We start from the raw sequence: 68,156 nt of genomic DNA on the forward strand, positions 1-68,156 counted from the left end.
TGTTGACTTCAGTCCTTCCACGGATTAACGTCGAGGTCTTCAACGGTATCTTTGCTCCCAGTATACTGGAACTGGTGAGATAGTCAAACTTCACGAACGCCATGAACATTTACATTGAACAAAGTGAATATTACCTACAAATAAAGAACTGATCAGTAAAGGCTAACAAGAAGAACATATCTTCTCAAATCAGTGACTATTTGCACAGAACTATTTTTGTGACTTTGGGGATAACAATGTTTGTGAACATACTGATAATGGACACATATCTAAAATCCTTACTCACAATTCATGGATAGTCTTTTTTATGGACACTTAATTGTGCAGTTTAACATGGTCTACTTCTATTACTGAGACAGTGTTAATTGCTTACAGTCCTTTTTTATATACTCTTTTGACTGATTTGATTTGATTGCTTTATGCACTACTGTGCTTTCATTGTGCTAAACTGTGCCACAAATCAAAGGTAAAATGACAGAGCCAATTACTTCTTGTTTGAGCTCTGAGCAGCTAGAGAAGCAAACAGACAGTCTCCAACAGGACTCTCAAGGTCATGTCCGTATCTTTGAAAATGAATCTAAAACTGCAGAAAATCCACAACTGGAAAGTCAGAGTCTCAAAATGAATTCAGTTTACCTCGCCACTCAGAAAGCACACACAAACCCACAGAGAAAATGCTCTCCTTTCAAAAAGAGGAAGTTCATAAAAAGGAAAGGAAATTTATTTCCATGTACACCCAATGGAAAGTTCTGGCTCGAGATGCACGCCAGCAGCTTAAATCAGACATTTCAAAGAGCCAATTGAATGTTATAGTTGACAATCTAGAGAAGGCTAGAAACGATGTTGCGTGCATTTATGAGTAAATTAGGAACCACATGGTTTCCCCCTCTGGAATACGAAAACAAGTTGATGCATGTATGTCAGTAACAGCAGATATTACCAAAATCATATATGAAAGCATAACAGGTGTGGATGGAGAGTTTGATGCTGATAGGGAACTGCTTGATTGTGACCATGCTTGTTCCATTTATGGATCTACTGTCTCACGAGTGAGCTACAAGTCTAGCACTCATTCTAGTCATGGTTCCAGTCATCACTCTATGACTTCATGCTTGGCACCTAAGTGTGCAAATGATGCAGCAGATGTGGCTGCTAAGGAAGCTATGTATGAAGTGTATTACTGGAAGAAAATAAACAAAGGAAAAGATCCAAAATTTGGAAGAACAACATAAAAGAGCACTTGAAGCTCAAAAACGGGAATTAGAATGGTTACAGGCAGAGAAGGATCTAAAGGCAGCTCAGGCTAGGCTAGGGATCTACAGCCAAGAAGTGGTATGCAAAGCTAGTAACTCATTCTTTGCATGTGAGCCAAGGAAAAACAAAGACATGAATCAACCCTTTGTCCAACAGTCATCCAATTTCATAGCTAACACAGCACAGAAAGACATGTCTTCTCTTGCTCAGGCCTTTCAAGACAGCATAGCCCTCAATAGGCTTCCAGTGCAGGAACCTTTCATCTTCAGTGGTGATTCAATTGAGTTCGTTGATTGGAAAAACTCTTTTATGTCACTCATTGATCGAAAAAGTGTTTCCTTTGCTGACAAGCTATACTATCTAAAAAAGTATGTAGGTGGTCCAGCTCGTAAGACCCTTGATGGAATCTTTTACAGGAATGAAGCTTATCAATATGCTTGGAACAAATTGAATCAACGATACGGCCAGCCATTCGTCATACAAAGAGCTTTTAAAGAAAGGCTTGCAAACTGGCCAAAAATTCAACACAAGGATGCCGTATGACTACGAGATTTTTCTGACTTTCTGAATGCCTGTTTGGATGCCATGCCTCATGTTAAAGGTCTCCATATATTAAATGATTGTGAAGAAAATCAAAATTTCTGCTTGTGCAGAAATTGCCAGACTGGGCAGCTTCTCGTTGGAATAGACAAGTTACGCAAACACTGAATCAGAGTCAAGAGTTTCCTACCTTTCAGGAATTTGCTACCTTTGTGTCTATGGAAGCAGAGGTTGCCTGTAATCCAATAACCTCTTTATATGCTCTTCGTTCTTCAGAATCTACTCCAGAGAAACGAACCATCAGGGAGGTCAAGAGAAATAAGGTCAGTGTTTTCAGCACTCAAACAAACACAGACAATCAGAGGATAGCAAAGTCACCTGTTAAACAGATATGCATGCTCTGTCAAGACAATAAACATCAGCTTCACAACTGCTCTGTATTCATAGTGAGTCTCTAGAAGAGCGTCGGAAATTTGTCCAGGAGAAGAAACTCTATTATGGGTGTTTAAAGCCTGGGCATGGTGCAAGAGACTGTCGCCATCGTCTCCTATGCAGCACCTGCAAGGGAAGGCACCCCACATGTCTTCATGACAATGCCTATTGAAGACTGAAAAACCTGCAACCCCTACTGTCTCAGTGCAAGCTAATGTTAATGAAACAATGACTGTTGTTGCTCTCAATGTGGTTGGAGATGAACAGTCAACCAGCACTTCAATGATTGTGCCTGTATGGGTCTCATCAAAGAACAGTGCAAGTTCTGAAAAACTTGTCTATGCCTTACTTGACACACAAAGTGATACAACATTTATTGACCAAGCAGTGAGTGAGGAATTAAAGGCAAACACACATCCAGTGAGGTTGAAATTAACTACCATGATTGGTAAGAACACAGTGATAAAGAGTGGAAGGGTGTCAGGACTGCGTGTAAGAGGTTATAGTTCTACTGTTTTTATTGACTTGCCTCCTGTCTACACCAAGAATTGCATACCATTAAATCGCACCCATATTCCTACCTGCGACACCGCCAAGCAATGGAAACATCTTGCAGCCATCCTAGATGAAATCCCACCACTGAAGCATTGCAAGGCTACAACTGCTCAAGGGCCTTAGCACCAAGGAAAGTAATTGTAGGAGGGTCAGAAGAACCATATGCCATATTTAGGGTGGAGCATTGTGGGATGTTCATTGCCATGTCTTGACTTACCTAAAGCCAGTAGCATGTGTCATCGTGTGGCTGTCAGGGAGTTTCCCCCGGTTACTCCAGCAGATGCTGTTCGCATTTTGGAGTCTGACTTTAAGGACATTGATGATGAAATGCAGAAGAGTGTCTCAGGAAGATATTATTTTCCTGAACAAATTAAAGGAGGGCATAAGGAAAAATACTCAAGGCCATTATGAGATGCCCTTGCCCTTTAAGGAAAGACCCACTTTGCCTTGCAATAGACAGCTTGCTTGCTATGATAAGAATCAATCATCTCAAAAGAAAGGCGTTCTTCCACATCATGGGGTCTACCACCCAAAGAAACCAGACAAACTGTGTGTGGTCTTTGATTGTTCAGCACGGTATGAAGGTACAAGCCTCAATGATTATCTTCTTTCTGGACCAGATTTAATTAACAACTTGATTGGCATTCTCATATGATTCTACCAGCACCCTATTGCACTGATGTGTGATATTGAAGCTCGTATTTGTTTTGTCTCTGTTTGAAATATTTAAGGGAGACACAGTGGCACAGCAGGTAGTGTCGCAGTCACACAGCTCCAGGGGCCTGGAGGTTGTGGATTTGATTCCGGGTGACTGTCTGTGAGGAGTTGGTGTGTTCTCCTCGTGTCCGTGTGGGTTTCCTCTGGGTGCTCTGGTTTCCTCCCACAGTCCAAAAACACATGTTGGTAGGTGGATTGGCAACTCAAAAGTATCCGTAGGTGTGAGTGTGTGTCTGTGTTGCCCTGTGAAGGACTGGCGCCCCCTCCAGGGTATATTACCACCTTGCGCCCAATGATTCCAGGTAGGCTCTGGACCCACCGCGACCCTGATCTGGATAAGCGGTTACAGATAATGAATGAATGAATGAATGGCGAACAAGGTAATTTTATTTATGGTGTAAAAGGTGCTTCATATGATAAGCTCATATGTGTACGGCACGGCACGGTGGCGCAGCAGGTAGTATCACAGTCACACAGCTCCAGGGGGTGGAGGTTGTGGGTTCGATTCCCGCTCTGGGTGACTGTCTGTGAGGAGTTGGTGTGTTCTCCCCGTGGGTTTCCTTCAGGTGCCCCGGTTTCCTCCCAAACACACGTTGTCCAAAAACACACGTTGGTAGGTGGATTGGCGACTCAAAAGTATCTGTAGGTGTGAGTGTGTGTATGTGTTGCCCTGTGAAGGACTGGCGCCCCCTCCAGGGTGTATTCCCGCCTTGCGCCCAATGATTCCAGGTAGGCTCTGGACCCACCACAACCCTGACCTGGATAAGCGGTTACAGATAATAAATGCTTTAAACATCCCAAGGAGCACTGTGCAAGCAGTCATATTGAAATGGAAGGAGTATCAGACCACTGCAAATCTACCAAGACCCGGCCATCCCTCTAAACTTTCATCTCGAACAAGGAAAAGACTGATCAGAGATGCAGCCAAGAGGCCCATGACCACTCTGGATGAGCTGCAGAGATCTACAGCTAAGGTGGAAGAGTCGGTCCATAAGACAACAATCAGCCGTACACTGCACAATCTGGCCTTTATGGAAGAGTGGCAAGAAGAAAGCCATTTCTCAAAGATATCCATAAAAAGTCTCGTTTAAAGTTTGCCACAAGCCACCTGGGAGACACATCAAACATGTGGAAGAAGGTGCTCTGGTCAGATGAAACCAAAATCGAACTGATTGGCCACAATGCAAAACGATATGTGTAGTGTAAAAGCAACACAGCTCATCACCCTGAACACACGATTCCCACTGTCAAACATGGTGGTGGCAGCATCATGGTTTGGGCCTGCTTTTTGTCAGCAGGGACAGGGAAGATGGTCGAAATTGATGGGAAGATGGATGGGGCCAAATACAGGGCCATTCTGGAAGAAAACCTGTTGGAGTCTGCAAGAGATCTGAGACTGAGACGGAGATCTATCTTCCAACAAGACAATGATCCAAAACATAAAGCCAAATCTACAATGGAATGGTTCACAAATAAATGTATCCAGGTGTTGGAATGGCCAAGTCAAAGTCCAGACCTGATACCAATCGAGAATCTGTGGAAAGAGCTGAAGACTGCTGTTCACAAAGGCTCTCCATCCAACCTCACTGAGCTTGAGCTGATTTGCAAGGAAAAATGGGCAAGAGTTTCAGTCTCTCGATGTGCAAAACTGATAGAGACATACCCCAAGCGACTTGCAGCTGTAATTGAAGCAAGAGTATTAAGAAATACTTTTTTTAAGCAAAGTATTAATGCAAGGAGGCCAAATAATATTGCACGCCCCACTTTTCAGTTTTTTATTTGTTAAAAAAAGTTTGACACAGCCAATAAATTTTATTCCACTTCACGATTGTGTCCCACTTCTTGTTGATTCTTCACCAAAAAAAAAATATATATCTTTATGTTTGAAGCCTGATATGTGGCAAAAGGTTGAAAAGTTCAAGGTGGGCAAATACTTTCGCAAGGCACTGTATATATGGAGTCAACACTGATGGTCTGTGTACATTTTATTAGTTCTTAGACTGAATGTAGAATGAGAGAAATGAAAAAAAGCTTGTTTATTCATTTCCCATTTGAACACAAAGACATTCGTTTCTGTCTCCAAAATGAATATACAGTTCATTATTTTGATTAGTGCGGGTGGGCTGAAAACACTACTTTCTCTTTATTGGTCTGTCTGAGCGATGACCTGTTCTTTAGCAGCTATCCGCAGTTAAAATAAAAGTCCCAAACTATTAGATGACACTGGGTGCTGTATCGAGGGTGGCGTGGCAGGTAGTGTCGCAGTCACACAGCTCCAGGAGGTAATTGCACGAGACTTCAATGACAACAACAAGGGAACTATATAGAGAGGCTAGGGAACTAGACAGTGGGGCTAAACACACAAAGGCTACTAAATAAACTAAGCAAGACTAATAAACAATACAAAGACCTTGAAACAGAAATATTAAACAAAGCATGGGGCTAACCGCTAATCAGAGAGTCTAAACTATAAACACCAAGGCTAGGACGTTAAACTCAAAGGCTAGGACACAGATGCTAAACACAATAAGAACTAGACAGAACAATGGGACTAAACAAGAACAAAACACAGAGCAGAGGGGCAAAACACAAAACAAAGGGGCTAAACAGAAGAAATAGACCAACACCAAACACTGCTAAACACAAATATATAACCTAAACACTGAACAGGGAGACTAAACACTGAACATAGAAACTAAATACTGAACAGGGAGCAAAATAGAACACAGCAATAATTAGAAACCATTACAATAAACACAGACCACATTCATACATCTACATACACAATGACCCACAACCAGGAAACACAGAAATGGACCAGGAAACACAGAAATGGAATAATTTATTGGCCCAATTGTATATTTCAGCCAAGCCCGATGACAAACACAGATTAAAGAAAATAGAGGACTGTGTAAAAGACGTGAAAGGCTGGATGTTGCGTAACTTCCTCCTCCTAAACAGCAACAAAACAGAGGTCCTGCTTTTGGTCCAAAAGTGACAAGAAATAAATTATCAGACTTAATTTTAAATCTAGCTAACTTTCCAGTTAAACCTGGTTCAGCAGCAAAAAATCTTGGTGTCATAATTGACCCGGATTTATCATTTGATCAACACATAGGTAGTATCACTAGGACAGCTTTTTTACATCTTCGCAATATTGCTAAGATTAGAAATGCCTTATCCCTTCAGGACGCAGAAACATTAGTACATGCCTTTATTACTTCAAGGCTTGACTACTGTAACGCACTACTGTCAGGATGCACCAGCAGCAATTTAAGAAAACTTCAACTAGTTCAAAATGCTGCAGCTAGGGTCCTCACTAAAACTAGAAAATTTGAACATATCAGCCCAGTTTTATCATCACTTCATTGGCTGCCTGTTAAATTCCGCATTGACTACAAAATTTTGTTATTAACATATAAAGCTCTACATGGGCTTGCTCCTGAATATCTTCAAGATACAATTTCCTATTATGAGCCCCCACGTTCACTCAGATCACAGAATACTGGATTTTTAAATGTTCCCAGAATTCAGAAGGCCTCAGCTGGGGGAAGAGCCTTTTCTTATAAAGCCCCCCAACTCTGGAATGATCTTCCAGAAAATGTTCGGGACTCAGACACAGTCGCAATCTTCAAATGTAGGCTAAAAACTCATTTGTTTAGTTTATCATTTGGTAGCTAATGCTCCCCCATAGATAAAGGCGGCAGATCCGGGGGGTCCATGGACACAGGGAATTATAGTATACTGAGACGCTGGTGCTGTCGTCCCGCCGCTTCTCGCGATCACTCAGGTTTGTTGACGGTGGAGCGGAGGGATGCCAGTGTTTCAGGATGCTCCCGTGTCTGTGTGTCCTCCTGGTTCTCTCCTTTTAGTTAATGCTGTCATAGTCAGATCTGCCGGAGTCATTAGCCACACTCTGGAAATTTTCATATTTTCTACTTTACAAACACAAAACAGTTCAAAACTAATTCCATCCCTTTACATCTTTCCGAGTAAACGACTGCCACCTGTCTGTCTGGACACTGATGGATGACTGTCGAGATCCTCCTCCACGCTTCAGACCAGCTGCCCACGCTCCAGCAACCACCAAGTGCCTTGAAGCTGTCCCTACACTGAAGTTCTCATGGACTACTAACTATCATCACCAGTAGATTGACCAGAGGAGGATGGGTCACCCCTTGTGAGCCTTGGTTCCTCCCAAGGTTTCTTCCTCAGCTGGGGGAGTTTTTCCTTGCCACTGTCGCCCCTGGCTTGCTCACTTGAGGGTTTTACATTTGTCTTTACATTTCATGTCAAATCTTGTCTTACTGGAATTCTGTGAAGCTGCTTTGTGACAACATCAGTTGTGAAAAGCGCTATATAAATAAATTTGATTTGATTTGATTTGATATAAGATGACAACACAAACAAGAAACACCTGGATACTAATTAACATGTGACACTAGAAACACAAGGAAAGGGTATCACATGACCAGGGTACAAGCAGGAAGCAGACACAAGAGTCACATGGGGAGCACAAAAAAGAAACAATACTAATCAGAATACAAAACTATGTATGTTACAATATATATGATATTTACGCTGCGTTACTCAGTTACATCTTTTGGAACAGGCACCCTGTCATCATGATTTTCTCGTGAGTCATGTCCCATGTCAGGCTCGGCCCATGTCCCATATCTGGCCCAATTCTGGCTGCCCATTGGCACTATCGGCTGGCTGCCGTCTCGGCGTGAATACAGCACCCTGCATATGGCCCAGTTCCGGCTGCACGTTGGCACTGTCCGCTGGCTGCCGTCTCGGTGTGAATGTGGCACCCTGTATCTGGCCCAAGTCTGGCTGCACATTGGCACTGTCGGTTGGCATTTTATTAAATACTTTATGGCAGTTATGGAAGTTGACGCCTCTGACACAGGGGTGGGCGCTGTCTTGTCACAACGCTCGGGTTCAAACAACAAACTCCACCCCTGCACCTTCTTTTCTCACCGTCTAAGCCCCACAGAAAAAAAAATATGATGTAGGGGCCAGAGAACTTTTGGCCGTCAAAATGGCACTTGAAGGGTGGAGACACTGGCTGGAGGGGGCCAAACATCCGTTTCTAGTCTGGACTGACCATAAAAACCTTTCATATCTCCAGGGGGCCAAACGTCTGAATCCCAGGCAAGCTCAGTGGGCCTTGTTTTTTAATCGTTTTGACTTCACCCTGTCCTACCGTCCAGGTTCTAAGAACGTCAAACCAGATACCCTCTCAAGACAGTGGAAAGAACCCTCTATTTTGCCTCACACTCCTATTCTCCCTCCTGAATGCATCATTGCGCCACTAGGTTGGGAGATTGAAGGAGTGGTAGAAACTGCCCTACAAAATGAACCTGATCCAGGTGGAGGTCCTGCAAGCAAACTATATGTACCCTCTGCAGTCCGAGGTCAAATTATGCTTTGGGGACATACCAGCCCTGTCTCAGGACATCCAGGAAGCACACGCACCTTGGAATTCTTGCAAAGATTTTGGTGGCCCAACATGGCAGTTTGTAGCAGAATGCGACACGTGCTTGCAATAAGGAACCCAGGGTCAAACCATCAGGATTGCTCCATCCTCTTCCTATCCCACATCATCCCTGGTCCCACTTATCCCTGGACTTCATAACGGGTCTACCTAATTCTAGGGGGTACACAGTTATACTAGTTGTCGTGGATCGATTTTCCAAAGTGGCCCAATTTATCCCTTTGCTTAATCTCATCGCTGTACATCGCTGCAAGACAGTCTGGCGATGGGCCCGTGCCACTATGCTTAAGCAATGTAGGGCACGTAAGATTGTGGCGGATCATAGACGGAGACTGGGACCTTCCTTTCCAAAGATTTACCACTCAGGGTTCCTAACAAGAAACTGGCACCTCGATACATCGGACCATTCAAAGTGGTTCGGCGTATTAATCCGGTCTCATATGTTGCATTTGCCATCTTCCTTTAGAATCAACCCTACACTGTAAACCCTAACGTTCAAATTCATTAACTGGATTGAGTGATTCTAACTTAAAATATTTCAAAAAGTTTCACTCACTTCAACAAATAAATTATATTAAACGATTTCTTCTTTTTGAGTTTGTGAAACTGTGATGTTTTCATTTAGCAGAGTTCTGTTTGTGGTTTTAAGTAAAACTAACTTTATATGATGGATTTACCTGATTATAAATGTTAAAGGTTTATGCACCGTGACGTCTGATGTCATAGGCGTAGAATCACTGTGTGCAATTTTCAACCAAGATGGCGGATGGTCTGGGTTAATGGATTTCAGAGAATTTCTTTGCGTCGACTATGTGTTAATGCATTGTAACAGGCAAGTTAAATTATGTGGCTTATCAGTCTTTGCTAAAGTGTGGAATTTGGAAGAATAGTGTTCCGTTATACAGTTAACAAAATAACGTGTTTTGTACGAGGAAAGGCAAAATCAAAGATAAAAGTTTGGTTTATTCAACTTTTCAAATATGTTATGACTTGTACAGTTTGTTCATGATTCTTGTTGCCCTCTAATTTTGAGTGTTTCCAAGCATGATTTTTTTCATGAATTAAGATCTTTGGAAGTTCTTTTCACATTTATGTTCAAGATAATTTAGGCTCATAATTAAAAGAACACTGACGAATGTGCACACACATCCCATTAGGACAGACTTAGTGGATTTTAAATCATAGTAGTTTTGTGTATTTGTGTCTTGAAATGTAGTATTAAAAGTGTATGAATTATCTAAGATAAAAAAGTAGAGATGTGTTCAACTGTTGTTCTTACAAAATCAAGAACACTTTCAGTTGAGGTCGCATTTACCCTATTTGATCAGACCTCAGTCCAATATAAGGACTGAATCAAAGTATATTGTGTATTGAATCAAATAATAAATTATATTAATGCTGGGAAAAGTAGTCGGACCAATCCTGAAAATGAACCATTACACTCAAACATAAAAAGACCAAAGCATGCAGAAGTCAACTTCTTACCAAACTTTCCACAGGGACACAACCAAGTAACCCTTGATCACAAACAAAAACTTGCCCAACAAATTCTATGCACAACTGGATCACCACACACCTCGTTTGATAACCATGTTCTGGCAAAAAGCTTCCAAGACTGGGCGAAGGTGCATGATGAACAGGTTAGGAGTTTTTTGTTTGTGGGGGAATTTTGTGTGATATACAGGAACACTGTTTAAAGTGTGATTAACTGACCTGATAAGTGTATCATGGTTGTTCATTATTTGTTAGGAATTACATGATGTCCACACAAGGCGAACTACAGTTCTTCGTGCTCTGCCGGACTTGCTGCGTGAGGACGTCTTAGGTTTTTACAAGACATCCATTGTACGTCTTGTACTGTCACATTCAGTCCAGATGAACTGTGCTATGTTTGACTAAATACAGCATAAAGAGTGAACTTCTTATTCATCAGCTTCTTGTTAGACTTTTTCTATTTCTCCTTAAATAGTCCAATATTTACATTTAGTAAATGGCGCAATCAAACTGTCAAAACAATGTTTTTAACTCTGTGTTTCAAATACTTCACCACATATAATTAAAGAGGACTAGTTATGCTCTCTATGGTTATTATTAAATGTATTATTTAACATATTTTCATACACATTGTTTCTGTTACAATTTACAAGATGTCAGAAAAAAGTGACAACATATGACAAATCTGTACTTCATAAAATGTATTTATTTGCCATATTTCCTAGCATTAAGTGCAATTTAGAAGGTAAACTGTAAAATTTTATTATTGGTAAACTGTAAAACTGCATTGTACTATCATTTTATCAAAACATGACTGGTGCCTGCAAGCAAAAAACATTGCAACACAGAGCACTTGTTATATGACGAACGATGGGAAGAATGTTATATCTTTGCTCTTTGCAATGATACTTGAATCAAAATCAAACACAAAATGACAGACAGCAATTTACTGCTATTGGTAAGTCTAACCTCTTGTCATTGTATGAGGTGATCTTGAAGAGAGTCAGCAGGGGAGCTACCTATATGTTGCGTTCCATGGCTATATGAGGAACCCCTGCTCTCTGGAAGTGTGTGTCAGAAATACATTTTAAAATCACTTTTAAAGTGGTATTATATGTTCCTTTGTCTTTCTCATTTTCATCAGGACGATCCCGATGAGATAGACCTTGGAGATGTTGCAGTTGCTCTACTTATCACTGTTAGTGAAAATGTCAATAATCCTGTTCTCTACCAAAGTTTCCATTGACCTGGAGAGTGATGTGGTAACCCACATCTGCAGGCTTGCACATGCTTTTCTGGTATTGTTTGGCCTAATATATGCTCTTCATCTCAGTTATCCCAAGGGACTGACCAGCACTTTTGAAGTTATCCAAAAATGTTTACTTGGACTGGAGGATGGGAAACTGTCACCTAGGTTACAAACCATGAAGAATGATCTGATGGTCTAGGCACTTAGAAGTTGTAAATGTAGGAGAATAACTTTTTCCTCTTTTTATTGCATCAGCAATAGTTATTTCTTATTTTCCCCCAGTTAGTCCTGATGTTAAAAAAAAGAGCCACAAATTTACATAGGCCACAAAGGACACTATTGAATGTTTTGAGTTTTTAATCAGTTGGCAAATTTTCTTGGTTTTATTATTATCATGATTATTTGAATAACATTTTGTGGTTTGTTATTGCATTGATTTTGAGTTGATTGCTCTGGTCAGCTCATGCAATTATCTAATGGTGCAATTTATGTTTGGAAAACATTATCTATGTTGCTCAGAATACGTGATCTTTAGTTCATGAATAAACTTCAGTTTGAACCTATGTTTTGTGTATGTCAATATTTTGAGTTAGTAGAACTTTTAATTAAATTAATTTAGATTGCCTTAAATTAATTAAATTTAAGGCAATCTAAATTAATTTAATTAAAAGTTCTACTAATCTGTTGCCATAATTTTTTTTAAGTAGTCACGGGTGTAATTTTGAGTATTGTAAGTGTTAAGTTGTGAGTATTTTAAATATTTAATTACATAACCATAAATTTAAAGTTAGTTGAAATTGCGCATAAGTTTAGTCAACATTTAAAATAAAATTAAAATGCTTAAAATAAATTAATTATTAGTAACTTCTTTTACGTAATAGAAATGAATATTTTTGAGTTGTTTCAAGCTTTAATTGATGTAGCAGTGATTTAAAGTTAGTGTGTATGTAACTCAAACAGCAAAAGTTAAGCATACGTCTGACTTTTAAGTTTATGAACTTTAAAAAATTAAGACAATCTGTTGCCTTAATATTTTTAAGTTCTGCTAACGTATTCAGGTTTCCAGTGTACCTTCCATGTCTCCCGCTTGAAACCCTATCTCTGCACCACGGGACCTTCATGTACCGTGCCACCACCTCCACGAATGGTGAATAGGCTCCCTGGCCTATACGGTCAACAAAATATTGGACTCCAGCAGAGTACAGGGTCGAGTCCAATACCTGGTTGACTGGGAAGGATATGGTCCAGAGGAACGTTCTTGGGTCCCAGCAAATCGTATTCTGGATCCAGATGTCATTCGGACCTTTCGGCGCGATCGGGCAGCTGGTCTGGGTACTTCTGGAGCCATCCCTCCAAGGGGGGGTCCTGTAAGGGGCCGCCTGCGCCATGGTCCTCCCACCAACAGGGGCAACCACATCTCAGGAACTGTGTTAATCAGCCCGATTGACAACAGCTGGGGTTTAACCTTTATTAAGCCTTCAGTCTGTGTCTTCAGTGCAGAGTCTTGAGTTTGCAAAACCCAGACCTTGCTGGTAATTGGTATTTCTTTCTTCAAAAGAAGCTCTTGCTTACTTTTGTGCTATTTAAACGTTGGGTTTAATCTCCCACGATATATCTTTTCTCTGTTCTCTAGTTGTCTGGAGAACACTGCCCTGTTGGGATTCTATATCCCACTTTCCCCCCTTTTTTTCCCTCCTTAAATTCTCTCCTCTCGTTTTCCTCCCCTTTTGGTTCCCTGGTAGTCACAAGCCCCAATACGTATTTAAGTTAATCCATTTGCTTTTGGGTTTATCACAATAAGTCAACAACTATCTGTATCAGGATAGCTGTCCCAACACACACCACAGAAGAAGACGATGAAGATACGTACTCTTTTCTGTGACCGCGGCACGCGAGCAGCTCTCACAAGCCTCAGAGAACAGCTTCATCCCATAAGTGTTTTAATTTAACCTTACATTTTTGGATACATAAGTATTTTGGTATCGCCCAAATGTAGTTAACATCATTAATATTATGTACGTTATTCTATCAACTGCTATATGTTACATATGTATCAGTCTTTCTCCTAACTTCAGCCGTCCCCTAATTCCAGCCACTGCAGTATATGGTGCACTTCCGCTCTCTCTCTTCACCAATCGCATTGGGCAAAACAATAATACATATGTTCAAGCCTTAGTAGAGCATTTAAACAACAGTCATGCAAGAAATCACATATCTAAACAATATTTAAGTATCTCTTAAGTGTTCTAATTCTTTGTGTGAAAATCTGCATGTAGAACACAACACATTTCCATTTTGCACCAGATATTTCCCTCAGTGTAAAAGTTAGCTTACCAGTTAGCTTCCTTTTCTCTGAGGGGAAAATCTACTGCCATTGTTATCCTTACATGTAGAGTACGGATACCAACACAGGACAAGCGTAATCTCATTGTAAACCTCTCAAAACCACTGAATGTGGTAGCAACTGTCTCGTTTGACTGTCACAAGCAGGGGAGGTGGCCGAAGTTAGGAGGCACAATTAGCAGTATTGGCTTTTAGAAGCATTTTTATTTAAAAAAATAATCTAACCTAAACCTTTTCTTTTTTTTTTTTTTTCTTCAAATGACAGACTTTAGCTAAGCTGTTTAATTCTAGCTAGCTCTTTTTTTCCTCTGACATAAACATTTAAATGACATGACAGTCGCTCATGAGTATTTATGATTTAATGGTTTGATGTACAAGTCACACAGAACCGCATACATCAGTATAAGAATTAAAATAAGAAATGAAACTGCTTAAACACATTAAGACATAAGGTACTAGCTATATAGGTTAAAATATATTTTCAGTGCTGGTTTTTGGTATAATGTTTTAAATATACAATTCCACATACGCTAATTCTTTGTTAGTGTCACGCCTACATCTCAGGACTCCAATTCCCAGAATGCACCCGTCAGTCACATGACTACCCACCGGTCTCCCTCGTCAGAATTCTAATTACACACACCTGTTTGTCTACCTATTTAAACCCATTTCAGTGAACTGTTCTCTGCCGAGTATTGCTTTGGTTCACCCCTGCATACAATGCGTTCTCTTGTAATCTGTCTGATTTCTTGATGCCTACTTCCTGCCTGTGTTCCCTGTTTACGTCTCCTGCCTTGTCCCTTTTTGGTATTTTTGAACTCTGCCTGTTTTTTGACTACGGTTTTTGCCCATCCTCTGAGGTACTCTTTGCTCCTGTTTTTTAACTTTGCCTGCCTTGTGATTACTCTTTTGGATAACGACATTAAAAGAACTATTTACTGTGTTCCGCGACTGTCAGCTTTGTGTTCTGTCCTGACAGAATACTCAGCCACCATGCAGACAGCGGACACAGATGCCGTTAGAACGGCTATAACTAGTCAGGGCCAGATGCTAGGTCGACACCAGCAAATGTTGGCTAGTGTGACTCAATCTGTTGACTCTCTCGGTCAACAACAACAGAGTCAACAGCTCCAACTGAAACAAGTGTTGGAGAGTGTGAACGCCCTTATAGCCCGTATTCCTGCTCCTAGCCCTATCCCCAGTCCTCCTACAGCGTCTGTCAGTTCGAATTCTCGTTATCCTGTCAGTAAACCGGAGATTTTTTAAGGTGATCCGGCTAAATGTAGCGGATTTTTATTGCAATGTTCCATATTTTTTGAGAATTCTCCTCCCAGTAACAATCAGGCAAAAATCGCTTTTTTGGTCTCCCGTTTGTCTGGTAAAGCACTTGAGTGGGCCACCGCCATTTGGGACAATATAGTCAATAACACAGCCCGAATTTGTCACTACTTTCCGAGAAGTATTTGACCATGCTACTGAGGGACGTTCTTGTGGTGAGATCCTTCTCACACTTAAGCAAGGAGCTCGAACGGCAGCCACTTATGCGTTAGTTTCGGACTATTGCTGCTGGGAGTGGTTGGAATGAACCTGCACTCATTAATGTTTTTCGGAATGGTCTTAATCCAGAAATACTCACAGAACTGGCTTGTCGAGATGACGGATTAACATTGGATCAGTTAATTTCTTTATCCATCCGACTAGACCAACTCCTGCAGAAACGTCCCCGGACACCGTGTAAAAGACAAGATGTTGTCAAGCGTCAGTCCGTTCCTGGTTTTCCTTTCCGCCCAGTACAAAGTCAAGCACCCAGTCCTAGTCTTCCTTCGGATCCTATGCAATGTGATACTATGCGGCTTTCTCTAGAGGAACGCCTTCGTCGTCTCCACGGTGGACTATGTTTATACTGTGGAGGATCTGATCATATTCGTCGTGATTGTACACGCCGTCCTCCGCGAGCCCTGACTCAAGACCTGGGGAGGACTTCACATGCTAACTTGGTGAGTGTACCCACAAAAGGGTTAATATCAAAATCCTTTCTCATACCTGTCAAAGTGTACTGCCAAGGAACTTCTCTTGTCGTTCCAGCGTTAATAGATTCTGGAGCCGAAGGAAACTTCATTCAACAATCCCTCGTTACCCGGTTGAAAGTCAAGACGAAACAGTTGTGCCAACAAATCCAAGTCCAAGCTTTTGATGGCCTTCCCATTGGAGGAGATTCTATTTCACAAGAGACAGTTCCTGTTTGGTTCCAAACAAGTTTCCTACATCACGAGTGGCTTTCGTTCCTGGTATTACCCAAGGCGGATTTTCAGATTATTTTGGGACTACCATGGTTAGAAACTCATAACCCAGTTATCTCATGGAGTCAACGCGAAATCACGTCCTGGTCCTCCTTCTGTCAAACAAACTGTTTAGCCCTTAATCACATTTCTATACATTCCACTTCTGTGGAGAGCCCAGATTAAACTATATCAGTGAAAATTCCTCCCGTATATTCCCAATACTTAGAAGTCTTCAGTAAAACTAAAGCTACAAAATTACCTCCAGACAGGCCATATGACTGTGCGATTGAACTTGTAGAGGGCGCCACCTTACCTAAATCACGTATTTATCCTTTGAATTTGGAAGAGGAGAGAGTCATGGAGGAGTATGTAGAAGAAGCTCTAACACAAGGGTATATACGCCCATCAAAGTCTCCGATAGCTTCAGGGTTCTTCTTTGTCAAGAAGGAGGATGGTGGATTAAGGCCTTGTATAGACTATCGTGCCCTGAACGATATAACTAAAAAAATTGTATACCCCCGACCCTTTATTCCGGTCACATTAGAGCAACTTAGAGGTGCTACCATTGTCTCCAAGTTGGACCTTCGTAGTGCCTACAATCTTGTTTGAATTAAGGAGGGTGATGAGTGGAAAACTGCTTTTAGTACTACCAAGGGTCACTATGAGTATTTAGTGATGAGCTATGGGCTGGCAAACGCTCCATCAGTGTTCCAGGAGTTCATTAATGACATTTTCAGGGATATGTTGGGAAAATTTGTAATCGCATACATTGATGACATTTTAATTTACTCCCCAGATGTCAAAACACACATAAAACAAGTCAGTCAGGTGCTTCAGCGTTTAAAGGAGAATAACCTTTATGTCAAGGGGGAAAAATGTGAATTCCACCAGCAGACCATTTCGTTTTTGGGATATGTTATCAGTGTGTCGGGTATAGTCATGGACAACCGAAAAGTTGAGGCGGTTGTGAACTGGTCAGTCCCGACTAACGTTAAAGATCTTCAACGCTTCTTAGGATTTGCAAATTTCTACAGACGATTTATTAGGAACTTTAGTTCTTTTGCAGCCCCACTTACTGCTTTACTGAAGGGTAGTCCCCATCGGTTGGGTTGGTCTGCTCAGGCCCAAGGTGCTTTTGAACGTCTCAAGACAGCTTTCACTACGGCTCCCATATTAAAACATCCAAATCCCGAACTCCCCTTCGTGGTTGAGGTCGACGCATCGGAGACGGGTGTAGGGGCGGTACTATCTCAACGTAGTGGAGAACTTCCTAAGTTACACCCTATTGCCTTTTTCTCACATAAATTATCACCTGCTGAACGAAACTATGGCATCGGAGATAGAGAACTTCTAGTGGTAAAATTATCTCTGGAGGAATGGAGGCACTGGCTAGAGGGTTCTTTACATCCTTTCACAGTTCTAACAGACCACAAGAATCTAGAATATCTCCGTACTGCAAAACGGATGAATTCTCGGCAAGCCAGGTGGTCACTGTTTTTCTCTTGGTTCCGGTTTTCCATCACGTTTCATCCAGGTAGTCGTAACCTTAAAGCTGATGCGCACTCTTGTTTAAATCAGAATGAACTAAGGGAGAAAGGTGAAGAAGCAACTGATTTTATACTACCTCCTCCGCTGGGTGTCTGCCATCAGATGGGAATTAGACGAACTTATTGCACAGGAAAATAGGTCTAAAGGGGTATCTGAAGCCTGTCCTGAAGGTAAAACATACGTACCACCTTAATTTCGAAATAGGTTGATTACCTGGGCCCATTTGTCACTGTCATCAGGTCACTCCGGAGAGAGACGCACTACACAGCTTATTCTAGCACGTTATTGGTGGGGGACATTAAGAGCGGATGTGCATGAGTTTGTAGCTTCTTGTTCAGTCTGTGCTCAGTCTAAGACACCCAAAACTCTTCCGGCAGGTAAATTAATGCCTCTACCGGTTCCAGAATGTCCCTGGTCGCACTTGGCACTTGATTTCGTCACGGACTTACCCCAATCTGAAGGAAGTACTACAGTACTCACAGTAATTGATCGATTCTCTAGAGGAGTTAAGTTCATACCGTTTCCCTCATTACCCACGGCCCTGGATACAGCTAAAGCGATTTATACCCATATTTTCCGTCATTATGGAATTCCCGAAGATATTTTATCCGATCGAGGTCCCCAGTTTACGTCACATGTCTGGAAAGCCTTCTTTGAACATTTAGGAGTAAATGTTAGTCTCACCTCTGGATATCATCCCCAGAGCAATGGCCAGTGTGAAAGGGTCAATCAGGAACTGGGGAAATTCTTACGTATGTATTGTCATGAGAATCCACAAGACTGGTCCCAGTACTTGGTGTGGGCTGAAATAGCGCAAAACTCCTTGGTGAACTCGACTACAGGCCTCACCCCCTTCCAGTGTATTTTAGGTTATCAACCCTCGTTGGCACCCTGGACTGCAGCAACATCAGGAATTCCATCAGTTGACTCGTGGATGAGACGCAGTGAGGAGGTATGGGAAGAGACTAATCAACACATCACAGAGGCCCTTAAGGAACAGGCTGATAAGAACAGATCGAATTCTCCGTCCTTCCAGATTGGGGAGAGGGTGTGGTTGGCTACTAAGGATATCAGGTTTGAGGGGAGGTGCAGGAAGCTCCTGCCTAAGTACATAGGTCCTTTTCGTGTTTCTGGTAAAATTAATGAAGTTACTTATAAGCTGGAGCTACCTGCACAATATTGTATTTCTAATTCCTTGCATGTGTCTCTCCTCAAACCTGTGGTTCCAGGTCCTTTGAATGAGCTGCAGCCCGACGACGTTCCGCCTGCGGAGGTGGATTTTGGGGACTCTTCCACATATGCTGTGCGAGAGGTGCTGGATTCACGTAGATGTGGAGGAATTCTTCAGTATCTTATTGATTGGGAAGGGTACGGTCCAGAGGAGCGTTCATGGGTACCTGCAAAGGACATCTACGATCAGGGTTTCGTGTAGGCGTTTCACTCTCGCTATCCTGAGAAGCCGGCTCCCCATCCCAGAGGTCGCCCTCGAGGATCAATCTCCAATCCCACTCCGTCCCTTTCTATGTCTCGATCCAGAAACCCACATCAATCTCAGCCCTCCGCATGTGCAGTCGTCCCTAGCTCCGGTAACTCTATTCCGCTGGGTGGTCGTCGTTGTGGCCGTCCTCGTTCCAGGCCTCCTCCGTTGCCTTCGGGGGGGTACTGTCACGCCTACATCTCAGGACTCCAATTCCCAGAATGCACCCGTCAGTCACATGACTACCCACCGGTCTCCCTCGTCAGAATTCTAATTACACACACCTGTTTGTCTCCCTATTTAAACCCATTTCAATGAACTGTTCTCTGCCGAGTATTGCTTTGGTTCACCCCTGCATACAACGCGTTCTCTTGTAATCTGTCTGACGATTTCTTGATGCCTACTTCCTGCCTGTGTTCCCGGTTTACGTCTCCTGCCTTGTCCCTTTTTGGTACTGTTTGTATTCTTTGGTTTTTGAACTCTGCCTGTTTTTTGACTACGGTTTTTGCCCATCCTCTGAGGTACTGTTTGCTCCTGTTTTTGAACTTTGCCTGCCTTGTGATTACTCTTTTGGATAACTACATTTAAAGGACCATTTACTGTGTTCCGCGACTGTCAGCTTTCTGTTCTGTCCTGACAGTTTCTGACCAAAGCTAATTGAAATGCTTGAAATACTATTTATTTTATATACGACCTAACCAATAATTATCGGTTTGTAAACGGAAAACAATTACCATCAGATCATGAAAGAGGTGAAATACAGAGTTCCAGACAATTCACATTTAGGACCATTATTATTTACAATATACATGTTGCCAATGGGTACTGCAGTGGTCTGCTGATTCATATCACCACAAAAGAATACAGCACAAAAGAACCATTGCAGAATGCAGAGACACCCAGACCCACCTTTATTCCACGTCCTCTTACATATTTGAAAGACTGTTAAAACCAAATGAAACACACATTCCTTAATTCTGTTGCACATGGCTTTGTTTGTTATTGTCCTTGTCTCCACCTTTGTCCCGCCTCCTCGTCTGTCATTTGTTAACCTGTCCCCTCGTTATCTGTCCAGGTGTGTCTCGTTTATGTCTAGTATTTTAAGCCCTCTTGTCTCTCATCCGGTTGTCGAACATTTCTCCTTCACCTTTGTTTTGTCGTGTTGTTTCTCCTATCTCCTTTGTCGTGTTTGTGTCGAGTTGTTTCATAAGTAGTATCGCTCCCGTCAGTTTGTCTGTTCCTCGTTTTGTCTAAGTCCATGCCTCGCTTCGTTTCCTGTCATTGTTTTGTTTCCCCGTCGTCATTTAGTTTCGAGTCTGTCTGTTTCTGCTTTCCCTCGTTTTGGTTTGTGCCCCAGTCTCTGTTTCGTGATTCTGTTCTATAATAATGTATTGTGTTTTAGCGAATGCGTCCGCCCTCAGTCTGTCCGCTCCGTGTTCCTGACAAATTCCTAAGATTACCTGGTGAACAAGTTGTATATGCGTGCAACTGTGTGAAATTAATTCCATTTGGAACAATCAAAATGGGTGGAATTAATTTACAAGTGTTTAAAGTCATTTTTAATATACAAACCAGATTCCAAAAAAGTTGGGACACTAAACAAATTGTGAATAAAACTGAATGCAATGATGTGGAGGTGCCAACATATAATATTATATTCAGAATAGAACATGAATCACAGATCAAAAGTTTAAACTGAGAGAATGTATCATTTTAAGGGAAAAATATATTGTTTCAAAATTTCAAGGCGCCAACAAATCCCCAAAAAGTTGGGACAAGGCAATTTTTTACCACTGTGTGGCATCCCCCTTCTTACAACACTCAACAGACGTCTGAGGACAGAGGAGACCAGTTTCTCAAGTTTGAAAATAGGAATGCTCTCCCATTCATGTCTAATACAGGCCTCTAACTGTTCAATCGTCTTGGGCCTTCTTTGTCGCACCTTCCTCTTTATGATGCGCCAAATGTTCTCTATAGGTGAAAGATCTGGACTGCAGGCTGGACATTTCAGTACCCGGATCCTTCTCCTACATAGCCATGATGTGATTGCTGCAGAATGTGGTCTGGCATTATCTTGCTGAAAAATGCAGGGCCTTCCCTGAAAGGGATGACGTCTAAATGGGAGCATATGTTGTTCTAGAACCTGAACATAGTCCTCTGCATTAATGGTGCCTATCCAGACACACAAGCTGCCCATGCCACAAGCACTCATGCAACCCCATACCATCAGTGATGCAGGCTTCTGAACGGAGCGTTGATAACAACTTGGGTTATCCTTGTCCTCTCTGGTCTGGATGACACGGTGTCCCAGTGTTCCATAAAGAACTTCAAATCATGACTCGACTGACCACAGAACAGTCTTCCATTTTGCCACACTCCATTTTAAGACCCCTGGCCCAGTGCAAACGTCTGAGCTTGTGGCGCTTGCTTACAAATGGCTTCCTCTTTGCACTGTAGAGTTTCAGCTGGCAATGGCGGATGTCACGGTGGATTGTGTTCACTGACAATGTTTTCTGGAAGTATTCCTAAGCCCATTCTATTATTTCCTTGAAAGTGGCATTCCTGTTTGAGGTGCAGTGACATTTAAGGGCCCGGAGATCACGAGCATCCAGTAGAGTTTTATGGCCTTGCGCACAGCAATTGTTCCAGACACTCTGAATCTTTTGTTGATGTTATGCACGGTTGATGACTTAAAAGTCTTTGCTATTTTACGCTGGGTAACACCATTCTGGTTTTGCTGCACTATCTTTCTGTACAACAATGGTGCAATTGGTGATCCTCTTACCATCTTGGCTTCAGAGAGACAATGACACTCTGAGAAGCTCTTTTTATACCCAGTCATGTTGTCAATTGACCTAAGTAGTGTTAATTGGTCTTTCAGCTGTTTGTTATATGCTCAATTTCCTTTTTCCAGCCACTTATTGCTACTTGTCCCAATTTTTGGGGAATTTGTTGACACTGTGAAATTTTGAATCAACATATTTTTCCTTTAAAATGTTACATTTACTTTTGATCTGTCATCTATGTTCTATTATGAATAAAATATTCACATTTGCCGTCTCCACATCATTGCATTCAGTTTTTATTCACAATTTGTTTAGTGTCCCAACTTTTTTGGAATCCGGTTTGTATATGATCTTATGTAGGAACCAAGGTAGCCACATACTCTGTGTGTTATTTGGTGAAGAATTATGTAAGCATGGTTTGTCTGAATGATATTACTTTGTGTTAATCTATAATGTCTTATATTGCAAAAGTATGATTCAGAATTCTGCGATATTCATTCAACAGGGATTGTCTTCAAGTCTTTGTCTTGTCAAGTCATAAATTTTATGTGATGTCACTACAAAGGTACAGGAAACAGCCAATCAGGAGCAAGAGTTGCTCAAATCCTCAATCCCTGAGGACCAATCAGGTATTCAAGGCAGGTTTTCTAAATTCTGGTTAAAAACCCAATGGCGCTAAATGGCTTTTTCTACAGAGAACAAGGGAAAATTCTCTCTAAAACACTAACTCACACTCTCAGAACAGAACAGGAAAAGAACAGAAAGAAAATATAGGAAGAACTTTTCTGTCTTGCTTCCAGCGGGTAATGCTTCACAGCTAGTGTAGTCAGTTAAGGGAGAGCCTCAGCTAGAGCTCTCCAGCAGTCTGCAGTCATCTCTCAGGCATCAGACTCTCTTATGGCTATCTCTTAAACAGTCTGGGGCCCCTCAAGCAGGGTCCAGATAGAACAAACCCAGAACTTCCAACCAGAAATTTTATTTTAATTTTACTTCTAGTAGAAAGACTATAGTTAAAAGAACTATGGCTTATTCCAGCAAAATTCAATGCCACCCAGAGCATGAAGGAGACATCAGACCTCTGACACTCAGTGATGACAAGAGCTTCAGGATCAGAGATGGCGAAGGACACACCCAACCTCAGAATTAGCTTCTGAGAAAAAGGCCCAGGAGAGACCTGCATGGACGTGTCTATCACAAGGTCTATCACAAGAAGGCAGATCACAGATGATGGAGAATTCCCACAGAGAAATTCAGAACGCCACCAGCTCCGACGGTGTGGTTGCCATGTCTCTGGCCAAGAGGGAGAAGAGGAATGCCAGTGGCTGCAGTGCTACAAGGCCTGTGGCTGCAGTGCTCCAGGAAGCCCACGCCAGAAAACACCATGCGTCAGTGACATACTCCCAGCTATCTCCAGTCCATCTCCATGGAAGGTCACATGGTTTCATTTCTTTCATAGCTCAGGATGTTGGAGCCTTTTTAGAAGAAAGAGAGGAGTCAGGAAGTACGCTTAGATTGTGAACAACTGGAGAATTTTTTACAGCCACATTAAGTGTAATATCAGAAATCTTTGATAGAATAGACTTGGGGCCAATGAGCAAGACTTCAGTTTTTTCTGTGTTAAGTTTCAAAAAGTTGGCGTGCATCCAGTGTCTCAGATCCTGAATGCAGGGTATAAGAGCAGAGGGGGCAGAATGGAGGTATTTTTGGTGCTCGCATATATTTGAGTGTCATCTACATAATAATAGTAATAAACACCATGGCTGTGGATGATCTGACCAAGTGGCAGCATGTAGATTATGAATAGTATTAGGGGAACACCTTGTGTACAGTACTAGGAGAAGATTTGTGTGTACCAAGAGCAACAAAATTAGATCTATTGGAAAAGTGGGAAATGAACCAGTAAAGTGCCATGTCAGTTATGCCAATAACTGAGAGACAGGAGATCAGGAGTCAAGAGAGTTTTATTGTCAATTCTGCATATGTACAAGACATACAAAGGATTGAAATTACGTTACTCTCCTCTCCGAGATGCAGTAACATTTAACAAAAAATAGACTAAATTCAACTAAGTATATAAATATATGAAAGGGAACAAACAGAAAACAAGTGCAGGATAACAGAAGACAAGTACAGGACATACGACAGACAAGGGAGGTGGACGTAAACGCAAGGAATCTTTATTTAACGAGACCAAAAGAAAACAAACACGATCAAGGAGTTACAAAAATGAAACAGGAACTGATAGGAAGACAGACAACCGAGAACAGGGGTAGACATGGGAGACGCCAAGAAAGAGAAACACACATCTACACACACAAGAACCGACAAGGGAACACTGAAACAAAGGGACTATATATACACAGATCACTGATAAGGGACACCTGGGGACAATAACGAGAGGGCAGGACTACAAAGGAGACTCAGACGAGAGGGCAGAACTAAGGCAGGACTAGGGCAGAGACAAGAAGAATAAACAGAGCCATGTGCTAAATGAGCACATGGCTAGGGAAACAAACACAGTACGTGACAGTAGGATACTGGATGTCCAAGGCACTGTAAACAGTAGTGCAAAATAATCGTAATAGGAGATATTTAGTATAAGAACTAAATAAAGTGAACACGTGCATACCGGTTATATTGAAAAAGTCACATTTAGGTCTGATGAGGAGCTTAATTGACAGTACCAATATAAACAGAACCGTTGTCAACAGTAGTGCAAATACAGGGATATGAAGCCTGTTTAAAATGGTTGAGTGCCTACCTGATTTTCAAAGTCACAGTTGGGTATTAGTGGTAATTGATGAGGTTGCTTATTAGTGTGTGTGTGGGGGCAGAAGTGAGAGGGGGGGCAGAGCAGGGTGAGAGTTCAGCATTCTCACAGCCTGATGAATGGAGCTATCCCTCAGTCTGCTGGTCCTAGTCCTGAGACTACGCAGTCTCCGCCCTGATGGCAGCAGGCTGAAGAAGCTGTGTAGCGGGTGGGTGGGATCGCCTGCCAAGCAGAGGGTTTTTCGTAGGAGGTAGGAGCTGTAAAAGTCTTGAAGGCAGGGGAGAGAGGTACCAATGATCTTCTCAGCAGTTCTCACAAAACGAGAGTTCTGCGGCAGGATGCTGTGAAAAATCTTTTAAAACCTGCAAAATAGCTGTCTCAGTACTGTGCCTAATGCAAAAGCCAGACTGAAATGGGTGAAAAAGGTTGTTGTCCATCAATTGCCATTGATTAAAAAATGTAACTACATCCTCTCAAGATACATTTTTTCCAGTTTTAGAAAAAAAACATCATATCTGGAGCCATCAGGATATTTGAGGATATTTAGCAGACTTCCAATGCAATAATAAGGAACATCTTCTTATTAAGGATGTGAAAGCTATAATGTCCTTTGTGAAGAGTTAAGTGCAAGTAAGGGGCCAGGAATTCTGAATATAGCAATCAGAGGACAAGGATGGAAATCAGGACAAAAGCAATAAGCAACCTGGATTATCAAACTCTGATTGCTCACTACACTTTGGCCTTCAACCATAGGTTTCAATAATGTGACCTAATTCTCACATTATCTTTCATTTCTGTAAACATTTTGCCTTCAATAAAACAACCTGTAAAATTAATATAAAGTCTGTTAGACATGTCTGACACTGGAGACACCCTTCCCTGCATATTTTACTGGTTTTCCTGTTTTAACACACCTCCTGCTACTCTAAAAATATGTCAATGAGCCAATTAGTCGCAACCCATTCTCATTCCCAACTCGTCCTATTTTGAAGCTTGGGCAGAACACCTTGGCGTCAGTAAATGCATGCCGAAGGTGACCTATTGCGTAAGATTTTGACGCCCACGGCAGTCCCATACACTGCAAGGTAAATTCTCCTGCGTCTTAATTCGACGTCGACGGACCTGCGTTTCACCGAGGTTCGTGGTGGAAATATTTTAGTCGCCTCAGTCATCACATGGCGTTGGTTTAATCGGTATGGTTTCTAAAAAGCACTTTTATAATTTTAACTCAATCCTCGTCTTTAAAAATATACCCAAAAGCAACTTGTCTTCAAATTCCTTTAAAACCGTAGTTAAACGTCCCCTGCACGTCTCAAGTCTGACGCGCTCGGCAGTCATCGCTCACCGTAAAAGTGCTCTTACCTCAGTTTGAGGACATGAATATGAACACATTTGATATTAATTTTATTAAACTGAACAAAATATGGGAGTGCTATTCGTAAGACACTATTATTATTATTATTATTGTTATTATTATTATTATTATTATTTGTTGGACAATCAAAACATCCATGGGTTGAATCTGCAGAAGTCATTATACAAATATTTAGCTCAGTTGTATCTTCAGTTTTTTTTTTAAACTAAGAGCTGAACATATTCTAAAATTATTTATAGAAACCGTAGCATGTTTAATATTTTGAAATTCTGCCGCGCAAATCCTCGCGATATTCTCCGTGATCTTATTCCTTCACCGGTGAGTAAACGAGCACAACGCCCGCAAAAACTGTTAAGTTTTTTTTTTTTTTTGATATATTACTTGTAATTAATAAGCAAGGGCTCCGTTCAGTGGGTGTTACAGTAGTCCCTTGCAAGAATAAGTGCATAATTATCTAAATTCTGATGAACTGAACTGTGGATTTCAGGACAGTTTAATAGACTCCCGAGGCCATGCTCGCTATCGCTAAATGCTTCTGCTCGAATGTCGGCTAATGTGCCATGTGCATTCGGTCAGTAATCACAGTGATTTAGCAGCAGATATAAGTGAAGGGGGTAATATTTGTCGGTACACCGGGCTTCTTCAAAATGAACTATGTTTCGCTCTTGCGGTTGTCTGTATTGACTGGGGTGCAGGGGGCACTTTTGCTGACACCTGGCACCTTGTTTACATATCAGATAAACAATTTTAATAATATAAGCTTTAACTTAGTTTATGGAAAAAAATGAAATAATACTGTTGTCTTTTAAAATTTGTTCTTTTGTTCCTGCTTTCGTCGCTGGAAGTTGTTTTTCTGCTGGCAAGTTGTTTCTTGAAAATAGGAGAGGAGACTCGAAAAGTAGAGACGAAAATGAAGTTTATTGGGTGCGCATGGGTCTCTTCCTAAACAAGTCTGAAACTCTCTCTGTACAATACCCTTTTAAGGATAACACAGTGATCCTCCCACCCTTAACCACACCTAATCAATTACCATAGCAATCAGGTTAACAGAAATGGGGAACCCCTGCTGTGTTAGGGACATCCAGTCTGTCTTCAGCTTGGCCCAAATGGTTGGAACAAAAGGCACCCCATGGTAATTACATTATACAAAGTCACCAAGGTGGTTGCATCCTGAATTATCTTAGAGTTCATGTGAGGAAGAGAGTGAAAGAAAAATTATTTTCAACAATACTCAGAGGTGTATCATATGTTGTAAAAATGGCATCTTATTCCTGTTTTAAATAGATTGGCTTAATGTGTTATATTTTCTTAGCTTTTTCCACTTTTTTGTATCTCCCAACAGGTCAACATTCTTATTATCATCTGTTGAAGTCTGGAGTGTGGTCAGAGGAAAAGCTCTTTTAAGAGTTAGCTATAATCAACCCAAAAGCTTTTTTAAAATCTATCTGTCTGTCTACCTGTCCATCTGTCTGTCTAGTGAAAGCTTTCCAGCATATCACGTGTTGGCATGACTGATCTGGAACTGGATGATGAGCTCAGCAATGCTGATGAGCTCCTTAAAGAACTGCAACAAGAAGAGGTAAGCTTCTGGATTGGGTTCTCCCACTGAAGGGTCCATGCCCAGGAAGGAACTGTGATAGTCACTGGCTCCTCCCCAAGAGCTTTACAAGTAATTGGTTCTTAATGTAATTGCATTAGGGCACAGCTCTTCATAATGCAAATAAGATGCAAAAAAGTATGTATACACCAGTCAGTTTTAATAGATAAACCCCAGTTTATCATTGTTTATAAACCCCAGTTTATGATGCTTCTTGATAGGCTGGAAAATCTGGTAGGAATAAAAGGATCTGCCCTCTCTTGGTTCAGATCTTATTTATCCGATCGTTACCAATTTGTTTATCTGAATAATAAATCCTCTAATCATACTTTAGTTAAATATGGTGTTCCACAAGGATCAGTGCTTGGCCCTATATTGTTCACACTCTACATGCTGCCACTGGGTCGACTAATCCGTAAGCATGGGATTCAATTCCACTGTTATGCTGATGACACACAACTGTATATATCAGCCAAACCCAATGATGTTGCTTGTCTACATAAAATAACAGAATGTCTAACTGAAATTAAAGACTGGATGATGCAAAACTTTCTCATGTTAAATTCTGATAAAACTGAGGTCTTGTTACTAGGTAAAGATACTCAGATACATTCACTCAGAAATGCTGCTATTGATAATTCAACAGTAAAACACAATGCCATCATTAAAAACTTAGGGGTAGCCTTTGATTCGACTCTCACATTTGATACCCACATATCCAGTACAGTCAAAACCGCCTTCTTCCACCTACGCAATATTGCCAAAATTCGGCATATTTTATCATTAAAAGACGCAGAGAAACTAGTGCATGCTTTTATGACTTCACGTCTAGACTACTGCAATGCGCTCCTGGCAGGGAGCTCGTGCAAAGCGTTACACAAGCTTCAGTTAGTTCAAAATGCAGCAGCCAGGGTGCTCACTAGAGCTAGAAAATTCGAACATATCACCCCAGTTCTCTCGTCCCTACACTGGCTACTTGTAAAATTTCACATTGACTATAAAATACTCCTCTTAGCTTATAAATCTCTAAATGGTTTAGGCCCGCAGTATCTTAATGAACTTCTCATACCTTATCGCCCGTCACATACACTTCGTTCACAGGATGCCCATCTACTCTTTGTTCCTCGCATTAAGAAAAACACAGCAGGAGGAAGAGCCTTTTCTCACAAAGCTCCTCAACTCTGGAATAGCCTTCCGGTTACTGTTCGGGGCTCAGACACACTCTCAATCTTTAAATCTAGATTAAAAACCTACCTTTTCAAACAAGCTTTTGGTTAATCACTCACCTTCAGGTTACTCCTTCTATATAGGTGTTTGGGCTGGTTTTCATATTATCACTGTTCTGTATTAATCCTGTCATATCACCATAGCTACAGCATTCTTAGTTAGCTTTGTAGTAACTGCCAACACGCTGTCTGTCGCTGGGTTCTCTTGCCTGACCAGTGGAAGCTTTTTTCGCAGGACAAATTTCCCCGTTCTTTACCATGACCCTATTAACCTCTGTATTTTTATTTGTTCCCTTTGTCTGGCTTTCTTTCTCCTGTCTCTCTCTCATGCTTTGAGATGTCCTGCTGCTCTCCAGGTGTTGCCCTGATCCAGCCCGTGTCCTGTACAAGATCCTGGCCTTGTCTCATCTACACTATCATGCTTGGCCATGCTGTTTTATCTCAGATTAACTCTGCACCTAATTTTAACTCACACTGAATCCCTGATCACCTCCTCCTTCATCAGACTCATACATCACTAATATCATCATCCTCACCATTTTCATTTCTGCTTCTCCATCATCACTAATATACTACATTTATATTACTATAACCCCTTCATCTGTCATTTCACTTTTACTTCTGTTCTCTGTTGTGTCTCCGGTGTCGACCCGAGGAGGATGGGTTCCCCGTATGAGTCTTGGTTCCTTCCAAGGTTTCTTCCGCGTGTGCTGAGGGAGTTTTTCCTTGCCACTGTTGCCCCTGGCTTGCTCATAGGAGGCTTGGACCCGGATCTCTGTAAAGCTGCTTTGTGACGACTTTTTTTTTGTGAAAAGCACTATATAAATAAAATTTGATTGATTGATTGATTATCAAACAACCGCACTGTAGTTCATTTTGTTCTTCTTAATTATGCTCACTGTGTCAGATACCATAGTGTATGTGTCTTTCTTCTTGGTTTTGTTTGCTAATGTTGCAGAGAGACAACTCTGAAAGGAGTCTGAAGCCTCCTGCCCAAACTGTCCACTGGAGACAGAGGGATAGTAAGGGGGTTTCTAAGAGGCCCAGGGTTTAGAGGACAGTAAAAACATCAGCACCTAGTCAGTTTTCTTTCATTTTTAAGTCAAAGTTTCATTATGTAATGTCATGTATTTTAACAGCTTTTTCAATGTTAGGTCTGGACAATCCAACCAGGGTGTTGTTCAGCCAGGACAATTATGAAGGTATTTTTAATGGCTTTATTTTTTTAGTTAATTTATTTTTAGATCCAACAGCAGGCTTGTGACAGTCGGTCCAGGTTAATGCATTAACATACATGTTTCTGTCTTCCATAGGACCTTGTAGTAGTGCTAGCATTTGTGCTGATGCTGACAGGAGAACAGGTCAGACATATATATATATATATTTGACTGTGCAATTTGTAAAGTCAAATTGATGTCTGCAGAGTCTGTTGCCTTTTTAAGACGTTTGTATTATTAGTGCTATTTATAGCAGTTATAAAGTTGTATTGCAGTACAAGTCCTTGTTAGCAACTGTTTTGTACGACAGGTCTTATGTTTGCATGGTCAAGAATAAATGTTCTAAAATAAGAAAACCCCAATTTGCCAACTTCTCAGAAAAACACATTTTCTTAACGTACAATTAAAAGACTTTTAATACTTTTATTTATTTTTGTATTATATTTCTTTCTAAAATTGAAAGTGTACAGTGTAATGTTTTATGTGTTACACAGATGTACATGTTTTATACAGGTTCCTTGCTTGAAGAACTGAAGGAGCTTTTGGACACTGCGCTTGAAGTAGATCTAGTGTCTCTTCATGAGCCTCCACCTACCTCAGCCTCTTCAGACTGGAGCACGAGAATTTCCCTCTCCGCTGAGAGATGGAGAGAGTCTAGGCCCGATCTAGTTGTGAGCATGCTAAAAGGGGAAGATGTATGTTCCCATAGTTGCCAAATGTGTGGCAATAAAAAGGCTGTGGTGCGCTGCAGTGATTGTCTCCCGTACCCATTCCTCTGTGCAGCGTGTGACATTGATAGGCATGGTCATTATCCCCTGTATAACCGGGACGCTATAGTGTCAGGCTTTTTAGAGCCTTTACCTCCCACAGCGTGTTTCACACATGATGATGATCAACCATCTTTAAAACAACTTAGTAAGTACATGTAATAGTAAATACCTAACATTTATGAAAATAATGATCATCAGTGTAGTTTATTATAATATGCTATGTTACCAGTATTAGATATTGCATTAACTGTACTTCTGTTTTCAACATGTTTTGTAGTTAGGTTTTTGCCTGTACATATGCCAGACTGTGTTTGTGGTTGTCCTCATCAAGCTTTTAAAAGTTCTCCTGAAAGGTCTGTTACTCTCATCACCATCAATGGTAAGAAAATTCTTCTTTGATCTTTTTAAATTTTAAATGTTTTGGTGTATGCTTAAATTTAAAATACATTTAAAAAAGCAGATATGGCATGTCTGACATCAGACTATCCGTGTTAATTTTACTAAAGATTTGGATAAGGCTCTCTTAAATTTAAACAGTAAGTATACACTAAATATTACAGCTCTTCTTTCTCTGTAGGTCGTTACAATCTGACACTGCCTGAGCTGTCTTGTCCAACATGTGGGGTGACTTTTCCATCAGTTTCCATGACTGATCTGCAAAGGAGTTGCTATTGGCCTGGCAGCATGAGCTTTTGTACAGTCTTCTCAACTGATGTTTTCCTGTCATTTCGGGAGATGAAGTTGGCTGCCCCTGGCTTATCTACTCAAGCGTTTGTGAAAATGCTGCAACAAAGGACTGCACGCTTTGGCAGAGTGAGTATTTCATTTTAATTTAGTTTTGGACCCTCAATTCATTCCAATAAAGTATTTATTGATTCTACACATCTCTCAATTGGTAATTGTCAATAATGCAATGGTTTTTCAAACAAATTAAGGCTGTTATAGGTAACACTGTGATGTGGTGGCCTGTGTATCCCATCAATGGCCTTAAAACCACCTCTGGAGACTGTTTTTAAGACTGTTAAAAGTCTGCAGTTGACTATTGGCTGACTGTCCAGAGTTGATCTATAGCTGGGGATTTGTCAGCCTGCTTGGGCTATGCTTTTACTTTCAGGGTCTGTTAACGTGGCAGATGCAGCTAAAGTTAAGCCGACATTAGAAGTACAAAAGCCCCAGAATATGGAGAGAGAACCACGTGAAGCAATATAAACATACTCTGGATTCGTCAGGAGACAATACAAATTATGTTCAAATTGCTTCCTGTGGTTCTTGCACCATATTCTGGGGCTTTATTACTTCTTATGTGGTAAAGTTTTGGACGATGCATTCTGTTTTAGTCTACACCTAAAAGTAACAGCATCGGTCCAATCTCTTAGCAGTTGTGAGCTACTGAATGAATTAAATACACCTGGAGTGAAGTGTTGAGAGCAGGGACTTTTGGAGCTATGCTCACCACTTACTGCTTCACAAATTTTTCTCCTGCTTTTGTGATTGGGAAAGCAGTGAAGACTATCATTTTTTACTGCGCCCTTGAACTGGAAATGACCTACAACAGCAAAACAATGTGGCATGATTTTATTTAAGAACATTATTCACTGAAACAGTGGTTTCTCTCCCATATGTAGAGAAAATAAACTGTTTTGTGTGTTTTTAACAAATTGTTTTAAAAATCTAGGGTAGTTCCATCATCTTGAGGCTTACATGTTACCAGCCCGTGTTATTTTTAACACCGATATATGGATACATCACAATGGTACTTACCTGTGAACCTTTGGGGTGAGGGGTCTTAAAGAGATGTTGATGAGAGCAGGAGCCATTTATATCCCAGAGGGGCAGATCCACTGGGGACAGGAAGAAGGGTCCACTCTCTGTCTTCAGGTCCTGTAAATGAGAGACAATGTTAAAAATATCCTGCTCTATAAGTACTTACTGTTATAACATGAAAACATTACAGTTCTGAATGATGCACCATCACTGCTCTACTATAAGTGCTTTAAGAGGGAAGGTATGTTTCCATTTTCTTGTACACACCTTTTAATAGGGTTAGGCTCGACCCGCGGTGGGGTCAAGGGTGTAAGAATTCGGAATGTTTCATTTTGGTTTCCTCTTGAAAGCTAATACTAGCAGCTCGTGTAGATTCAAGTGTCAGTGTGTATACATTAGTGCTTGAAGTTCTAGCCTGGAGGCTGTTCCTTCAGTTAGAGCTCGTCTGTAGCTCGAGTCAGCTCTCATTTTTAACCCTTTGTATTTTCTTTATATTTTTGTATCCTCATCAAAGTAATAAATCACTCTCCGTACCTTATTTCTCTAGTTGTTCTGTTAGATGTGTGGACCTACCTTTACAGACCTAGAATATTTACAGTCATAAATCCAAAATCTTCCAAAGAAGTTATTAAAATGTAAAACATCCATATTTTTGCTTGATTCCATTTCCCCAACACAGAGGGACAGAGCAAATGTGTGGATTACCCAGGGGACCTAGAGGACCATTTTTAGGACTGCGGCAATAATCAGTTACCAATCTTTGCTTTCTGTGAATTTAAAAAGCTCCTTTTACTTTGTTTTATTACTCAGACCGGAAATATATCAGCGGACTTATTTGGCCGAAGTTTTCATGAATGGGTAGTGGTCAAATATGAATTGGAGAAGTTGTGCCAAGAGGACTACTTCACTTGTCCAGCCTGCACTCCCAATATGCTTGCAGTTTCTGTTGATGGAAATCGCAAACATTACCGTTTCAAGGGTTCTGCCAGGTACAATAATTTATTTCTGTTTTCCCACTGATTTGGCCTTCAGTTTTATATTGACCCCTGAACACTGGTTTACTTATTCATTCTTTTGTAGTACAAATGAACCCGGATGTTTTGATGGAGTGTTCATTTACAAGGATGAGGAGGTTTCTCGCTTTGTGGAATATGTTCAGCAGAAGTCCACTTATGTAATTTATTATTTATTCACTTATTAAGATGTGTTCTTAGCAGTGCTGAAATTTGACTTTTCACTTGTACTCATAGTTAATACAGCATGATTAATGGATAATGTTATGTTTTGTGTGCAGTGATTGTCTTTTTAATGTACTTATGTGTTCAACAGGTTTCTGGAAAGCGGGTATGTGGAGCATCGGAGTGGACAGCAGCTAGAGAGTTGTCCCGGAAGTCCAGCAGCAAAATAGATGAAGAAGGGCTTGAAATTGCTGTTTGCCGGCATGGTGTTCTACTTGGTGCACTAAATATGTTCCGAGGAGAAATATTTGCATACCCTCTTTTTCTATAACAGAAGTTAGCGGCCACGATGCTTGGGAATATAACATTTCTATGCTCAGATGTGGCCTGCAAGTACTTCCCCTATGTGCAAAAGGTTGCACAGCATTGTCCGGAGTTGCAGCATCTCTTGGACATGCGACCATTCTTATCAGTGATGCATGCTAAGGCCCATGCTTGGAAATGTGAGGTGATTTGCAATTACAGTTGAGCCGAATGGATACCTTTTTTATTCATTATTTGAGTAGATACCTTTTTGAACTTTCTACATCTTAGGTGCGGTGAGGAGGAGCATATCAGGAAGGTGCTGGTTCAACAATTGGAGAAGAGGTGGAGCAGGTTAATAGCTTCCTTTCAAGGATTGCTATTACCACCAAGTATATGAGTAAAGCAGGTTTGTGTGTTTATATATTTTTATATATTTATATATGTGTGTGTGTGTGTGCCTTTTTTCTTTTTCTTCTCATTCTTGCATTTTATATTTTTATAGGTCGAACAGACATGATAACTATGCAAGTAATGTCCTGGAACAAAAGAAAGTTCCTCAATATGGGCAGTGCACTGGTTCGGCGATATCAACGGGTATTATATACATACTTTTGTTTTATTAGCATTTCTTTATTGTATTAAGGACAATTATAACAACACAACACATGTACAGGTCCAGAAGGCTCTACAGGAGCAAAAGGACAGCCTTCAGATGCTCAAGACAGAACTTGCTGTTCAAGATGATGTCTTACACAAATGGGTGACAGATGTACAGCGTTGGGCAGAAGGTAAAATTATGTAATGTGACAATCACTGACTTAATTTTAAGGATGTTAATAAATGGATCATTGTTGTTTTACAGGTTCATATTTGATAACCCTTGGTCAAATCACATATTTTGTTTATTTTCAAAGAGAAACTATGTTATCATATCTACATGGGTGCCTAAGACTTCTCTATCGTGGCATACATTATATGTAATAAAATAATTTTGATAAATGTATATCAAATATATAGAATCAATATTTGTAAATATTGCGATCAGGGATATTTAACAAGGCTACTCATCCACTTTTTGAAACATCTTGCATTTACTTTAAAAACACAGATTGCATTTAATTAGTTTATAAACATTGGTTCTATTGCTTTGTGGTACAGATACCACTGTATAACACTATGGTGCGCAGTATTTGTTGTTCCTCATCAACTCTTTGAAACCAAAGTGTTATTGCAGTTGTCTCGTTTTCGTATTCATTGAAAGCCAGAGTCATACTTGAAAATGAAATTAGATCCAGCACTAGTTGTGCCCCATCCTGGTCTTGCACAGTTCAGATTGAGCACACCTTGAAGTAACATTCAGATGCCCCTGAAGACATTCTTTACTTGTAGCAGGTGTGCTAAATTCTCCAAAAGTGCGATTGAGCACCCCCACACTACAGGGGAAACACAACTATAATATTTAATGCAGAGTTTCTATTTTTTTTCTAAGCCGTTCATACAAAACAAAAAATATGTAATACTGAATATATAATATGACATTCATTTTTTTGAATGTGAAAAAGTGAGTTCTCTTCAAGGATGTTGATAATTAGAAAATCAACAAAATGTAATTTGACCAGGGGTGCCCAAACTGTGTGTGTTTCATATATCTTTCCTTAATAGAACCTGATTACACTTCCATTGATGGACACCTGGCAGACTTGCGTAAAGAAGTGATGGGCCTTACAATGAGTATTAAACATCGAACTCAACGTCTTTACAGGCAGACAGGTACAATTAAATTGGAATTAAGGTTCTAGTATGAGCAGTCTAAAACATTTGCTGACAGTTACAAGTACAATAGAGATTAATGTCTCCAATATAAATGAAAAGGAGGAATTTTAAATAGTTGGTTTAAAAATATAAAATTGTGAGATGAATCGTCTCAATCAGTTATCTTTCCTGTTCAGATTTCAGCACTGGAAAAGCAGGACATTGACACACATTTATCCATATACAATCTGCTAAACCCTGTTTTAATACTAGTGTTCATAGGGCACTTCACCAAATAACATTATTTTTATTAATTTTGAACATAATTATTGTAATTATGTTTCATTTAGATAGCAACAAGAGGCGCCACCGGATAAGGCAGAAGATCTGGGAGGAGAAGAAGCAGTTGGCTGTTGCTGTGGAACAATATAACAGGCAGGCTGATCCTACACAAAAAATGGTCTCCACTGAAGATCTTCTCAAGTCTGACACATGTGCATGGCCTTGGCAAGTCCCTGGCTGTGAAAGTGGTAAATGTTACTGTTTGAATAATACATAAAACATTCATTAATTTGATTCGTTTTTTTAGTTCTGTTAATTATACACTGATCGACCAGCGTATCTCTTGTATCTACACTCATGGTCCATTGTTATCATCTCCACTGACAGTGTAGGAGCACTTTGTAGTTCTGTTTCTATGTATAAATTTATCCTGTTCTTCAGTGTTCAGGACCAAAGAGCAGAGACATTAAGGTGTTTTAAAAATTCCTATGCTGTGTCCAATCCACAGCCCAAAGAATGATTCAATACCTAGATCATACCTGCTCTGTGGGGGTCCTGAGCACTACAGAACAGGATATCAGTGTATGCAGAGAAACAGATGAACTGTTGTCTGTAATTGCAGAACTACAAAGTGCTTCTGTATGGTAAACAGAGCTGATAAAATAGACAGAGAATAGAAACAAGGAGGTGGACTTAATGACGTGACAGGTCACTGTAAGTGTCTGTATTGCTATTTTTATTTCTTACCTGGCTTTGACCAAGGGTTTTTTTTGTATTACAGTATCTACTGACCTTTTGACTAAAAGGAGAGTTTTTGACAAAGTTATGGCTCTAAGGCGGCTTCAAGAGGAAGAGCATATTTTGTGTGCCGAGATGATGCAGCATTGGAGAGCTTTAATAACCCGGGCCCTCAAGTTAGAAGAGTTGAGCAGGGATATTGCTTCAGGCTGTTAGTATTCCTTTTATTTGCATATATTGTGATATATTTTGCCATCTCTTCAAAAATGACATGTTTTGTTTATTTAAGTGAACATAAGTTACTGCAGTCCCTTCAGAGAATGTACATCCATGTTTAATGAACAATTACTGTTTATTTCCTGAATTTCACATGCTGAATTTTAATTATTCACATGAAAACTTTAAATCCATATCATGGTCACTGTTTTGTTCTTACTTTAAATAGATTTGTACAAATTGTGAGACTTTTAGCCTCTCAATGTAAACTGCCGAAAATAGTGAAAAGGAATGCACATATTGTTTTCACAGCTGTGCTGCTCCACTTGTCTGACATGGATGCCCGAAATGGACTATTATCTACAGTGATTAGGAAGCGTAAGGAACTGCAGCTACACATCCAAAGCGTCAGAGAAGGCTACCAAAACATCTTGAATCATCCACTCTCAGATGTTTTGGTTGACAACTTGGAGGAAGCTGAGGAAGACAGTGAGCCATGTGACAGCAGTAATGATGATAGTTCAGACAAGGAGGACTCCTGATAAAGATATCTAATAACATGTAAAATATGATATAATTTGTAATCTGCTGTTAAGTTAATTGAATTATTTGTTCATGGGGGCTTTTCCTGAAAAGTTATTTTTTTATGGTGCATACTTGTTATGCATACTTGTTTTTTTTATTATTATTCTTATTCCATGGGGTATTATGAAATTTTTTTTTTAATTGTTTTGATTTAAACAGTTTGTTGGTTGGTAATCTTATCTCGGACAGTTGCTAGGTATCCAAGGTGGGTGCTATTGTATGGCTAAGCAATTTCCGTGGTGTCTTTGGTGGTTACCATATTGTCAATTTTTTTTCTTATTATCTTCATATGATATTTTTGGTGCTGGCTAGGGAATTGACAGATGGTTGTTAGGGGGTTGCTAAGTTTCAGGGTGATAAGGTATGCAGGAGTGTACAGTACAGTATGGAGTACAGTCTGGAATAACTACAATGTCCTCTTGTATGGTAAACAGCTGATAAAATTGGTTGTCATCACTATTAGGTCGCTGGTCATAATAATCTGATATGACCAATGTACTTATGTTTACCACGTTGTGCTATTTTTCTGTGTGTTTCTCCCTTCAAAACTAGGTATAAAATTACAATATAAATTTTATGCCTTTTACTTTGTCATTTTATTTGGTTCTTTCGTCTTATTCTACTGGTTTCTTTTGTTCCTATGTTGTTATCGAGGCTATATACAGATGTTTTGACATGTCTTAATTTTGCTTAACAGCTTATTCCTCATTTATTCCTGTTCATTCATTTTGTTTTGTAATATTTCTGAAAATGAATAACTAATAAATTTTACACTGGTTTAATTGGAATTAATATTCTTGGTGGTTTTCTTACTTTTTTTTAGCATGTCACCTTAATAGAAACTATGAAGGGTATTAATTGTGCATTTCCGACATTTAGTCTTGGTGGGTATAAACTTCACTCATGCATGGCTATTTTACTAAGAGATTTACACTTGTTTCCTTGTGGCCTACACTTATCAAATCTGATCTGAGTTTCAAATTGCACCACATCCTAATTTTGGATTTTATGTTGAGATATAAATTATATTTTGTTGGTGCACAATACAATATCAAACAATAATGTGATTCTTTTTTGCAACAGTTTAATTAGCTAGATAACTGAAAAATCCTGTTGTGTAGAGTACTCTCCACCCTACAGGCCCCAGATCCCTGACTCCCCAACCTAAACAATTTGTGGAGTTCTATCCGAAGCAAAATGCTCTGGGACAGAGATGGTCACTGCAGAGAATATTTGAGTGTCTTGCTACAACTGTTACAGATTCTACAGTGTCAAGATTATCTTTGAGGAATGACGTCAGTGAGGTCTGGCATCTGCATGAAAAGACAAATATATATAAAATCATTTGTGTTGTTTTTATTATTAACACTACAAATTTCTATATTTCTATAGTCTGAAACAACTGGTTCTTTATTCAGCAAAACTGATGTTTTCCCTTAAATAAAAAAATATATAACATTAAATCTTTGGAATTGTATGGTCTATGATGAAGACATTGTTTCATATTCAGAGTTATAACATTCACAAACTTTAAATATTACATAGTACTGCATTTATTATTTTAACAGATATAAATACTACTGGCATCTGGCATGAACATGTTTTCTACACGTTTCCACTCAAATCACAAACAAGCAAGCTTATTTCTTTATTGTTTGAGTGTTTCTCTAATGCTTCTGGAATGATTAAAATACATTCAGCTAGGTTGGAAGTCCTGTTTACATATGTTACAGGAAGTTAGCCTTGTCTGCTCATTGATCCTCTCTGCGCTGTTCAAAGTGCCTCTGGGTTCAAGTGACTACGTCAATCTGAACCAACTTTTGAGGTGTTTGAGAGACACTCTGTCCCTACTGCTCTCCCTGATATCATCCTGATCAATCTCGGTCCCTATGCATCTTATACATGACCTTGGCCTTGTTTCAACTACAGCACATGCAAAGATGTTGTCCCAGCCCAAGTGGACTCTGTACTTGCTTTTACCCTCCCACAGGATCACTCACCAAACCACTGAACCCCCTTTCCAGCTAAAAGAGAAGCTAGCTATAAGCTACAATCTGGAAAGCTTTATACAAGATTTTAGAGTGTGTCTATGGAAAGTTTTGGACCTCATGTGGCTTTTCATCTACATTTTATTTCCAACCTAATCTAACATTACTTAACAATGAAGCATATAACCCATCCAATCAAATATTTCTATAAAAACTGCAGCAATAATAGGGAACTAGATTTTGCAGGAAGATTCTATAATGGGTTGGTGAGCACTGGTCTAACCACTCTACAATAAAAGTCTTTTTAATGGAGTGTCTGAGGTGTCTTCCTGGCAGGGTCTCCGATCTCTGCAGATAACAGGTCTTTTCCACTGGTTAAATTTGACCTGACACTGTGCACATGGGGACATTAAGGATTTGAAAAGGTTTTTATACCTTTATCCAAAATTTGGTTTGTTTATTTGGAGTTGTCTTTAGAATATTAAACTTTGCAATATTAGTTTTAGGTGGCACTGTGGAGCAGCAGGTAGTGTCACTGTCTCACAGCTCCAGGAGCCTGGAGGTTGTGGGTTCGATTCCTGCTCTGGGTGACTATCTGTGAGGAGTGTGGTGTGTTCTCTCTGTGTCTGCATGGGTTTCCTCCAGGTGCTCCGGTTTCCTCCCACAGTCCAAAAACACACATTGGTGGGTGGATTGGCGACTCAAAAGTGTCCGTATATGTGTGAGTGTCTGTGTTGCCCTTTGAAGTACTGGCGCCCCCTCCAGGGTGTATTCCCGCCTTTGCGCCCAGTGATTCCAGGTAGGCTCTGGACCCACCGCGACACTTAACTGGATAAGCGTTACAGACAATGACTTAAAAATGAATATTAGTTTTGTTTTTCAAATGTAACTCAGTTCTATAGCTCAAAAGAAAAGAAATAAACAAATAAATAAAAATAAAAATATATAAAAATAATAAATCTGAATACTCTCTAAACCCATAATCTTTCATGTAGATTATTCTTTATTCACTCTCAAGTGGTTGATTTTTGTCCTATAAATCAAGGATCAATCCTACTTAGCTGAAATGGAGTGTAGTTTATTTTCAGTATTGTGAAGAAGACGCTGAAAAAGACTTCTACGCTGACACCATTTTTTCTTAGCAAAATAATCTGGTTTATTACAAGGAAAAGAACAGCATTTTAACAAGCCCAAGTGGACAGCTTGCTGAGAAGTTAGCCAATGCTTTCTGACACGTTAACTCTGAGGTTTAGCTTATATAGGTTGGTCATTGTCAACATATGGTGAATACTATGGCTTTTGTTTACTTCATTTCCTGTCCTGGTAAAAAGAGGTAACTTGTAAGAACATCCTGTCTTGCTACCTCCAGGAAAGCTTACCCAACATCCCATTCTCACAGAGACAAAAGTCCTATATAGGCAAAAATTAAGAACAATGGGTCATTCCATGTACTGCACCCACTTAATGTAATGCCTATGTAGATATTAAATTCTACTTCATTTTAATATACTTAAGGTGTTATATGAATACTTGAACCAAATTAACAGTAAACCCTACAATTTAACCATAGTCTTTATCATACTGATATTTTATGCCATGCTGACTTGTTATTCCTTGTCTGCAGCTTAAATTTGGATAACCATTAACTGTCAGCTTGTTTCATGGTTAGGTCTAGTGTTTACAAGTGTCACTTTCCACTGAATGCATTTATTTACAACGGTTGCCTGATATATATCTAATGAAATATCCTGTAATGCTTTTTTTCTTTGGTGTTAAATAGTAAAATTCACTTACTTCAACATGGGGTACATTTTGACCATGCTCATGCATTCTGATGTGGGTCAAGTCACCTGTGCATGTTAAGAGTGAGTGACATGTTTTATGATCATTTTACAACAGTAAAACAAAATTTGAACTGTGCATTAACCCATACATGGCAGTGAACACACGCACACTAGTGATTAGGGACAGTGAACACACACCCAGAGGAAAATCAAAGTCAATACTTGTCATTTGAAACCTATATTTTGTCTTAATGGTTCAAAATGTAGAAGTTAAATTTATGAATCATAATTTGTATATAAAGGGTAGTATTGTTGCTGTCACATCTGTGAGTAGTTTAGTGTGTTCTCCCAGTGTCCATATGGGTTTCCTCCCAGTCCAAAAACACGTTGGTAGGTGGATCAACAGTGTCCATAGGTGTAAGTGTGTGTTGTCCCTGCGAAGGATTGGCACACTCTTCAGGGTGCATTCCCACCTCATGATTCCGGGTAGGCTCCAGACCCACAGCCACCCTGAACTGGATAAGCAGTTATAGACAATGAAAGAACTTGTATATAAAATGACCACTCAGTTCTTTTTCCTCTTCTTATCTTTAATTGAATGTACTTGAAATGGTACCACAAATTACCAATTCAGCCTCATTGAACGATTGCACACACCTTCTTAGCATTTACAGTGTTCAATTGCAAAAATCAATTGTAACTTTCACTTAATATGTGCTATTAATTAATTCATAACTACATAATATGAAGAGCTAACCAAACAAGCAGAAGTTAAACAGAGACAGATGCTCTTTCTGTTTATTCAAAAGTTTCCGGCAGGCTCTCATGTGTCTTCCCAAACTTTGCCACTGTAAAGAAACATATAGTCATGCTAATTAGATTACATTTATGATACTTAGGCAAACAGGACACTAGAGCTAGGGTGGAAAACATACATTGGACACTTTTTACAAGTAATATATATCATTTTTAATATTACTTACCATGCTGAACAAGGCTGCCAACAAACTTTAACTTCCTCTTTTCCCTACACATTCACACACAAACACACATAAAAATACAATAAAATGGATTTTAATCCTAAAATGAAAGAAGAAAGGCACTGTACAGGTACATTACTGTCATTAAAGCTACAAACAATATAATGTCCCTTTAAAAGGCACAGCAGTGGTGTTAAAGTGTTCCCTAAAGGTTCATTACATTCTCTTCTCCAGAAGGAAAGGGGGATCTCTGTAATCTTTCATTATACAACTGTGGAGAATAAAAGAACACAATAAAAGTCCTGGAGATGAAACGGGGCGAATGAAACCAACACAAATTTAACATCCACAGTTAATTATAGAATACGGTACAAATGTGTTTCCTTATTAAAGGAACATAATGTGTATTGAGGTTAACACCAAAGTTTAAAATAATAATAATAATAAAAGTCTTCAAATTACTTAAATGCAACTTCAGACAAACACCAACACAGATTGTACCATAGCATTATGCATTTAAGGAAAGGCAGTTTTGGCAGTTTGATGGTCTGGAGCATTAAGGTGTGTGTTAACTATTAGATCCATCAATATGGGAAGGTTTATAAGACCATTTCCAAACTATTTGAAGTCCATCAATGAACAGTGAGAAAGATTATTTACAAGTGGAATATATTCAAGACAATTGGCCGTCTACACAGAAAATAACTCCATTGAATTCACCTCAATATCAGTCCATGCAATACTTAGTGCATAAAACCCAAGAGCTATGCCCCAGACTACGCAGACTTCAGTTAGCATGTTAAATGTTTAGAGAGTACGATTATAAAAAGATTGAACAAGTGTGGCCTGATGGAAAAGGCTGTCAGGAGCCTAAAAAGAACACAGTAGCACAGCGTACATTTGCAAAGTTGCATCTGAATAAACCACAAGATTTCTGGGGCAATGTAAAGGATGACAGGCAAGAACAAGGAGGATATGTCTGGCCATAATGCACAGCACCACATATGGTGAAAGCCATATCACAGGACATCAGCCCAAACACCTTATACTAACTGTCAAACAAAGTGGTAGAGAGATGGTGACTTGGGCCCATTTTGCAGCTACAGTACCTGGGCACCCTGGCATGCCTGCATACATCACATCAAATGTGAGGCCTCCTGTCCAACAGCTAAAGGTTGGCCAAAGCATGCAAAAGAACATTGGGCCTCATTCACTAATCTCTTCCCAAGTGTTTTCTTTAAAATTTTCATGAGTAATTTCCTAAGAAAAATTATACGTCAGATTCATGTTCTTACCCCACAGAACTGTTCTCATCTTTGTGCTCTTGAGTGTGTGTAGATTGTGTTCTGACATAAAAACACTGGCAAATGCCAGATTCTTTTTGAAAGTTGTTTGAAAGTGGGTTTTAAGAATAATAATAAAAAAAATGCTTGGTGAATGAACCCCAGTGATCAAGGACACCAGCAAATCTACAACAGAATGGCATGGCTGAAAAAGAAAAGAAAATCAAAAGAATCAAGGTATTTCAATGGCCTAAAGTCCAGATCTCAACACAAATGAAATACTGTGGCAGGACCTTAAGAGAGCTGTGCTTAAACCAGTGCACACAAACCTAAATGAAATGAAGACACATCGTAAAGACCAGAATGATGTGAGAGACTGATGAAGTCTTGAAATGGAGATGCTTGACGCTTTCAATGTTAATTTGGATTGTGCTGTGTGTGTTTATTCTCTTAAAATTTTTAACAAGTTTTTTTAACAAGAAAAAGTGAGATAAAAAATAAAGATAAAAACAAGCATATGAGTCACTCTCTACACATAACAGCAGGAGGGAGAGAGAAAGAGAAGGAGGAAGTGGAGCAAGAGGGATGTGGAGGTCCCAAAAACTACAGTTACCACAGTAATAATTTTAAACCACAACAATTCTCACAATACCATGCAAACCCCACAGCTTACAGCTTAAGGTTTCCGGGTAGCACATGCACTTTTGAAATGACCACATTTACTGTAATAACGCATGCGGTTATTCTCTGTGCTTTGCACCCAGTGATTCCAGGTAGGATCTAGACACACTGCGACCCTGAACTGGATAAGAGTTACAGACAGTGAATGAATGTATTTTCTTTGCAACTGTGTGTATCAAACCATGATGGTTCGGTATGATACACACACTGTTACAACCCTAGGGTGCACCATCTAAATCAGGGGTAGTGATTTCTGCACCCGCTCCCACCCTTGATCTAAATATACACTATTTCAGATACTCCAGGCAGCAGACATTTATGTGATACAGTGTATAAACATAATAGAAAGAAATTACCTGGTTTATTCTATTTTCAATAATTTCTTCAACATAGAACAGCTTCTGGTTGTTGTGTTTTCGGCATCCTAGAGAACATTAATCAACAAATACTAAATGTTCAAGAAATGAGCTATGCTATAATAACACAGCATGTTACGCTACTTAATATACAAAAAATATAATTCTTATAAGAATTCATGGAAACTCATTGAATATGGAAATTTGCTCTAGGCCTGTTACTTCTATCACACTAACAAAAAAAAAAATTTTAACCAACATGGGAGGTATTAAATATTTGGCTAATTTGCATGTTTCTTCATTGTTTCTATATAATAATATAAACAATGTTACACACAAACGAATACATAATAGGATCAGGTTAAGTATTATCTAAAAAAAAAAGAAAAAGTAAGAAGCAAACATACCAACCTTTAGAACGATTCCTGAAGGCAGGTGTAGTCATTGACTTTGAATTGAATGCATTTTTCGGTGGTATGGAATTTGTCCTTTCTGCAGCTGGAGCTTTTCTTGATTCAGATGGACAGCTTTTTTTGGAATGCCTTGTGTTTACATCAGATTTTCTTTTTCTATTTGATCTATACAGAGGCACTACCGGTGCAGAGGTGTGAGGGGAATCTTTAAAGAATGGTACTGAAAGCAGCTCTGGTGTTGCAGTAGAGAGACCTGGGTCAGGTGTGGTGAGAGGAGAGAGACCTGGTGCAGGTGTGGTGAGAGGAGAGACTCTTGGTGCAGGTGTGGTGAGAGGAGAGAGAACTGGTGCAGGTGTGGTGAGAGGAGAGACTCTTGGTGCAGGTGTGGTGAGAGGAGAGAGAACTGGTGCAGGTGTGGTGAGCGGAGAGACTCTTGGTGCAGGTGTGGTGAGAGGAGAGAGAACTGGGTCAGGTGTGGTGAGAGGAGAGACTCTTGGTGCAGGTGTGGTGAGAGGAGAGAGAACTGGTGCAGGTGTGGTGAGAGGAGAGAGAACTGGTGCAGGTGTGGTGAGAGGAGAGAGAACTGGTGCAGATGTGGTGAGAGGAGAGAGAACTGGTGCAGGTGTGGTGAGAGGAGAGACTCTTGGTGCAGGTGTGGTGAGAGGAGAGACTCTTGGTGCAGGTGTGGTGAGAGGAGAGAGAACTGGGTCAGGTGTGGTGAGAAGAGAGAGAACTGGTGCAGGTGTGGTGAGCGGAGAGACTCTTGGTGCAGGTGTGGTGAGAGGAGAGAGAACTGGGTCAGGTGTGGTGAGAGGAGAGACTCTTGGTGCAGGTGTGGTGAGAGGAGAGAGAACTGGGTCAGGTGTGGTGAGAGGAGAGACTCTTGGTGCAGGTGTGGTGAGAGGAGAGAGACCTGGGTCAGGTGTGGTGAGAGGAGAGACTCTTGGTGCAGGTGTGGTGAGAGGAGAGAGAACTGGGTCAGGTGTGGTGAGAGGAGAGACTCTTGGTGCAGGTGTGGTGAGAGGAGAGAGAACTGGGTCAGGTGTGGTGAGCGGAGAGACTCTTGGTGCAGGTGTGGTGAGAGGAGAGAAACCTGGTGCAGGTGGGATGATGGAGGTTGATATGAGTTGAGTGTGTGGAGAGGCAACAGATATGGGCTCAGTATGGAGTGAGGGTGTTTGAAGGTCTAGGACAGGAACTGGAGTAAGAGTAAGCACATAGTGCTCTGTATCAGTGGGTGCCTCAGTTGTTGAAGGTGTTAAAGGCTCTTGAGGGTGTGTATTTGTAGCTGATGTGGGCATCTCTTGGTGATCTGAACCAGCAGAGTCTGATGAGGTGGTAGCCATAAGTTTTGCATGATCTGAAATAGCATACCCCCCCACAAAAAAATAACATTAGTTTAATAAAAAACAGTCGTAATTATCTTCACATTAGTTTTGTAATGTGTGGTCTCTGTGTGACGTACAATGGACCATGACCATGAGAGTTTGACACAAATACACATACCGTTACACCCCTAATGCAAGCTATATGAATGTCATTTATTTCCTGCTGTTATTGAAACATAACATTACCTACAACCTAATCAAGCCTTTACAACATTAGCCTAATTTGGAGAACTGCACAGGCCTCATTATTAATGCCCGCACTCACCCAATTCAACCATTAACCTGCGGCTGCAAAATCTAGTGTTATTCTGGCACCCAACCACCCACAAAACCTAGCACAATTTTTGCCCACACCTGCCCATTTCAACTGCCGTGCCAACACACACACACACACACACACACACACTATGCTTTTAGCTCATTTTAATAAAGCTAAATAGTGTATAAGATTTTAGGTGAAACCGAAGTAAAGCCAAAACAGATGCTGAGTCATGCCACAACTGGTTAAAAAGCCAAAAGATTTGTGTAAATGCATCAGTCAAATTTTCAACCAATAACTGCCAAACTTATAAAAATTATCACAAAATGAATTATTAATAATATATAAAATAATTATTAATAATATATAAAATAATATTAATCATTTTTATAATAATAAAAACAAATATTATTCCTTATGATCTAATTGTCTTTGCTGTGTGTCCTCCTACTTGATTTAATTCCACAACAGGGCTTCATTATGCAATTTCTTGGAATGTGTAAGTGGAATGTGGAAAAGGTAGTGAAAAAGCTGGGAGTCAATCATAAAAACATTTAATTTTCGGAATCCAGGCAGATTGTAGATTCCTCATAGTGATGTTTTTCCACACTGCATGCACACAAAGTGTTAGCTATTCTGTTGTCATTGTGAAGATTTTGGAATAAAGAATTAATTAATTTATTGTGTGGCATTAACTCTTGGTATTGACTCAATAAGTTCCCATTACTAGGAATTTTAATCAATTTTTGTAAATAAATTTGAAACAAATTTTGTAAGGCTTTTATCAAGTATATTATAGAAAGAATGACTTACTTTTCAAAAAGTATTCATACAAGCTGGACATTTTACTAAAAATGCTTTTAAGAGCTCCATCTAGAAGAGGACCCACTGGGGTGATAACTTCTGCTGTGAAATTCCCTTTCTTGCCTTTCTTTCCAATGAAAAGCAAGGGCTTCAAACCTAGTGCCTCCAATTCTTGAACCTGAAATGAAAAATAAAACCCACAAATTACATAGTGACAGTATGGGCTGTATGTTCAATGTAATTCATTGTCACCAAAAGTGAACAAATAACTAAATCTGCAGATCTTAATATTTATATAATTTTTCACATGGCTTATAACGTAAGGATTGGATGTGACAACAATGGAAAACAAATCAAAATGATGCATTAGCTTTTCTGTGTAAAATTAAGCACCAGCACCTCAGTCACATATTTCATTAAACACACTAATTTAATAGGGATGCTGGCTCTCTCGGACTCGAACCCACAACCTCCAGGTCCCTGGACCTGTGTGACTGCGACACTACCTGCTGCACCACTGTGCCGCCCTGTATTGTAATCATATGACTAGATATTGTGATATGCTTTAAGATATATTACAACGCATTGTGAGGTCAGGCCAAAATATGTTTAGTGATTCATTAATTTGACAAAAAAAAAATCACTTTTGTAAGATTACACAAACATTGAAAGCTGAATTCACAAACAATAGTTCAGTTTGACTGCTCTGTAGGCTCCCAGTGCACTGTTAAATGAGAAAGTTTCAGGATCAAATACATACTGCAATTTCTGTAATGTCAGTATTGCAACAGTAAATCTCATTATAATTATTAATAAAGTATATATTTTGCCCTGTCAAAGGACCAAAGTATTAGGGTTAGGGTTAGGGCCCTCCAAACAAAGGTTTTTCAGCATTACGAGCGTTATGAGAAATCAACACACAAATTAATAAACACAATTTGTGTGCATCATAAATGGGTTAATCCAACAGTACACAGAATTTCACTAACATTATACAAATTAGCATGTTGTGTAGCTAGGCTACCTACACAAAAACGTCTTGGCATTCTACTCTACACACCACAAACAAATCCACCAGCATTCCCAGGCTTTAAAAACATCTTCATTTTTTAACATCTTTCAGATTAGCTGCACACAACGGCAACATGATGCCTGTTTGCATATTGGATTTGTCCAGCTGAACGCATCACTTCTATTTATGTAAAAGCCACCAATGACTACTCAAATCTCAAAGAGTTGTCCCATTTTGTAGGGGAAGGTTCCAAACACTATTCCTTGGAACTCAGTTCCAAGGGGCAAGACGACACTCGAAAACAAGAACTAGGTCTAAAAATAAGAAATGGGATTGGGACAAAGAGTTATACATGAAGTGAAGCTGGTGTACACATACAAGGCTTCTGAACACATTACTTCAGGAGTAAATGTGTTTGTGTTCCAAATTCGATTATCCTGCATTGTGTTTTAGTTTGGCTGCAGTGTCTAAATAATCTTATAGCAACTATGATTCACAGTATTATTTTAATGTAGATACTTTGAAAGTTAAATAAACTATTATAAACTACTATCATATAAAACAGTATATACTTCAGATGTAGTTACTATGGAACATAAGAAAAATGGACTGGTGAATTCTAAAGGTGTGAAACCAAAATGTAAATTATCATCATTATGTGGAAAACCTTTCTAAAATGTACATGTATTGTTATATGTATGCTACTATGTATACTAACACTTACTATAATACGGGCTGAATCTACGACCCGGCTGGCATTTCTGTGCCTCAGGGTGGTCTCTCCCCATTGGCCATCCAGAAGTCGGGCTGCTTTATCTTTGTGTTTCTGCCTTAAACTTAAATTTAAAAAACAGCTTCTGCAGGTTTTGCAGTTTGCAGAATTCAACTTCTGGCAGTGAGGACATGGTCTCAGTTTTGGTTTTGTCATTATCACTGGAAAAAATCAATTTGTTAACAGTCAAAATTGTTCTTATTAATTATCAATATTTACAAACTATGTTCAGTGGCCACTATATTATATATATACACTAACATTTTCCTGTTTGGACACAATTGTCTAGCTGCAAAAGGTCAGTGTGACTGAAAGTTCTTATCCTATGAAAGGAGGCGTTCACATTATCAACAAGGAGCACTGAGAACAACTGATTAAACCAGTGACTGAAACCCAAAACCACACTGGCCTTTTGCAGAGCAAACACGGACATCTGGCTTTTTATTCCTTTTCAGGAATAAAATTTATTGCTTCCCTATTCTGAAATCCTAAAGAGGACGTCATGGAAAAGAGGACGTACAATCACTACTTGAAAGGCACATTTAATTAAATATTAAAAATTAAATGTACCTATATGTGTAAGACACATATACAATATTTGTATTGTGATAAACAAAAATATAATTTCATATTACGTACTGGAGCTTTTACAAAACCCCATTCGAATCCATAGACATTAATATTGTATTGGTACCCCTTTACAGTTATAACAGCTTCCTCTCTTCTGGGAAGGCTTTTCACAATATTCTGGAGTGTGTCTGTGGAAATTCATTCAGAAGGGCTCTCTACCTTGGAGAGCGTTTCCGAAAACCTGTTTTCAGTTTCCTAAAATGTTGTTTTCGTGTGGACGGGAGGCCAATACGCAGACAAAGACGGGATAGTAACGGGATCCGTGTGGATAGGGCCTGAGAGGGCCTGGCTCATCCCAAAGGGGTTTGATGAGGTTAAGGTCAAGGCTCTGTGTGGGCCAATCAAGTTTTTCCACACTGCAAAGGGGCTGGGAAGAGCGGGCAACACCATATTAATGCCTATGGATTCAGAATGGGGTGTTATATAAGCTCCTGTAGGTGTGATGTGTAAGGGGTTGCAATAGTGTCCAATAATGTCCATATAGTGTACATAAGCACAATTATTTTAAGTAAACCAATTCTGTATCAGGGAATAAATATATTAAAACTAAGATTTGGGCCCCGAAAACAGTCCAGTTTAACAGCTAACTGGTCCCTTTTTCATTAGTTTGATTAAGCATTAACAGTAAAAAGACAGCACAATGAAACAATGCACACAATATTTTAAAACCAAAGTCAAGCACAATCTTGTAGAGTCTAGTCTAGATGAGTTATTGACATGCAGAGGGTAAATACACGTTGCCGATTAACTTTATCACATTTGGACCATTACCTATAAATTTAATAAGCTAGGCCTATACTAAAATGATTAATAATAGTGAAGCTAAATGCTCATATCTGCAGCGGTAACTTCTACTGGACGAAATTTTCGCTTATATATATATATATATATATATATATATATATATATATATATATATATATATATATATATTATGGCAAGCCAAACAGGAAATATTTAATGAACACTGATATATATAGAATGAACTTTGATATATATAGAATGAATGCTGATATATATAGAATGAACTTTGATATATATGGAATGAACGCTGATATATATAGAATGAACGCTGATATATATAGAATGAACTTTGATATATATAGAATGAACACTGATATATACAGAATGAACTTTGGTATATATAGAATGAACACTGATATATACAGAATGAACTTTGATATATATAGAATGAGCACTGATATATATAGAATGAACTTTGATATATATAGAATGAAAGCTGATATATATAGAATGAACGCTGATATATATATAGAATGAACTTTGATATATATAGAATGAAAGTTTATATATATAGAATGAACTTTGATATATATAGAATGAAAGCTGATATATATAGAATGAACTTTGACATATATAGAATGAACGCTGATATATATATAGAATGAACTTTGATATATATAGAATGAACGCTGATATATATAGAATGAACTTTGATATATATAGAATGAACGCTGATATATATAGAATGAACTTTGATATATATAGAATGAATGCTGATATATATAGAATGAACGCTGATATATATAGAATGAACTTTGATATATATAGAATGAACGCTGATATATATAGAATGAACTTTGATATATATAGAATGAACGCTGATATATATATATAATGAACTTTGATATATATAGAATGAAAGTTGATATATATAGAATGAACTTTGATATATATAGAATGAAAGTTGATATATATATAATGAACTTTGATATATAGAATGAAAGTTGATATATATAGAATGAACTTTGATATATATAGAATGAAAGTTGATATATATAGAATGAACTTTGATATATATAGAATGAACTTTGATATATATTGAATGAAAGCTGATATATATAGAATGAACTTTGATATATATAGAATGAAAGTTTATATATATAGAATGAACTTTGATATATATAGAATGAACTTTGATATATATAGAATGAAAGCTGATATATATAGAATGAACTTTGATATATATAGAATGAAAGCTGATATATATAGAATGAACTTTGATATATATAGAATGAAAGCTGATATATATAGAATGAACTTTGATATATATAGAATGAACACTGATATATATAGAATGAACGCTGATATATATAGAATGAACTTTGATATATATAGAATGAATGCTGATATATATATATAATGAACTTTGATATATATAGAATGAAAGCTTTGAACCTTGGGGCACTAGATGTGAGGCTAACAAGGGTGCATATTGTGAGGATCCTTGGTTGAAGGACTTCCGCATGTATGCACCCCGTGGAACCTATAGAACCCTCAGCAGCTCCAGCACATGCCCATTAAGCACCCCAAGCCCCAGCCTCCATGGGCATAAATGCAGGGCCTCCTGCCTCAGTGGAAGTCAATGCAGGGCCTCCTGCCTCTGTGGAAGTCAATGCAGCCTCAATGAACTTTGTTGCAAGACTGCTTTCTGCTCCTGTTCCAGTGATCCTTGTGCTTCCTGCCGCTCCTGCTCCATTGATGGTGGCACCCATCGTTTCTGTTCCTGTGTCAGCGGTGACCCTAACGGCTTCTGTTCTTATGTCGGCAGCAACACTGTCTGTCACGCTCTTGCCCTGTCTTCTGCTTTCCTAATATTTTATGTCTGTTTTCTCTACCATGTGCTCTTTTAGCACATGGCTCTGTGTTTGTTTTGGTCCCTTTTCTCCTCCTTAGCTCCACGCACTCATTAGTGTTTCCACCTGTGCCTCCTTTGTTACACTGCCTTCTTGTTATCTCTTCCAGGTGTGCTCATTGTGTATACATAGTGCCTTGTTCAGTGCTCTCTTTTCTGATCTTTTATGTAGATGTGTGTTTCAGTGTCTCAGTATTTCGTGTGCATCTACATAGGTTCACAGTTGTTTTCTGTTTTATTTCTAGTTGTAGTGGTTGTGTATTTTTGTTAATCAAAGGGATTCCTTGTGTGTACATATACCTCGTCCTCCCTACAACCATGACAGTATTACTATTCCAGAATCTTCAGACTCCTATGAGTCTGGGAGCCACTTACCTTTGAAGATTCTAATTCCTATGAGTCTGGGAACTGAAGTCTTTAAGCCTATGAAAGGGTTTCACTAATCTTAGGATCTTCAGAATCCAAAGTCTGGGATCCAAAATCCTTAAGCCTATACATTTTTTTTCTGCTGTTTATAACCCTGAGAATCAAACATCTTACTACCAACCTGGTATCAACATCTATGTTGTCCTGTATTCTTTATAACTCATTAAACATTTGTAAAGCTAATGATTTAAATTCTTCTCATCGTGATCTTGATCAAGAGATCTCAGATTCCAGTAGGGTGGGCACAACCACCGTTTCTTCGTTTGTTCCTGAAATGTGAAAATCTCTGGAAGCAAAGTTGCTGGTATCTCAGTGAAACATTCAAACTCAAACAAATCGCCAAAACCCAATTGCCTTAGGAATGAGAATGGTACTTTATTCTGCAGATTGTCTCACTAGCAGTAGAGCTGCAAACACATCAGCTCCCTCTCACTGTATCAGTAACACTTTCCTGTGTATATAGTTTCTCAAAATCCATTTGTTTCCCATGTCGTAATTGGAGTGCAATGTCTGTTTGTTTTTCATGTCAAACGTGTAGTTTGTGGGGTCTGTTTCCTTCATCAAATTGATTATTCATCATCCACATGATGTTACTATTCATCCCATACCTCAGAGTCATATTTCAAAAGGTTGTAAACATGCATTGTCTTGGGAACCCCTATATCATACATTTCCATGGACCAAGATACAACTGTTTCTCCTAAATCAATAATATAATTGTAAACAAATAGCATAATATAATTGTAAGCAACTAGCATCCACTAGGAAAACAACAGCCTAGTGACAACATAAAAAACTACAAATCAATCATCAATGCCTTAGAAAGTACTTGAGATACCATAGCAACTGCTTAGTAACCACTTAGCAATACTTTAGCAACGTGGGACTCCATAGCAACTAATTTGCCTCACCTTAGTTATCATTGTTTAATACCATAGCTATAGCCTTGTGACAACATAGCAACTACGTGTTATCAACAGCTTTGTAACAATTTGGGATAAAATAACTCCCAATCGACACCTTAGCTATCATATGCGATACCATAACAACTGCCAAAAAACACCAGAGCAACCACCCAACAACACCTCAACCACCATATGGTATACCATAGCATCTGCTTAGCAACACCATAGCAATCACATTAGAAACCACACAACACCAACAAAATAACCACCTGGTTTAGTAGCACCTTGGCAAATATACAGGACCATAGCAACTGCCCTGCAACCATCTACAACCACTTTTTTTGTATTTTATTCAGGAAATGCATATACAGTTATAATATTTTGTCCCTACCCCACTTTCGATTAAATACAATCTTAAGGACTGCCACTTTAAAGAATACCATGAAAAACTGAAATAAAATGCATGTCATGGTTTGATTGCATGGTGCTAACACAGCTACACTTATACCTATTGGCATGAGAAAAATGATGAAAGTCTTTTGAAGACACATTCTCATTCTCTCTCTCTCTCTCTCTCTCTCTCTCATGCTTCCATGACTATAAACCTTGCAAGCCACAGTTCAGGTGAAAAACATTTCTGAGGTTAAAAAAAATGTATTCAATAAATATTGTGGACAGCATGGGACCAGGACAAGTGTGCATGAAATAGCAGTTTGGAGATTGGAATAATGGAAGGAGAGAGGAGATGGAGCATGAGTGTACATTAAGCAGTGGAGCTGCACAGCCGTGACAGCCAGCCCTCTGCTGGGAACACAACTATTAACCATCCTCATATTCTTTCAATTTCAAATAACGGCCAACACCAGCATCAGGAGGTGTCTTTTTTATTTCTCTTATATTTTTGTGTTCACTTCACTTTGTGTAAGTGCAGTGGTGTGAACACTGTGTACAACGTTTGTTGTGCCTGTTTTTATTCTCACTCAAGAGGCACCCAGCTGTTCAGGGTTATACAGAGTGTTATGTGTTGTTGGCCTGTAACTGTCCGCTGAAGCATGCATCACATAGCTTTTTACAGATGCCATGAAAACACAAAACCTAAGAGACATTATCTGCCAATCATCAGCTTTTCAATTATGCCCTGAGGGTTGTTTAAGATCACTGAGGTGTCCAGTTTTATTTCCCAGAAGATCTGCTTGCAGTTTGTTTTTCTCAAGTAACTATATACTAATCGTATAACAGAATTTGATAGCATGGTGTCTTAAGAATATAAAAATGGAATCCAAAGCTATGCAAGAGGGTTATGTCTAATTTTGACTCAGAGAGTGTCACAGTTTTTAAGTGTATCCTAAATACCTATTTATTTAACTTTTGGTGACAATGTTTGTGTTAGATAAAATGTGCAGATATAGATGTTCATGGACATAGAGAATTTTGGTTATCAGACATGTCTGTTCCGTCATTCTGCTTCTCTCATATACTCACTCATGTTTGTTGATGGTGAATTAGAGACATGCTGATATGTCAAGGAGCCCTTGTTTCTGTGCTACATTTCTAGCTTTCAGTTTTTAGTTACACTGTACTAATGCAACCTGGCAGAGCTCACACTTTAACTGGTCTCATATTGTTCAGGGTCAGATATCAGAACTAACATCTGTATGTTCCTCTGCTGGGCAGAACTTGCCTGACCTAATGTGGCAGAAAGATTGTCTAAATTGGGGTGTCTCCATCTACCTGACTTTCAGCTAGCTTTTACCATGAGATGGCACCTATACATCCCCCAGAAAACACTACATTTCTCTTAGCTACTGTTGCATGGGCTTGCACTCTTGGGGCTAGGACACAGTATTCTGTGAATCTGTTTTGGGGCACCAGCTGTACACTACATATTACCAGCACGCTACATATTAAATTAAATTAAAATTAATTGAATAAAGGGTAGCATGGCGGCGCTGCAGATATTGTTGCAGTAACACAGCTCCAGGGACCAGGTGGTTGGTTCAAGTCGTTGTCCAGGTGACTGTTTCTGAGGAGTTCAGTGTGTTCTCCCCATGTCCATGTGCTCTGGTTTCCTCCCACGGTCCAAAAACACACATTGGTAGGTGGATTGGTGACTCAAAGGTGTCCTAAGGTGTGAGTGTATAACTGTGTGTGTGAATCGCCCTGTGAAGGATTGGTGCGCTCCAGTCCAGGGTGTATTCTGCCTTGCGCTCAATTATTCTGGGTAGTCTCTGGACCCACCATGACCCTGAACTGGATAAGTGGCTAAAGATAGTGAATGTGAATTTGAATGAATGTGAATTGAATAAGCTATTAAACTGTTACTCTGGCATGATTTTTTTCTTTAACCTGCAATTCTGACTGATACACAAGAGCTCTGTGGCAAATTAATAGTAGTCTGGGAATCATTGTAATGTGTGTGTGCTACTTACTGTATGTGTGTTGGCTTCAAAAATGTCTTTTTTATCCTCTATCTAAAAACAATATCACTAAAATAAAACAGTGCACATATATCTACACCTTATTCAACATTCTTTTCTAAAAATGTTACAATTACCCAGTGAAGCCCACATCACCAGCTTGCACAGCTGATATGTCAGTTTCAGCTATCACATCTATCATATCAACTGTCATCTATCATAAACGTAATAGCATAGAATTCTGGCATGGCAGTCATTTAAATATTACTGCATATATGCAAAAAACTATATATTTGTAATCATGTTTCAGGGATATTTAATTTTTTTTACCTTTGAAAGGCTGCACCCATTTAATAAAAGAGAACTGAAGTGAACACAGATAGCAACATTTGCTAAGCATTGATATGAGTACTATGTACAAGAATATATACAAGAGAACAATCTCTATTGTTTTCACATTTTTCCAGCAGAAGTGTGTTTTTTGCCAAGCCTTCCTTGTTCCCACCAGGTTTGGTCAATGTACTTCACACCAGCACCTCCTCCATCTCACTTCTGCCAAGATAATAGGCTTATATCTTTTAGGGTCTAAATTAGGCATTAGTTACTGATGATGCTATATTCCCCTGATATTGTTTGATGTAACTCATGCTGATGGTGGTAAACACACAGGACTCACATTTGAGTCCTTTTCCAGCTATGTTACCATTCATTTGAGAGGTAAATCTGACTCTTAAGGATCCATCTCTAACTCCTTGTCTGCACTGTGTCAGGTGGGGGCTTCAATTAAAACACAAAATAGTAAGTTAAAAATAACAAAGCACAATAGTTACATCGTCTTTTATGACAAATAGGGCCAGTTTCACTACCATTTGCCGCATATGCTATGCTTCAATAATTCATGTTGTTTAGTAGTTGTTTTTAATTTTTTGTAAGTAAATTGTGTATTTTTTTGAAACACAAAATCGCATTTCATATTGCAGCTGCTGGATGCTCATTTTATCATTCATGAACAAGCTAAACACAGATGCTGCCTTAATGTGGTTTTCTTCAGCCTATTAACCCTTTGTGGGGCTCTCTTTCCAGCTGTGCGTTTGTTTGCTTCAGCACATTTCTTCACATGGAAAGGATGAAGAGAGGGAAAAACGTCCTATCCAGCATTAATTGTATTTTCTTACTAAGATGATGTGATGCACAGTTTAACACATTACAATAATGCCTCTGGTATTCATCATCAGTAGCACCTCAGAAGTAGGTTTTAGTGATATGAGTCACACACTGTTAATGGTATCAATTAGGTCCAGTGTATGGTTTTGTTAATACATTATCATTTAGAGGTGTTGTTAACAAACAGAATGAAAACAGAAAAAAAACAGGAAATGCCCAGATTTGGCATGATGAGAGGCGGACAGCTCATTTTCTGTCTCCATTCTATGCGACACCATCATTTACGGCATTTGCATTTGCCTGAAGACTGATTATCATTACCTTTTCTTGCAAATCTCCAGCTCATTATAGCTTGAGCGCTGGCAAGGGGAATGCAGAACACCTCTCTCTGGAAGAGGTGCAGAGGAGAGAGGGAGAAGAGATGGGCTCCTGCATTTGGCTGTTAAACACAATGAATGACCTCTTGTGTTATTAACATCTGTTCATCAGGGAGCCTGGTTTGGATAATCACCCCTAACACCTTCTGTTTCTGCTTTTCAGCTCATGCAATCAAGACCATCATTTGGCAGCTGGCTGAAATGCTTCACTTTCACTCCCATGCTCCCATTTCTCCTGCAATATACAGCCCTAACTCTCTTTTTCTCTCTAACCTCAGAGCATTCAAACCCAACATTTTCCAGCAAATAATAATTCAATAATCATGTCCACATGCTTTTTTCCACAACTGTGGTATTTGTTACAATCTTTCACATATTCTCCCAAATCACATTTTTCTAGAATGTTCTAATCATTCTCATTAATCTAAAATCATTATTCTAGATTGCTTCCCTTACTTTCATACCAGTGTAGAATATTCTATTCCAGTTCATACTGTTTTAAAATATGCTCCACATGTGTATATATGCAATTATATACACATATAATGCAATATATGAAATATGCAATTCACAGGTGTAGTGTGTCATTCCTTTCACAGTGTTTAATAATTTTGCTCACCTATTTGCACTGTTCATCCGTCCTCTCCTCTCTTTAAGTCTGCTCTAAGATATTCTCCTCCTCTATTCTATCTCTCGTAAACACTCTATATATGTTGTAAAAATATCTTGTTCCCTAGTAGCATGACAGTTTACATGCTTTATTATTTTAATTATGATACATTTTATGTCATGAAATCCTGGGAGATCTGAGAGCTCACATGGGATACAGGTCATCTTGATGGCTCATTTCTATGCTCCCACCCCAACTGCAACCGGCTACTCTTGTTGACCACTAAGGAGAGGTGCAGTTCATCTCAAGAAAGCCTAAAATCAGCTTCAGCCCCAGCATCAAGGAGGAAAATAGGTGATTGAGGGATGACATATCACAAATGAAAAGTGTGTTGTTGCCACCACATTGGGCGCAAAAACTGTAACTGAGAGCAGTTTCTACTTCTTGTGTATTTAATTTCACTGATAAATCATATAATTGATTAAAAAATTTTTATTAAAATTTAACCACTTGTGAACATTTAAAATCTTTTAAATTCTTTGTATACATCTACTTAACCCTGTAAATATATGACCACTTTCTTGTTTCTACACTCGCTGTGCATTCTCTCAGCTCCACTGACCATACAGAAGCACTCTGAATTTCTAAAATCATAGACTGTATTTCATTTGTTCTTCTAAATAATTTGATTGAGTAGAACTCATTAACTGATTTCTCAAAGTCACACCCAAAACCACATAATCACAACTGCCGTTTCTGCAGTAGTTATGTGAAGCAGCCCCTTGTTCTCTCTGACATTACTGAGACATTTTTCTGAAATTTGCTGGCAAACCGACATTACTCATCATGAATCAAAGGAACACAAAAAGAGCTACCAGATTGAGTTCTTGCTAAATTCTTGGTAATTTCATTGGCATTACTCTTTAAACTTTTGCTGTACAGTGCAACCTTATCACAAGCGAGTAATTCAGTCATGAATGAAGAATAGAAGTCACAGACACAAGACTCTTGCACACTATTTGACTTCAAATGTTACAATATAACTTCAAGAAAACTTTGTGTTTAATCTGCCCCAAATGGCTTGGGTAGACTGGAACAATGCTTTATATGAACTGACAAAAAAAAAAAAAAAATAAATAAATCTTAATAAACCTGTGGAGCATACCCATGAATGGAGCATTTTTGACTTTCGTAATTTTTTTATTTTTTCATTAAAATAGAAAGATGTTCTGGAAACATTAAGAAAAATTTACTTTTTCACTTTCATGGAACATTTTCAAAGCAATGTTTCCACAACCGTAATAGAATGTTAATGCAATATAGAATGGAATGTTTGGCGTGTTAGAATAGAATGTTAGATGTGTTTGTCATGCCCTTGTCCTGTCATGTCTGTTTCCCCCACATGTGCTGTTGCACATGGCTCTGTTTGTTATTGTTATCAGTTTCAGGTGTCCTTGTGTGTATTTAAGTTCCCTTGTCTCACTTCTTCTTGGTCGGGCATTCCACCTTTAGCTTGCTTTCCACCATTGTCATGTTGCTCCAGTCTTTCTCTGTTTAGCTCTGTGTCCAAGTTTAGCCTGTTTAGCTTTCTATGTTTTAGTTTAGTCTGTTTAGCTGTCTAGCTGTCAAGTTTAGACTGTTTCGTTTTCTTTGTCTGTTTAGTTCTCCCTGTCCAGGTGTATATTTAGCTCTATGTCCAGGTTTAGTCTGTTTCTCTCTGTCTGTCTAAGTCTCTGTACAGGTCATTGTTTCCAAGTTTCTCTGTCTTGGTCCTTCTTTGTTTAAGTATCCTGTTGTGTTATCCAAGTCTCTGTCTTTGTATTGTTATCTTCTGTTGTTAATAAGTCACTGTGTTTTCTCCAAGTGCCTCCCCCTCCGTCAGTCCACCCCGCAGTCCTGACAGTGTTAAGTGTTTCCCTTTAAATCATCCACGATAACACTCATATGTTCACTTTCTCTGGGATGCAGGAATAAGGACTCGGAACATCAAAGGTTTACCACAAATAAAAAGTTTATTTACAAAGAGCTCTCTGGGAAAATTGTCCACTCACTAGGAGTTCAAAAGAAAAAGTTCGAAGAATATTTCACATACACTAGATTATATAGACAAACACCATCCTGTGCAGAGGCATTGCATTCCAACCACAGAACTTGTTTGAATCAGATGTGGTTTTAATGTCTCACCCTTTATTCCCTCTATTTCTTATCAAACGTCTGCTTTCTGCACTTCTGACCTGTTTACAAGTTAACCTGTGGGCTTCTAAGAACTGTTCACACTTTCTGTGCCTCCGTCTTCAGTGAATTGTCACCTTTGCAATTCTCATTTCCTGTTGCCCTAGGTCACTTGGTTCTGAGTTTCCATTCCCTGTTTGGATGCAGTTGCCTCTGCACTTTCTTCACCCAACATCTTTTCCCCTGATAATGCTAGTAAACACAGTCTCTTATTCTACTATCGTTTGCAAGTTTTTGAATATAATTCTTAATACTGCTTCAGTGATGCTGATTATTAATGCAAATGTTTCTCACAATTCCCCCTTTTTCGGTCATTAATGACGTAACCTCTGACTGAAAACTCAATTTACTATGTGAAAGTGACTATATTTCTGAGCCGCAAGCATCCCTTCTGAGTGTCTGTTCCCTACATTCTAAGGCTGAGCAGAACCTCTCTCAACCCCCACAAATTAATCCCTTCTTCCTTCAGACACCTGTACTATTAGTGAGACTTTCAAGCCAGCTTTAACTGAGGCTAATCATAAAAGTAATCAAAACGATACACCAACAACATGTCATACAACACAATTGTCCTGTTGTCATCTTCTGCCCTTATTTCTTCTTGCTTCAGCGTCTATGGGTGGACTACCTTGACCCCAATTTTTCCCAGGGGATTATTCTGCCCCTGTTGATTGGGAAATGTTGGCTGACTCATCCAAGTCAGCAGTTGCCATCACAATGTCATCCCTCGTCTCTGCCAGACTCTGCTGGGGTGCAGCAGATGCTGCACACTGGCTCCAGTGAAACTATCCATCCACCCATCCATTATCTGTAACCGCTTATCCAATTCAGGGTCACGTAGTGTCCAGAGCCTACCTGGAATCACTGGGCACAAGGCGGGAATACACCCTGGAGAGGGCGCCAGTCCTTCACAGGGCAACACACACACTCACACATTCACTCACACACTCACACCTACGGACACTTTTGAGTCACCAATCAACCTACCAACATGTGTTTTTTGGACCATGGGAGGAAACCGGAGCACCCGGAGGAAACCCACATGGACACGGGGAGAACACACCAAGTCCTTTCAGTGAAACTAAGTCTCTCCTTTCCTTTGAGACAAACTGATTTTTTCTGTCACCTGGAACGGGCCTGTCCAACTTGGCCGCATTGTACTGCCGCAGTAGGACCCACTCTGTGTCAGGAGGATCTGGAGTGGTTGTTTCACCAGAGTTCTTCTCCAGCTGCCTGGTGAAATCTGCAATGAGAGCTAGTTCATTGAAAAAGGCTTTGTATGTTTTCTGAATATTTTCAACTCTTAAGGGTTCAGATGGACCCGGAAATCTTCCGGTTTCCAACTCAAAAGGGGTAAACCCCATTGACTGTTTTTTTGAGCTCCTGATAGACATTAATGCCAATGGTAATGCATCTACCCAGTTCAATTTAGTCTGTAGACAGATTTTGGTCAATTTGTTCTTTACATTTTGATTCATCCCTTCCACCTTCCATTGTGAAAGGGGATGGTAGACTGTCCCAAATACATGCTTTAACCCCAACACTTTGTCCACTTTTCGCAGATTGTCTGCTTTGAAGTGTGCCCCGTTATCCATCCTTATTCGAATCAGAAACCCATGCCTTGGTATGTATTGGTTAATCAGAAACTTCACCGACTTGCTATCTTATTTTCTCATTGGACACACCTCAGGACATCCTAGGTAGCTGTCCACACACATCAAAATATATCTATAGCTCCCTACTGATTCTACCATGTCAGTGTAATCGATTACCCCCCATGCTCGCTGGCCGTGCTTGCACCAGAAACCTACCTGGACAAGGTTTAATGGTCATTCTGGGGTTGTATAGCATACAAAAGTGATAGGTTCTCACATGGTTCATCACCATATCTTTTAGATACAGATGCCACCAATTTTGTAGATTGCGCATCATCTGGGCTACTCCCACATGTCCCACCCCATGGACTTCAGACAGTTCCGGTTCCCTTATTGTACTCGGCAATACTACCTTGCCATCAGGTTCCTTCCATAACTTTTCTGTTCATTTGCACCTTTCTGTATCCATGCTGTTTTCTCTTCTGCAGTGGCTTGCTCCTGTTTTTGTTTCAAATGCCACCTGCCCTCTAGTTCACCTTTGAGGCTTATTTCTTCCTCTCCTGTCTCTTGCATGAGTCCATCCTGTTCTGAACTCATCATTGCATTATTTGTCTGATATCTTGTTATTTCTTTTGCTGCTGCATCCGCCGCTCGGTTCCCTTTTGCTACTAGGGTATCCCCCTCATCATGTTCCTTGCACTTTACTACCGCTACTCTCTGTGGCATGTGTAAGGCTTCTGCTAACTATTTCATCTCCGTTTCATGTTTAATTGATATATTCCCTGCTGTTCGAAATCCTCCCCTCTGCCACTGACCTAATTCCACATGTACTGCCATTACCACATATGCTGAGTCACTGAAAATGTTCACCACCTGGTTTTCCCCATGCTTCAGTGCCTCAATCACCCCTTTTACTTCTGCTCTCTGCGCGGATTGTTGTACCTTTAATGTTTCTGCTTCCACCACTGCATATCCTGCTATCAGTCCCTTTGTTTCATGCCTATCTGTCTATGAATAAAGTTTTTCCGTCGATTAGGGTTTCTGATTCAAGGTCCGCTCTTACCTTGTTTGTTTTTTCTACCATTCTCTTGCAAATGTGTGGTTCCCCTTCTCCCATTCGGTCTGCCATGTTAATGCCCTCATGTGTGAAAGTGAGGTGAGTCTCTGTTGTCTGAGCGTCGTGAGTGTGAATGTTTGTGAGTTTACATACACCATCACGATATGTGTTGCGAGTACCGCCAACGTATGCCCCATTAAGATGTGTGCTGTTTTCTGCAGAATTTTAGCTAACCCTGGTTGGATGTATTCCGGGTGTCTTTTTTCCATTGTATCCAACAGGACACTCACATGCATTAGTACATCTCTTCCTCTCCCTTTTTTTCTGAAACAGCAGGGTCCGTGAATGGAGTGCTGTTTCAGAAAAAAAGGGGGAGGAAGAGATGTACATCGAGATAGAATGGTTTGGAATAATCTGGGCCTGTGTCTGAAATTTGTTTAAGCTTAATTTAGGCGTCCGCAGCTTCCTGTGTCCATGCCAGGGTGGCTGTCAGATTTAGCATGCCACACAGTTTGACCATATCCCTTAGAGGCTGTGTCAACCCAGAGTAGTTAGGCACATAATGTCTACTGTACCCGGTCAGTCCTAAGAATGCCAATATATACCTGATGCACACCAGTTTTGGATGTGATAGGATGCTAGATTTGTGTTCAGGCAACACATTCATCCCTGATGCTAAATCACCCTTCTGACAAGAGACCTGTTTTCTCGCCACTTGCAACTTGTCCTTAGAAACTTTGTAACCCTGTTCGCTAATACGTTGGAGCACCGCTTGTGTTGCCTGCAGGCAATTTTCAGCTGTCGATGAGACAATCAAAATATCATCTACGTATTGTTACCATTGTCTCTGGTGGCAGTTGTAGACCTTGTAATGAACTTTTAAAAATCTGATTAAACAAACCAGGTGACAACACAAACCTCTGAGGTACTCTAGTGTACCTGTACTGCTGATTTCTGAATGTAAACGACACGTAGTATCTACAGCTTTGAAGAGGCAGACAAAAGAAAGCATTGGCTTGATCAATGCAGGTGAACAAAGTTTGTTTAGGGGCTAGATTAGTTAAAGCTATGTACAAGTTTGTTACTGGAATGGTTGGGGTGGCCAGGATTGCATTTAATGCCCATAAGTCATGTGCCATCCTATATTTACCTGTCCCTTTCTTCTCAACTGTCAGAATGGGAGTGTTCCAGGCAGAGTCAGATGATTCCAAAACCCCTGCCTGGCACAACCCCTGTATTGTTTCTGCAATGCTCTCATCAGCTAGTGGCTTTTGAGGATATTGCCTTGTAGTGAAATAATTATGCCCCATGTTGCAGTGGTATAAATACTACATGGCGGAGTCAGTGATAATTAATTATTGTTTGATTATTTGATTTAGCTGCTGAATCAGCTTTAACTGGAAAGTCAGCAAGATTGATAATTAAATCTGATAATTTATTTCTTGCCACCTTTGGACCCAAAAGCAGGACCTCTGTTTTGTTGCTGTTTAGAAGGAGGAAGTTACGCAACTTCCAGTCTTTCACGTCTTTTACACAGTCCTCTATTTTCTTTAATCTGCATTTGTCATTGGGCTTGGCTGAAATATACAATTGTGTGTCGTCTGCATAACAGGGAAAATTAATGCCATGGTTTCTTATTACTGTGCATAGCAGTAACATGTATAATGTAAATAATAATGGTCCTAAAATAGAGCCTTGCAGAATGCCAAATCTTACTTTAGAATAATTTTAATTTAAATTGTTTACTTTTACGAATTGATAACCTTCCATTAAGTAAGATTTGAACCATAATAGGGCTGTCCCTGTAATTCCAACTATGTTTTCTAACCTTTCTAGGAGAACATTGTGGTCTATTGTATCGATGGCTGCGCTGAGGTCAAGAAGCACCAACAGGGATACGTGGCCTTGATCAGAGGCAAGAAGAAGATCATTTGTTATCTTGACTAGAGCTGTCTCTGTACTGTCTCTGTCTCTGTGGCCTGAATCCAGATAGGAATTTTTCATATATATGATTTTTATGTAGATATTACTAAGTTGTTGGGCCATGGCTTTTTCTAAGATTTTGGATTGAAATAGCAGATTAGAAATAGGTCTGTAATTAGACAGTGTACTAGCATCAAGATTTGGTTTCTTGATCATAGGTTTAATAACTGCTAGTTTAAAAGCTTTGGGTACATGGCCCAGGCTAAGGGATAGGTTTACAATAGTTAAAATAGGATTGATAATAGCTGGTAGTACTTCTTTGAGTAAATTTGTGGGAATTGCATCGTGTGCAAGTTGTACAGTTTGAGGAGTTGATAATTTTCTCTAGTTCCAACTGTGGTAGTGGGTAAAAGGTTTCAAGTCTTTCATTTACAATTACATTATGTTTTATATCAGTCACATCGGGTGGCAGCAAGGTTGGATTTAATACTGTAGCTTGAGTTTGTTGTCTAATATTCTCAGTTTTATTATTAAAGAAGTCCATAAAATCTTTACTTGTGAGAGTTGCTGGAGTTAGTTGTTCAGAACCTGCTTGAATTTTTTGTAGTTCTGGAAAACACACTAAACAGTACTCTTATTATTAGATTATTTTTATTATTAGAGATCAGGAAGGCCAGATATGCTGAGCGAGCTTTAGTGAGGGCATTTCCATACTCCATAAGGCTGTCCTTCCAGGCAGAGTGGAACATTTCCAACTTGGTTGATCACCATTTCTGCTCTAGTTTCCGTGATGTTTGTTTTAAAGTATGGGTTTTATCATTATACCATGAAGCATGCTTTTTCTTATACTTTTTCTTTTAAGTGGTGCTACATTTTCTAAAGTAGATCGACAGGTATTTTCTAAGTTGTCAGTTAGTACATCTAGCTCCATTGGGTCTGATGGGTTGGGAACTGGGGTTGATATTTCTGGGAGGTTTTCTATAAATTGTAGGGCAGTAGATGGTTTTATTATATGCTTTGTAGAATAGCGAGAGGACTTACATATATTATGGCTAAGACGTAGCTCATATGAAATTAGGTAATGGTCGGCGATTGCTGAGGATTGCGGTAAGATATTCATTTTGTCTATGTTAAGACCTAGTGTCAAAACTAAGTCTAAAATGTGACTGCAGTAGTGTGTAGGCCCTGTTACATTTTGAGTAATACCAATAGAGTCTAAGATTGAGGTAAATGCCTTTTTAGTGGGTCATTTTCTTTCTCAAAATGGATTTTGAAATCTCCAATTTATAGTTTAAGTTATAATCTACAATTATAACTTTATGATTGCACACTGCTAGTTACCTCAGACTGCCCCTACATGAATGACTATCCTCAAATATCTCCTATTAACTAACTGTCTAAGGTTGCCACTAATATCCGGCACTCTGGCTCCCGATAAACAGCTAACTATTACTCCTAAAGGATTAGGTAATTTCACGTGTCAAACAATAGTCTCCTATTATACCAGAGCACTCTTAACAGGCTCTTCAGCGGGTACTTCGCTGAGTGGGGCAAACCTGTTTGACACACGAATCGGAGGAGCGTGGTGTCCCAGTGGGCTAGCTTTGGCCTCAGCGTTAGCATCAGCCTTAGCTTTCCGGCTATGTCGCCGAAACGTCACCCATTCACCCCGCTGTGAGGGCTCTAACGCCGGAGTCAAGGGGGTGCTAACTCTCCCTAAGGCACCCAGAGTTGCTAGCACTGAATCTCCCTGTTTATCCCTTGATAATAATAAGCTCTGGATGCGCACTTCTAGCTGGTCCACTTTATCCACCAGAGAGCTAACTAGCTGACACTTAGCACAAACACAACCACTATCATTATTGCTAGAGGTGGAAAAGGGGGTTAAACTAAACATGCCACACTCTGAGCAGGCAAAACAGCCAATAGTAGCCATGGATTTGCAGGTACTTACCGCTTTTGGTTGATTTTAGGAACTTACACTAGAAACATTACTCCAGGGGCCGGTGGCAGTTTTAGTGCCTCTGTAATAAATATTACATAAATATCACATAAATATTTGATTAATAATTAATTAGCCCTCTCCAGGGTGTATTCCTGCCTTGCACCCAATGTTTCCTGATAGGCTCTGGACCCACCGCGACCCTGAACTGGATAAGCGGATACAGATAATGAATGAATGAATGAATAATAATTAATTATTTAATTCATTTTGTTAAGCTCCATGTTTGGGAACCATTAAGTAATAGGTAGTGTGTTTACCTATCCAATTTTAGCTTGGACATGTAGGTTATCATGTTAGATGACTTTACATATTATAGCAGAATTAGCTAGAATGAATTATTATTAATGAATCATGCTTATTGACCCGCTGTAGGTTCTTGGCTCCGAAATTGAATCTGAACTAAAACGAAAGAAAAACAAAAGAAAAAAAAGAAAAACAAACTGGAATGTTACACAAACAAGCACATACTTTCCGTCCTTACTTTTT

The 68,156-nt window shown here is 39.5% G+C and overlaps 2 protein-coding genes and 1 long non-coding RNA gene across 3 annotated transcripts; all 3 read left to right on the forward strand.

The window, feature by feature from the left end:
- The first annotated feature begins 30,215 nt into the window (after window positions 1–30,215).
- On the forward strand, window positions 30,216–31,171 carry LOC136708093 (uncharacterized). The gene is made up of 3 exons (XR_010804316.1): window positions 30,216–30,347; window positions 30,459–30,506; window positions 30,876–31,171. It is a non-coding gene; the product is annotated as an uncharacterized lncRNA (long non-coding RNA).
- Window positions 31,172–31,541: 370 nt separating this feature from the next.
- Window positions 31,542–34,405, forward strand: LOC136708626 (uncharacterized). The gene is made up of 4 exons (XM_066683298.1): window positions 31,542–31,945; window positions 33,707–33,885; window positions 33,977–34,070; window positions 34,226–34,405. The coding sequence occupies exons 1-4, from the start codon at window positions 31,778–31,780 to the stop codon at window positions 34,403–34,405; spliced, it is 621 nt and encodes a 206-aa protein (XP_066539395.1). The 5' UTR covers window positions 31,542–31,777.
- A 273-nt stretch (window positions 34,406–34,678) lies between these two features.
- Window positions 34,679–37,910, forward strand: LOC136708627 (uncharacterized). The gene is made up of 6 exons (XM_066683299.1): window positions 34,679–34,786; window positions 34,883–34,974; window positions 35,054–35,168; window positions 36,043–36,150; window positions 36,483–36,662; window positions 37,681–37,910. The coding sequence occupies exons 1-6, from the start codon at window positions 34,774–34,776 to the stop codon at window positions 37,908–37,910; spliced, it is 738 nt and encodes a 245-aa protein (XP_066539396.1). The 5' UTR covers window positions 34,679–34,773.
- The last annotated feature ends 30,246 nt before the right edge of the window (window positions 37,911–68,156 follow it).

Source organism: Hoplias malabaricus, chromosome 10 (genome assembly GCF_029633855.1).
Source record: "Hoplias malabaricus isolate fHopMal1 chromosome 10, fHopMal1.hap1, whole genome shotgun sequence".
NCBI classification, from domain to species: Eukaryota; Metazoa; Chordata; class Actinopteri; order Characiformes; family Erythrinidae; genus Hoplias; species Hoplias malabaricus.

Excerpts from the sequence above, each read along its gene's own strand:
- LOC136708626 (XM_066683298.1), top strand. The coding sequence starts at position 31,778 with ATGACTGATCTGCAAAGGAGTTGCTATTGGCCTGGCAGCATGAGCTTT. Across the intron at positions 33,886-33,976 it reads CGTTTCAAGGGTTCTGCCAG|TACAAATGAACCCGGATGTT; the intron begins GTACAATAATTT and ends ATTCTTTTGTAG. Across the intron at positions 34,071-34,225 it reads TTCAGCAGAAGTCCACTTAT|GTTTCTGGAAAGCGGGTATG; the intron begins GTAATTTATTAT and ends TGTGTTCAACAG.
- LOC136708627 (XM_066683299.1), top strand. Across the intron at positions 34,975-35,053 it reads TGGTTCGGCGATATCAACGG|GTCCAGAAGGCTCTACAGGA; the intron begins GTATTATATACA and ends ACACATGTACAG. Across the intron at positions 36,663-37,680 it reads AGTCCCTGGCTGTGAAAGTG|CTGTGCTGCTCCACTTGTCT; the intron begins GTAAATGTTACT and ends TTGTTTTCACAG.